The sequence below is a fragment of the Esox lucius genome, chromosome 5, assembly GCF_011004845.1.
Source record: "Esox lucius isolate fEsoLuc1 chromosome 5, fEsoLuc1.pri, whole genome shotgun sequence".
Classification (NCBI taxonomy): domain Eukaryota; kingdom Metazoa; phylum Chordata; class Actinopteri; order Esociformes; family Esocidae; genus Esox; species Esox lucius.
In genome coordinates this window covers 1,999,642-2,071,730 of record NC_047573.1, presented here as the reverse complement: position 1 = coordinate 2,071,730, position 72,089 = coordinate 1,999,642, and the positions used below count along the sequence as shown (strand labels likewise).

General features: G+C 42.2%; 1 protein-coding gene across 1 annotated transcript; it reads right to left on the bottom strand.

Annotated features, from left to right (window-relative positions):
• Positions 1 to 37,215: 37,215 nt before the first annotated feature.
• Positions 37,216 to 58,790, bottom strand: btbd3b (BTB (POZ) domain containing 3b). Its single transcript, XM_013131824.4, has 6 exons — positions 57,389 to 58,790; positions 53,074 to 53,164; positions 41,877 to 41,995; positions 40,421 to 40,622; positions 39,731 to 39,925; positions 37,216 to 39,550 (listed from the first exon to the last, which is right to left on the bottom strand). The coding sequence occupies exons 1-6, from the start codon at positions 57,736 to 57,738 to the stop codon at positions 38,915 to 38,917; spliced, it is 1,593 nt and encodes a 530-aa protein (XP_012987278.1). The 5' UTR covers positions 57,739 to 58,790; the 3' UTR covers positions 37,216 to 38,914.
• Between the last annotated feature and the right edge of the window lie 13,299 nt (positions 58,791 to 72,089).

Genomic DNA, 72,089 nt, shown 5'->3' with positions numbered 1-72,089 from the left:
GGTGTTTTGATCAATCAGATCAGTCATATTGCTGAAAATTGAACAAAAGATCAGATGTATCTTGTCATTTGGGGAATTTGGGTGTTTTTAGAAATTCATCAGCCAATGTCTCATGTAGCCTTATTTTATAGAAAAGGCGTATGTTTCCCTATAGTGTATGTTTTATTACATGTGAACATCCCAGAAGCAAGGGGTCCAACACATTTTGTCAGTTTTTTTTCTGTCAATTGGTGTACAATTAATACTTAGACAACCAGGTGTCAAAAGATTTATTGACCAATATGCAATAAACAGAAATCAGATAAACATTCAGCAAAGTAGCTGATCACTAAACGTTACTGACAAAAGTAAACTAAGAAGCTAACTCTTCCACTTATGACACAAAAGGATTGCTAAGCTTGTTTCATTTAGCAAAACAATCTGTAAATCATTGTTTCTCAGTACTCAGCTTCTTTTAGTCAACTGCGCAAAGCACTCAGCAGCTCACAGGAGGTGTGGCAGGAGGCAGCTGACAGGAGGTGTAGTGGGAGCCAGCTGACAGGAGGTGTAGCACTCAGCAGCTGACAGGAGGTGTAGCAGGAGGCTGCTCACAGGAGTTGTGGCAGGAGGCAGCTCACAGGAGTTGTGGCAGGAGGCAGCTGACAGGAGGTGTAGCAGGAGGCAGCTGACAGGAGGTGTGGCAGGAGGCAGCTGACAGAAGCTGTAGCAGGAGGCAGTTGACAGGAGCTGACAGTTCCTTCTCAACTGTAAAGATGACGCCACTGGTTCTTGTTTAATGCACATACAAGGAATACAGTGGGGAGAACAAGTATTTGATACACTGCTGATTTTGCAGGTTTTCATACTTACAAAGCATGTAGTGGTCTGTAAAAAATCCAGAAAATCACATTGTATGATTTTTAAATAATTAATTAGCAATTTATTGCATGACATAAGTATTTGATCACCTACCAACCAGTAAGAATTCTGGCTCTCACAGACCTTTGCGTTTTTCTTTAAGAAGCCCTCCTGTTCTCCACTCATTACGTATGTATTAATTGCACCTGTTTGAACAGGTTACCTGTATAAAAGACACCTGTCCACACACTCAAACAAACAGACTCCAACCTCTCCACAATAGCCAAGACCAGAGAGCTGTGTAAGGACATCAGGGATAAAATTGTTGACCTGCACAAGGCTGGGATGGGCTACAGGACAATAGGCAAGCAGCTTGGTGAGAAGGCAGTCAATCTGTTCAAGATGACGGTCAATCTCTCTCGGTCTGGGGCTCCATACAAGATCTCACCTCATGGGGCATCAATGATCATGAGGAAGGTGAGGGATCAGCCCAGAACTACATGGCAGGACCTGGTCAATGACCTGAAGAGAGCTGGGACCACAGTCTCAAAGAAAACCATTAGTAACACACTACGCCATCATGGATTAAAATTCTGCAGCGCACACAAGGTCCCCCTGCTCAGGCCAGCGCATGTCCAGGCCCGTCTGAAGTTTGGCAATGACCATCTGGATGATCCAGAGGAGGAATGGGAGAAGGTCATGTGGTCTGATGAGACAAAAGTAGAGCTTTTTGGTCTAAACTCCACTCGCCGTGTTTGGAGGAAGAAGAAGGATGAGTACAACCCCAAGAACACCAGCCCAACCGTGAAGCATGGAGGTGGAAACATCATTCTTTGGGGATGCTTTTCTGCAAAGGGGACAAGACGACTGCACCGTCGTCCTGCACCCCGAAACCTGAAGGATCTGGAGAAGGTCTGTATGGAGGATTGGGACAATATCCCTGCTGCAGTGTGTGCAAACCTGGTCAAGATCTACAGGAAACGTATGATCTCTGTAATTGCAAACAAAGGTTTCTGTACCAAATATTAAGTTCTGCTATTCTGATGTATCAAATACATTTATCTTGCAATAAAATGCAAAATAATTACTTACAAATCATACAATTTTATTTTCTGGATTTTATTTTTAGATTCCATCACTCACATTTAAAGAGTACCTATGATAAAACATAACAGACTTCTACATGCTTTGTAAGTGGGAAAACCTGCAAAATCAGCAGTGTATCAAATACTTGTTCTCCCCACTGTAGTTGCTACCATGATGTAGCCCAGGAAATGCAAGGATTCATACAGACATAGATCCAGGAGACAGGAAATGCAAGGATTCATACAGACACAGATCCAGGAGACAGGAAATGCAAGGATTCATACAGACACAAATCCAGGAGACATGGAATGTAAGGATTCATACAGACACAGATCCAGGAGACAAGGAATGTAAGGATTCATACAGACATAGATCCAGGAGGCAGGGAATGTAAGGATTCATACAGACACAGATCCAGGAGACATACTGTAGGTAATCATGGAATGTCAGTTAGCCAGACAACTTGGTGAACACTCCCACCTGACAGCTGGGTCATGTTACTATAGGAGGTTTTACTAACTCAGCTCTTCCAATAAGGAATAGAGTCCTGCTTTACAATACAAGTAACAGGAGATCCTAGCTGCTGTTAAGATGTTCCTCCAAAATTTTTATTTCTTCCAGTGGTTTCTGCTAGGCCCAAGGCCCAGTCTTCTTCTAGTGGTTTTTGCAAGGCCTAAGGCCCATTCTTCTTCTAGTGGTTTCTGCAAAGCCCAAGGCCCAGTCTTCTTCTAGTGGTGTCTGCCAGGCCCCAGGCAAAGTCTTCTTCTAGTGGTTTCTGCAAGGCCCGGTCTTCTTCTAGTGGTTTCTGCAAGGCCCAAGGCCCGGTCATCTTCCAGTGGTTTCTGCCAGGCCCAAGGCCCAGTCTTCTTCTAGTGGTTTCTGCCAGGCCCAAGGCCTAGACTTCCACATACAGATGGAGACTAGGAGCCTTGCTCAGCTGACATTCCATTCATTATAAGGTGCCTGGATACAGAGAATGGGAAGACATTGACCATGGGAGACATAGCTATTGTCATTCATAGTAGGCTACATTAAATAAACCGAATAATGGGAACTCTGAAGGACTAATCAAAATATTGACATAAATTTTGTTCACAATTTTCCACAAACTTATGTTAGCTAGATAGTCGCTAACTCAGCAGTAGTAGCTAGCTAGCGTTTTGTGCGACATATTTAGCCATGTGTGTGTCGCACTGGTAAGCAGCAAAGCTAATGTTGAAGATATCATGCTACAGTCTTTGACTTCCAAACTTTAGAAATATTGCTAATTGGTACAGCAACCACCTTAGATTTGTTTATATACCTTTCTGGTGGATGATAACAGCATTGCATGGGCTGCACCTCTGTTAGCTCAGATGTATTCCCCTTGGAAATATGTGATTAGAAAAGTGCATCTACATATTATAAATAAAGTATTATTTAAATTGAAATGTCATCCCGATGTTAATAGGAATAATGCCCTATTTGTCCAGCCCTTCTGTAATGGATTACAGATAACATCCAGACACAGAGCTGACCTTGCCATCCATCACCCAGCGACCAGTTCCTGTATCCTGACTGATCAGCACAAACACTGTATTTACAATCGGTCTCAAGGAAGGAGAGAAGGTGGGAAGCTAAAGTGGCAAAGCCAGTTGAGGACAGAGAAGGAAGTGAAATAATTCAGGCAGAGAGGAGGGAGATCATTTGTGAGGGATAGAGCAAAAGCGAAGGATCATGTCAAGGAAAAGTTTCCTCTCAAACACAGCATGTTAACGGAGCGGCCATTTTAGCCTCCAGGTGGATCTAATTGTTGGGAAATTGAAAGCCGCTCTCAGTGAGGATGAAGGAAGACGATCAATATATTGATCAGGACTCTAGGTCGGCTTACACTGTTAATCCTGCAAATCAACCACGGCTCCCAAAGTGCCGTGTTGAATATGTGAAGGACCTAGCAGCCCTGGTTAAGCATAATGTATGCCATGTAAAAAGCCCTGTGTCAGGATCCAACGACTTCAGAGGATCCCTGGACCCTTCCAGCAGATGATTTCTCTCATCAAGACATATTAAGCTGCAGGGGCCCGGTGTACCGCGCTGTGGAACTTTCTAGAGCCGCATGTTAATCTGCACAGTTCCGTCTGTGGTTGGTTAATCTCCTGTGTGAAGATTCTCATGAATAGAAAGCGGGCAAGAAAACATCTCAATTTGATTGAAGAATACATAGAATCAAGATAATTCTGGGTAACTGAAATAGGTTAAGGGAGATCACTATGACAAGATCGGACAGACTTCCTGTCGGCCTCTTTCCTTTTCCCTCCCGTTTCTTTCTTCCCTCCATCTTTCTCTTTACCCTCTCGTTTCTCTCTTCCCTCCATCTTTCTCTTTTCCCTCCCGTTTCTCTCTTCCCTCCATCTTTCTCTTTTCCCTCCCGTTTCTCTCTTCCCTCCATCTTTCCTTTTCCCTCCCGTTTCTCTCTTCCCTCCATCTTTCTCTTTTCCCTCCTGTTTCTCTCTTCCCTCCATCTTTCTCTTTTCCCTCCCGTTTCTCTCTTCCCTCCATCTTTCTCTTTACCCTCTCGTTTCTCTCCTCCCTCCATCTTTCTCTTTTCACTCCCGTTTCTCTCTTCCCTCCATCTTTCTCTTTACCCTCCCACTATTCATCTCTCCCTCTCTCACCCTTAGACTTGTTTTTCTTCCTCTCCTTTTCTCTCATCCTTTCCATACCTCTCCCGCTCCATCGCTTTCCTCCCCTCCCCTCTCTCTCTCCCCATACATTCATACATATCTCTCCCCCTTCATCTTTCTCCCCATCCCTCTCTCATTCTGTCTGGCTTAAAGAGATCACTAAGAATGTGTCTGCTCAGTCTCTCTGTCTTTTTCTTTCCGTCTATTTTGGTCACTGTTGCTGTTTCTCCGTCTCCCCCATTCTCGTGTTCTTTAACTCCCGTTAGTCACTCTTTTTATTTTGAGTCATTTAGCTGATGTTCGTATCCACAGTTACTCACAGTATTAAGTTAATACATTTCTCAGAATGTCTCAGGCCACCACTGACTGTGTACAGGCCTTGCGTACGATGGAGTTTCAGGAGTTCTGACCTATATTGGTTGGTTATGTTGTTGAAGGTGTGCCTACGGAGCATTTTTGTAGGAAAAGCTGCCACTTCTTTCTGTCTTCTTTTCCCTCCGTCTCCCGATCTCTTTCCTTATTCCTTTCTCTGTTCTTCCACTACCTCTGATCTTTTTAAATACCCTGCCACGTTTATTCAAGGTAAAATATTAATATTGAGAACATGCAATAATACCATAATTGGCTTGTGTTGAATGTGAATGGTAATTATATGCTATGGCTGATACTTACACACTCTGAGGAGAGATCAAGTTATTGATTAGCCATTGGTTTAGCATTTACCCTCACAGAAGAGTGAGTCTGGTTCCCACATAATCAAGTTAAATAAAGGACACAAAGCTAATCCATCGTATCCCGACATTCGTTCCTTAATGTCAATAATGACAACCGACTGTAGAATATAGAATTAATGCATAAATTAAAACGTTTCCATACTAGTTCTACTGGTTCGGTATGTGAGTTTCCATACCAGTTCTACTGGTTCGGGTATGTGAGTTTCCATACAAGTTCTGTATGTGAGTTTCCATACCAGTTCTGTATGTGAGTTTCCAAGTAACTGTATGTGAGAATCAAGTAACTCACTTACCAAAAATATCTATGGCTGAAGGTTAAACAACTTATTTGCACTTTTTTATGTTTTATCAAGCAACTTTATTTAACCAGCTTAGTCATTTTCAATGACTAACCTTGCCAAAGGCAATTAAATGCCAAAGGCATTTAATGCAAGACAACAGGACATCACCCTTTGAATGGTCATCACTTTAACAATTGTCAATGCAACATAACAAACACATCAAAGTAGACAAAAAACATCATCAGAAAGACACCAAATGTGAGTGTACGCTGACATTTAACTACTCTGTAATCATTTTTTTTTACTATAACATAAGATTCAACTTTATTGTCATTGAATAGTATGAGTAGAGTACAACGAAATGCTGTTAGCATCTAACTAGAAGTGCAAATAGAAGAGGACAGGACATTTACAAGTATTTACAAGCACTGTCCAGCAGTTTGACTGGCAATATGGCATCATGGAGTGGGCGGGGCAGGAAGAAGGATATACTGCAGAACACAGTGTGCTGAGAATTCGCCCTCCTCTGTCAAACACACACACAACTCCACCCTGTGACTGGTCTTCCCTGTTGTGATGTTGATCCTGGAGGTGCAGGGCAGCATGGTGCCACAGACTGATTCAGAGATCTAACGCATTTGGCAGGTCTTTGGGGCATTTTGTGGCGTTTCCTTCCTGATTAGAGTACTGGTGCTGAGTGCAGTAGTGTTCCTATGTGGGTTATGGGCATGGTGTCATTAGAACTGGGCTTTAGGCCTAGGCTCTTTTTGGAGTAGTCCCCAGGACTTTTGATCCAATTCCCCCGAAATTCAGATGTGCGCTTGTTTTAAAGGCTGATATTAAAAAAACAAGAATTATGTTAAAAAAGATGCAATGGGAGCCAACGTTTTTTCATAGCATGTGCTTGGTTCCAGTTGACTGACAAAATTAAGTAATGACCTAGTGACCTAACCAGGTACTGATCAAATGAATTAATCAGGAGCTAACCTAGTGACCTAACCAGGTACTGATCAAGTGACTTAATCAGGAGCTAAACTAGTGACCTAACCAGGTACTGATCAAGTGAATTAATTGGGTACTGATCCATTTAATGTATTTGGTACTGACCCAGTGGCTGTATTTTCTATTCCATGATGCCCACTGGTTTGTGTGAGGGGAGTAACTCTATGAAGCTCGGACACCTGCCGCTCTTGCACAAAGTTAGAGGTTCATCCATTACATCGATGCATGCTAGGTTCAGTAGCAATCCTATTTAGGTATACTGCTGAATCCTTGATATTCTGCCTCCCTGTAAGCTCTGATATGATGAGGGTCACTGAATGAAACTAGGAGAAATAGTGCTCTTCCTGTTGTGTCTTGAGTAAAACTGAAGTACACTATCAATTAGGTTCTGACATATAGCAAACTGTGTAGATGGGCCTCTGATATGTCTGATGTGATGGCATGAGCTTCAATAGGATGAGAGTCTCTGCATGAAACATACGAATGCAGCTCTTAAAGTTGTGTTGAGGCACACTTCAAAAACATTTTACTGAAGGAGGTCATGATAAATACTATGGGATCAGAATTGTCCCCTTAGTTTTTATATTTGGTCCAAAGATTGAAATCAGAGTGTGCTGAGAATTTGCCCTCCTCTGTCAAACGCACACACAGCTCCACCCTGTGACTGGTCTTCCCTGTGAAAGATACCATACAAAACTTCCCAAAACATACAATTATTAGCATACATGAAAGCCACACCCCAACTCTGTCTAAGACTGTGTTACCCCACCCAGCTCCTTTTGCCACATAACTTTGTTTTCCTTATCACCAATTCTTTTCATTGCTTTTCATTTTCTCCAGCTACAGCTCTTTTTTTATGTCCCTTGCCCCTTTTTATGTTCAAGGAATTAAACTTGAACTCACTCATGGCTGAAGTAAATAAACCAAGGAAGGGATTTTTTTTTGTTGTTGAAAGATTCATGACTGTGACCCTTTATTGTCTTGGGAATGTAACATGCACATCACTCTTGTGAAAACTTTTATAAGTCTAACAATTCTGGGGCTAGTCACCCGTCTGCCATTACTTTCAAAATGATAAACATCGCTCATAAACTGAGTTGACAAACAGTTCAAGGTCAGGGAAAGAATCACCCACATTATAGTCCTGTGTATATTTCTTCCCTTTAGTCACCTTTAGAAACCATCCGGCGCACCCTGTCATATATATATATATATATATATATATATATATATATATATATAAACCAAACCCTCTCAATACCAAACACTCTCAATAACAAACCCTCTCCATACCAAATCCTCTCAATACCAAATCTTCCCCATACCAAAACCTCTTAATACCAAACACTCTCATATATAAAAACCAAACCCTCTCCATACCAAACCCTCTCAATACCAAGCACTCTCAAATATAAAAACCAAACCATCTCAATACCAAACCTTCTCCACACCAAAGCCTCTTAATACTAAACACTTTCAATACCAAACCCTCTCATATATAAAAACCAAACCCTCTCCATACCAAACCATCTCAATACCAAACCCTCTCCATACCAAACCATCTCAATACCAAACCCTCTCCATACCAAACACTCTCCATACCAAACCCTCTCAATACCAAACCCTCTCCATACCATAATCTCTTCATACCAAGCCCTCTCCATACCAATCCCTCTCCATACCAAACCCTCTCCATACCAAACCCTCTCCATTCCAAACCCTCTCACATATAAAAACCAAACCCTCTCCATACCAAACCCTCTCAATACCAAACCCTCTCAATACCTAACCCTCTCCATACCAATCCCTCTCCATACCAAACCCTCTCTATACCAAACCCTCTCCATACCAAACCCTCTCATACCAAACCCTCTCATATATGAAAACCAAACCCTCTCCATACCAAACCCTCTCACATATAAAAACCAAACCCTCTCAATTCCAAACCTTCTCCATACCATAGCCTCTTAATACCAAACACTTTCAATACCAAACCCTCTCCATAACAAACCCTCTCAATACCAAACCCTCTCATATATAAAAACCAAACCCTCTCCATACCAAACCATCTCAATACCAAACCCTCTCCATACCAAACACTCTCCATACCAAACCCTCTCAATACCAAACCCTCTCCATACCAAAATCTCTTCATACCAAACCCTCTCCATACCAATCCCTCTCCATACCAAACCCTCTCAATACCAAACCTTTTCCATACCAAACCCTCTCATGCCAAACCCTCTCATATATGAAAACCAAACCCTCTCCATACCAAACCCTCTCCATACCAAACCCTCTCACATATAAAAACCAAACCCTCTCAAGTCCAAACCTTCTCCATACCAAAGCCTCTTAATACCAAACACTCTCAATACCAAACCCTCTCCATACCAAACCCTCTCACATATAAAAACCAAACCCTCTCAATTCCAAACCTTCTCCATACCAAAGCCTCTTAATACCAAACACTCTCAATACCAAACCCTCTCCATAACAAACCCTCTCAGTACCAAACCCTCTCATATATAAAAACCAAACTCTCTCCATACCAAACCCTCTCAATACCAAACCCTCTCATTACCAAACCCTCTCCATAACAAACCCTCTCAGTACCAAACCCTCTCATATATAAAAACCAAACTCTCTCCATACCAAACCCTCTCAATACCAAACCCTCTCATTACCAAACCCTTTCCATACCAAACCCTCTCAATACCAAACCCTCTCATTACCAAACCCTCTCCATAACAAACCCTCTCAGTACCAAACCCTCTCATATATAAAAACCAAACTCTCTCCATACCAAACCCTCTCAATACCAAACCCTTTCCATACCAAACCCTCTCAATACCAAACCCTCTCCATACCAAACCCTCTCATATATAAAAATCAAACCCTCTCCATACCAAAATCTCTTCATACCAAACCCTCTCCATACCAATCCCTCTCCATACCAAACCCTCTCAATACCAAACCTTTTCCATACCAAACCCTCTCATGCCAAACCCTCTCATATATGAAAACCAAACCCTCTCCATACCAAACCCTCTCCATACCAAACCCTCTCACATATAAAAACCAAACCCTCTCAAGTCCAAACCTTCTCCATACCAAAGCCTCTTAATACCAAACACTCTCAATACCAAACCCTCTCCATACCAAACCCTCTCACATATAAAAACCAAACCCTCTCAATTCCAAACCTTCTCCATACCAAAGCCTCTTAATACCAAACACTCTCAATACCAAACCCTCTCCATAACAAACCCTCTCAGTACCAAACCCTCTCATATATAAAAACCAAACTCTCTCCATACCAAACCCTCTCAATACCAAACCCTCTCATTACCAAACCCTCTCCATAACAAACCCTCTCAGTACCAAACCCTCTCATATATAAAAACCAAACTCTCTCCATACCAAACCCTCTCAATACCAAACCCTCTCATTACCAAACCCTTTCCATACCAAACCCTCTCAATACCAAACCCTCTCATTACCAAACCCTCTCCATAACAAACCCTCTCAGTACCAAACCCTCTCATATATAAAAACCAAACTCTCTCCATACCAAACCCTCTCAATACCAAACCCTTTCCATACCAAACCCTCTCAATACCAAACCCTCTCCATACCAAACCCTCTCATATATAAAAATCAAACCCTCTCCATACCAAACCATCTCAATACCAAACCCAAAAATACCCAAAATACTGGAGACCAACGCACCAAATGCCCCACTGTCACCACGCCCATCCCCTGGACACCAACGCACCAAATGCCCCACTCTCACCACGCCCATCCCCTGGACACCAACGCACCAAATGCCCCACTCTCACCACGCCCATCCCCTGGACACCAACGCACCAAATGCCCCACTCTCACCACGCCCATCCCCTGGACACCAACGCACCAAATGCCCCACTGTCACCACGCCCATCCCCTGGACACCAACGCACCAAATGCCCCACTCTCACCACGCCCATCCCCTGGACACCAACGCACCAAATGCCCCACTCTCACCACGCCCATCCCCTGGACACCAACGCACCAAATGCCCCACTCTCACCACGCCCATCCCCTGGACACCAACGCACCAAATGCCCCACTCTCACCACGCCCATCCCCTGGACACCAACGCACCAAATACCCCACTCTCACCACGCCCATCCCCTGGACACCAACGCACCAAATGCCCCACTGTCATTCCTAAACATAAAGACAAGATGTAATTCCTCTGTGTCCTTCAAAATCATGTTGCAAAGGACCATACATCCTAGGGGACCCATCTTAACTGCAAACACGTGCTGACCAAGACGCGATTTCTCGCACCTCAACGTTCATCTCTAACCAACGGAAGAACATTCGACTGCATAACTTTATTCACTAAGCTCATTTTTGTGTTTCCTTCACTACTACAACCCTCTCAGTTAATGTGTTCACTTTCTCAACTGAATCCACACAGCACTTTTCATTCTAGACGCATATCTTTTATTCTCACGACCAGTGATTGCACCAACAGCCCAACTGAACTCCTTCACCGTAACCCAAATTGGGCAGGAATCATAATTCCATGCTGAGGAGTTATCTTCTCAAAACCCACACCAGCAGCCCTTTCTAGCCAAGAAATTGATACACTGAAAATCAGTTTAACAAACCAAAGAGTGAAAACATTCCAGCCACTCTCATACACTCACCTATCTCCACACTCCATCCGTGCATGCACTCCAAAGAGAGAGAGAGAGAGAGAGAGGAGAGAGAGAGAGAGGAGAGAGAGAGAGAGGAGAGAGAGAGAGGAGAGAGAGGAGAGAGAGAGAGAGGAGAGAGAGGAGAGAGAGAGGAGAGAAGAGATGGAAGCAGAGAGCATTGGGAGGGGGTGGGGGGGGGTTGGAGAGACAGAAAGACAGAAAGAGATAGGGAGATGGAGAGAGTGGAGTGAGAACACTTTAGGTAATGAAAGTGTGCCTGTCTTTTTGACCTGTAAAGCCTTGTGTGTGTGTGTGTGTGTGTTTGTGAGACTGTTAAAATGTACACACCATCGGCAGGTATAGTATTTGTGAACTACAACAATACTGTCTTTATCTGCTTGCCAGAGAAAAATGTCCTTAATTTCCATCCCTCTACGAAGCTGTGGATGTGTTTCCATCAGTCCTGAGATAAAAGCGACTGTAAGTACCATATTATTGCAGCAAATAGGGGAAACTTAAATTGAGGTTATGGTGGAGGGCAACTGGGCCGGGTGGGGGCTTACAGTAAGTATTAAAGCATGGAAAATTGAGATTTAAGAAGGTCAAAAGAACAGCTATAGTAGTTTCAATAATTCACTACCGTTGAGCTCCTCTAGAAGAACCACTTCTGAAATGACCCAGAATACGCATGGTACTGAAAATGGTAGAGCGGTATATTACATTACATACTTCTGGAATGACCCGGAATACGCATGGTACTGAAGCTGGTAGAGCGGTATATTACATTACATACTTCTGGAATGACCCAGAATACACATGGTACTGAAGCTGGAAGAGCGGTATATTACATTACATACTTCTGGAATGACCCAGAATACACATGGTACTGAAGCTAGAAGAGCGGTATATTACATTACATACTTCTGGAATGACCCAGAATACGCATGGTACTGAAGCTGGAAGAGCGGTATATTACATTACATACTTCTGGAATGACCCAGAATACGCATGGTACTGAAGCTGGTAGAGCGGTATATTACATTACATACTTCTGGAATGACCCAGAATACGCATGGTACTGAAGCTGGTAGAGCGGTATATTACATTACATACTTCTGGAATGACCCAGAATATGCATGGTACTGAAGCTGGTAGAGCAGTATATTACATTACATACTTCTGGAATGACCCAGAATACGCATGGTACTGAAGCTGGTAGAGCAGTATATTACATTACATACTTCTGGAATGACCCAGAAAACGCATGGTACTGAAAATGGTAGAGCGGTATATTACATTACATACTTCTGGAATGACCCAGAATACGCATGGTACTGAAGCTGGTAGAGCGGTATATTACATTACATACTTCTGGAATGACCCAGAATACACATGGTACTGAAGCTGGAAGAGCGGTATATTACATTACATACTTCTGGAATGACCCAGAATACACATGGTACTGAAGCTAGAAGAGCGGTATATTACATTACATACTTCTGGAATGACCCAGAATACGCATGGTACTGAAGCTGGTAGAGCGGTATATTACATTACCTACTTCTGGAATGACCCAGAATATGCATGGTACTGAATCTGGTAGGGCGCTATATTACACTTTATTTCTGCAATTCTGTGTTTGAGTTTTTGCGATTATGTTTTTATTTTACTCAATTACCTAAAACATAATTACTAACTTGAGTTTAAAAGGCCTTGGACATTGTTAGCACAACATTACTAACAATCAACTTCTCACAGCTTTTCTCCCACTGAGGCAAAGGTTGCGTAACGATTTTAAAGAGATTAAACCAACAAACTGTTCACGTTTTCAGGGCTGATCTGATTGATTGCATGACCAATTACTGAAATTAGGATCAGAACTAGGCTGCCTGAGTGAACGCAGCCCACGTGACCTTGTTAAGACGTTGTGTGGGTTTTGACAGCGGTGAGACAGCTGTAGCTAATTATCCATGTAATCATGTCACAGTGAGAGGACAACAGGCCCCCTGCTTCCACTCCCTCACATCACTCATCAGTTAGACAATTACAGCACGAGTATTACAGCTGGCTGTGTGTGTGTTCTCTCGCTTGTCTTCAACAAAAATAACCTGCTGTATGGGAAACCTAGCTTGTGACATTACAACTATGCTCAACTGGCAATGAATTTCTAACAGTGTTCAATCAGGGTTTAATAACTGGGGATTAAAATGTTCCGCTTTAGTGAGGACTGAGGATGTTTTTAAAGATGTATGGTTCTTAGTGCCAATTTATTCCCAACCATGTTCACAGAACCAGGAAGTCCCAAGGTGCACTTGTTCACAGAACCAGGAAGTCCCATGATGGATCATGTTTATTCTGATCCCATAATTATCTCAGTGCTCACAAAAGGGACTATTAAAGAGGATGAGGCCGTTTGGAAATTTTGCCAGCTTTTCAGAACCGCAACAATCTGGCTTCAACTGTACAGAACCACAGCAGTCTGGCTTCAACTGTTCAGAACCACAGCAGTTCACAGACAGAAACCAATGTGTGTAACATCTATGGATTTACAGTAGTTGAACTTCATGTTGATTCTGTACACACACCGCTTCACACACACACACACCCACACATTGCCCAGATGGGTTGTGCTATCTTTACAGTGAACAGCACAAATACACGTGCCTCGATCATCTGGCGAAAGGTCACGTATTTTTATTGAAATTTAATTTCAAATGAATAGATATTCAGTAAAAAAGCAGAAAATTGCATGAGTAATGATATGCATCAAATAAAATTGGAATACTCCCATTTTCAATCTTGTCCCCTTAACACCCATATTGATACACACATACTATTTATTACAGGTCTAATTCCGAGACTTTCCCTGTCTGAGGCAGCAGAAAGGTTGTGCTTAATGTACGTAATCTCTGCACAGGAACTGGATCAGTGGTAAGATTGAAGAGGATTTTCTACTCAGAAAGGTCCATTGAGTATGAGGACTGTTTCTGACTGAATGGTTTACTAAACAGACGAACAGTCTTCATGGGGTTTTTAATTCTTACAATTCTACCTCACTAACCTTCTCATTTTTAATTCTATCACCACTTTTTACTAATGTTGCTGTCGCCAGTCCACAGAGAGGTATGGAGTCCAAACTGACTAGTGATCAGACTTAGCCAAGCTCTGGTAATTACTAGAGGATGCGTGCTAATGGAGGGCCGATTAATCACTGGCCGAATGGTAAAATGGCACAAGGTCATGAGGTCAAGAGTGAGGGACTGCAAGGAGACACAGAAAGGACAGGAGCTTAAGGGATGGCTCCCACCTTCATACACATAATCTCACACACACACACATCCTCGTTTTTATAACTTGTGGGGACCAGAAAAAGTAAATTACATGCTCCCTTGCCCTAATCCTAAAGCTAACCCTACCCTTAACCTCAATAAAGTAACTTTTATGCCTAAACTTTACCTAGATGTAATGCCTAACCTTAACTCTAAACTTAATGGCCCCACAAGTGACATTCAGGTTTTACTAGTTATGGGGACAAAATGACCCCACAAGTGATGAAAACAAGACCACACATGCACACACACACACACATACACACACACACACACACACACACACACACAGACACACACACAGACACACACATAGACACAAACGCGTACATCTTTACACATAGACTCAACCACACACACACACACACCACACACACACACACATGTACACACACACACACACACACAGAGACACATATGCATACATCTTTACACACAGACTCAACCACACACACACACCCACACACGCAGCCATACACACACACACACCCACACACGCAGCCACACACACACACCAACACACACATTGACACATATGCATACATCTTTACACACAGACTCAACCACACACACCCACACACGAAGCCACACACACACACACCCACACACACAGCCATACACACACACACACACCCACACACGCAGCCATACAAACACCGACACACCCACACCCGCAACCATACACACACACACACCCACACATGCAGCCATACACACACACACACACATTGACACATATGCATACATCTTTACCCACAGACTCAACCACACACACACACACACCCACACACGAAGCCACACACACACACACCCACACACACCCACACCACACACACCGACACACACACACACACACACACACTCCCCATCCTGAGCCCAAAGGCGTCATGGAATATAAAGGGATATTATTTCTAATAATCTCCATCTCTGACCCTTCCAGCTCAGCGTCCTCCTTGTGATAACACCAGAATGTGTCCCGATGACACCCTGCTCCCTACAGAGTCCACTACATTTGACCCGAACCCTTTGGACCCTGGTTTAAAATGAGTGAACTACAAAGGGAATAGGGTGTCAATGGGGCCACACAAAGTCTCCCATTTCTCCCTTTATTTATTCATCGCTACGAGGCAGTGCTAAATCGTTTCAACAGACTGGAGGCTGGGCAAAGTGTAGTGGGTTCAGCTTTTATGTAGGATTAGCTTGGTTATTGCTGTGCACTCACTGCCAAATAGATCAATATGGAGGTGGGTAGTTGGGGAGGTATGCTGCCACAGAGCCCTATACACGCGGTGAGTTATGCTTTCTGGGGAGATTGAATTTTCCAGAAATAATGTTTGGTAGACATAGGGCTCGGCAGATGACTTGGCATCGACAGGGCGTAATCGCACCTAAGGGTTACTGAGAAACTTGGAGATGGAAATCAGTCACACGCTGGGAAATGTGCTCTATGAAATCTTAAGGAATTACAGAGAAAACAACATTGTGATCCTAATACCTTGCTGTATTTTCCCGACCCAGATCAGGTGTACGTAAAGACGTGTTTTTCCATTCTGACTCTATTAGAGGAAACGTACAGGAGGGTGCCACTGTAGTGGTGCCCTGCTGGGAAACCTCTCAGTTTTTGAAAGATGAATCTGCTGGTGATGCATTACACTAATTATACTAGCTATTTATTCCCCCTAGCGTAGCCTCGTATGCCTGTCATATCCTGTCATAGCCTGGTGGAGCGGCACAGTATGATCAAACGGCTGAGTGTTGGCATACTCTCATGGGAGAGGAGAAGAAACCAGAGCTGAGTAGAGCACTTTGTTGAGGTACTCTGAAGTGCAGTACACACACGCACACACACACACACGCACACAAACACACACACAAACAAACACACACGTATGTAATTTGAAAAAGTAAGTATACCCCTTGGAAAGTTTTCTTTTTCACATGAATATCTGAGGAAACCTGGAAATCCCGACCGCTTTCATTGATGAATCTGGGTTTGGTATTAGGGTTTGAATTAGGGTTTGGTATTAGGGTTAGGTTTAGGGATTAGGGTTAGGGATTGGTATTAGGTTTAGGTTTTAGGTTTAGGTATAAGGGTTTGGTATTAGGGTTAGGTTTTAGGTTTAGGTATAAGGGTTTGCTTTTAGAGTTAGGTTAGTGTTAGGTGTTAGGTTTAGGTATTAGGGTTTGGGGTTAGGTGTTAGGGTTTGGTATTAGGGTTAGGTTTAGAGATTAGCGTTAGGGATTGGTATTAGGTTTAGGTTTTAGGTTTAGGTATAAGGGTTTGGTATTAGGGTTAGGTTAGTGTTAGGTGTTAGGTTTAGGAATTAGGGTTTGGGGTTAGGGTTAGGTGTTAGGGTTTGGTATTAGGGTTAGGTGTTAGGATTTGGTATTAAGGATCAGGATTATGGGAGTGCTGAGTACATTATTTATGAATAATTGGGATTTTGGTTTATAATACTTTATCGCAAGACGCTGCTTTTCCATCAGGCCCATGAGTGCAACTTTTAATTTTGTCTTAATATAAAAAAAAATCTGATGTAATATAAGAAAAAGTGCTACAAAGAAGGGCAAAGTGCTGTTCCCTAGAATTATTTGCTTCATAATTTGTCACCCTGAGAACATTTCCTCACTCCTTCACTTTGCCTTGACCAATCAGATTTGTGGAACTCAGAGGTTATGAGAGCTGGGCACGAACACAAAGTCCTCAAGACAGACTCCCAGTAGACAATACCACCTGGTGATTACACCACATTGAACAGACCCAAGCAATAACTCTTCAATAAATGTAGCACATGAACCACCTGACATGCTGTACTTGGTTATTTTTCAAAAGAGGAGAAAACACTCATCATAGCCTATATTTAACCGTTTAACAAACGATGATGCAGGTCCGACCATTGAGGAGCTTTGCCTGGTTAGGTTCCCAGATTTGGAAAAAGTAGTTGCTGTGTATTACTTAGTTTCTGTACCCCCACTTGGTGCCAGATATATTAGTAAATAATCACATTCAATTATTTCTGGAGTTGGTTGTGCCCATTTCGGTAGTTCTTGTCATTCAACCAGGGTGATTCATTCGTCATTCATCAGTTCAACTCGGATCACATTAGCATCCAGGCTGTATACTTTTATCCCGTTGCTACTTTCACCTACTAAACTAGGCTAGTGTTAGGTGCTAGAAGTGGTTTCTGGCTAACTCGTGGCTAGTTACTTGATGCTGCAGCATTTTAATTGTTCAATCTGTCGAAATAAAGTTAGTTATGCAAATATTTGGACACTGACACAATTTTCATAATTTTGGCTCTGTACGCCACCACAATGGATTGAAATTAACCCCAGGGTTTGTTGAGAATCCTTTGGAGGCAGTAACTGCTGGAAGTCTGGAACACATCCCAAAATGCTGGGGTTGCTTTGCCAGGCCTTTACTGCAGTGTTGGTGTAAATGTGTCTGTGTTTACTGTACATGTCAACACAAAGGTCCTATACGCAAGCAATAGTGCAAAAGTCAAAGTCTATTTTATTTATAAACTACCGCCTGAGATGCAAATTTGCTCATTCAAATTGAGATCAGGAGAAAAGCGGCAAAGGCTGGTGGCCATCGATTGGGTTAGCGTTATTAGCATCATCCAAATTCATGGATGGAAACATTCCGTACCGCTATCGCAAAGCTGCATTGCAAGCGGAAAACTACACCAAACTGAATCCTGTAATCTGTTGCGGTAGCATCGATTTTTGAAACTGTACACTGACGAAGCAGCTGGCGGAGTAACACAGCTCCATACACAGCTTCTGTTCTTCGGCAGTGATGTCATCGAGGTGAGCATGAACTTTAACCTCAACAAGCTATGTGAAGACAGGTTGCTTTGCTTATCTTTTTTAAATTGATGCTAGTTTTCACTTATATATATTATTATATATTTTTTGCTATATTTTAGCTTTATTGATTTCTTAATTCTTACTACAGAGATGTCATCTGCCATGTCACAATTTCATTGGGAAGGATGACGCTTTGTTATTTGGTGCATTTCATAAATTCATTTAGAACTTTGAACTGCTGGATTTCCTTTGTAAGTATTGATGTCGACTGGTGTAAATTCTACCCGCACCGCAATTGGGACAATACCTCTGCCTCTCCCGAATCGTATTGTCCGAGAATCAATGGAAAAACTGAGGCACCAATACATACATTTTTTGAGAGAAACATTTTAATACTGAGGGTCGTGACCCACATTCTCTTAGAGGACTAAGAGGACTAAAGGCAAATGCAATTCCATCACCGAGTTCAACCCGTGGAGACAAGACAGATTGTAAGTATTACTTCCGATTGCAATTTTATAATACACAAAGTACACATTGGCCCTCATTTATCAAAAGTGCGTACACCAAATTTCCAGCGTACACCTGACGTACACCCAAAACCACGGTGACTTTGAGATTTATCAATATGGACGTTGGCGAACGGCACTCTCAAATCCTACGCCAGCTCAGGAGGTGGTGTACGCACGTTTTGAGTTAGTGCGGAAATGCGCGGAAAAAAATATCCTAACGAACTGACAAACTAAAAGATATGATATATTATGACCCACTGTAAGAAAAACAACAACATAATTACAAACTTCAGTGTTTATTTTTGTGCAACATGGACTTCAAGGTTTTATTTGTGTGACTTTACCAAAGGATTTGATTTATATGTATTCCTTCAGATGCGAGCCTGTGCGCTTTACATGACGTTTCAGGCTTAGGCCCGGTAAGGCTTTTTATGACCAAAATATAATTCAGACTGACAAAATAATAAAAATGACATTCTTCTTCTTTTAAATAATAATAATAGAAATAATAATAATAACGACATTCTTCTTCTAAATAACAATACACGTCATTAATAATAAATATCATGAAATAATAAGACGAATATTACAAATTGTCATGCAATTATTAATGTGAATGAATGGTACTCCACATCACATCATCATCTTTTATTCCGCTTTTTAAACAGCCAAATGAAACAATTTTATTTCTTTCTACCTCCCTGGTGATCGTCTCAATCTCCACGTCAGAGAAGTTTCTCTTTTTTGCCGTCTTCCGTGTGTCCATGGCGTAAAATGAGGGCGTGGGGGAAGCGGAGACTTGAATATATAGGGGCGTGTTATTCTAATGACGATCGTTTTCAGCCGTGGCATTTATCTAGGGCAGGTATTGCGTACACCTGGATTTTAAAGGTACGCACAGCTTCATAAATCAGGCGGTGAGAGGAGTGTAAGCAAAATCTTACGCCAACATATACGCCCGTTTCTAAGCAATAATGATAAATGAGGGCCATTGCCTCTGGATATTCTGGGCAAGGGTTGGGGATTAGCGTGTTCACCATCGCCCAACTTTATCTGCTGTCCAAGCTTCTATTCTGTCAAGTCATCATGCATCTGTGTATTATGGTTAGAACAAGTAAGGCTCTATCCCCCGAAACATTTTCTTCCTGCTCATATCAGAGTCAGACATAATATAAATGTTATTTTCCTTTCCCTCTCAAGCAAATAACGTTAGACTGTCCGAGGTGAATATCTAAGACAAAATAGGTAAATTGCTTTCTAGCTAACAAATGCTAACTTTCGTTTACTGTGTATACACTTACTCTTCCTGAACGAATTGATACAATTGTGAACTACTCTCACCTAAAGGACTATTAGGAACACCTGTTCAATTTCTCATTAATGCAATTATCTAATCAACCAATCACATTGCAGTTGCTTCAATGCATTTAGGGGTGTGGTCCTGGTCAAGACAATCTCCTGAACTCCAAACTGAATGTCAGAATGGAAAAGAAAGGTTATTTAAGCAATTCTGAGCGTGGCATGGTTGTTGGTGCCAGACGGGCCGGTCTGAGTATTTCACAATCTGCTCAGTTACTGGGATTTTTACGCACAACCATTTCTAGGGTTTACAAAGAATGGTGTGAAAAGGGAAAAACATCCAGTATGTGGCGGTAGTCCTGTGGGCGAAAATGCTTTGTTGATGCTAGAGGTCAGAGGAGAATGGGCCGACTGATTCAAGCTGATAGAAGAGCAACTTTGACTGAAATAACCACTCGTTACAACCGAGGTATGCAGCAAAGCATTTGTGAAGCCACAACACGCACAACCTTGAGGCGGATGGGCTACAACAGCAGAAGACCCCACCGGGTACCACTCATCTCCACTACAAATAGGAAAAAGAGGCTACAATTTGCACGAGCTCACCAAAATTGAACAGTTGAAGACTGGCAGAATGTTGCCTGGTCTGATGGGTCTCAATTTCTGTTGAGACATTCAGATGGTAGAGTCAGAATTTGGTGTAAACAGAATGAGAACATGGATCCATCATGCCTTGTTACCACTGTGCAGGCTGGTGGTGGTGGTGTAATGGTGTGGGGGATGTTTTCTTGGCACACTTTAGGCCCCTTAGTGCCAATTGGGCATTGTTTAAATGCCACAGCCTACCTGCGCATTATTTCTGACCATGTCCATCCCTTTATGACCACCATGTACCCATCCTCTGATGGCTACTTCCAGCAGGATAATGCACCAGGTTACAAAGCTCGAATCATTTCAAATGGGTTTCTTGAACATGACAATGAGTTCACTGTACTGAAATGGCCCCCACAGTCACCAGATCTCAACCCAATAGAGCATCTTTGGGATGTGGTGGAACGGGAGCTTTGTGCCCTGGATGTTCATCCCACAAATCTCCATCAACTGCAAGATGCTATCCTATCAATATGGGCCAACATTTATAAAGAATGCTTTTAGCACCTTGTTGAATCAATGCCACGTAGAATTAAGGCAGTTCTGAAGGCGAAAGGGGGTCAAACACAGTATTAGTATGGTGTTCCCAATGATCCTTTAGGTGAGTGTATACTGACTGGTAAACACAGGAAGTACCTGTTTATTTGAATGGAGAATTATGGCGAAAATGTAAACTTTATTTAGAGGAATACAACATTGTCATGTTATTTGGGGTAAACAACACCACTTGCCTTAGTTTGGGGTGTTTTCCACTTGCAATGCAGCTTTGCGATTGGGGTACGTACCGTTTCCATTCATGAATGTGTACGATGCTAATAACGCTAATTACTGACTAATTACTGAGAAAGCAAAAATTACTATGTACCTGAAGGACCAACTGAAATATGATTTTTGGATGAACGATCCCTTTAACAGTTCTCACCAGTGCCCATAGTGGTCAGTTTTCAAGAAACAGACGTTTTTTCAATCTGGACACATCTAATACATACTTGAATCCGACTTGATGCACCTGGAAATGTGTTAGATTCAGGAAGGCCCTCCTCCCTTCCCCATGCCTGTGTTGGTCTGGGCATGTCCTTACATGAATCCTATTTCAAACAAGATCGTACGAATTTGAAATGTATAAGTGTTGGGTCAGAGTCAGGATCAGCCATTACCAACACTGCCCTTCAGCAAAAATGGTTGGTCTTTTAGTGAAGAGCGCACTGGCTCTGGGATTCAAACCCAGGACGTTTTCGGTTGCTAGTGCACTAGATTCTATTCGCTAGGGCTCAGGCCCTGCTGTGTGTGCGCAGGGGTGTGTGCGCGCGCTTGTGTGTGTGTATGTGTGTGTATGCGTTGGTGTGAGAAATGGTATTGGTACAGCAAGGCAGTAGACACAGAATACCTTGACTTATGTGACACATTTACAATTGGTCTAACTGCTTCTCTTTTGTACACCACCAACACTGTGCTGTGCTGGATTTTCTTTATCGCACACATTATTCAGCAGCTGAATGGAGGTAAGCTGAAATGGCTGATTTCCAGCATAATAGTAGTTTTATTACTGCGTGTTTCTTCCGTCTTCATTCATAATAATCTCGTCAATGATCTTGCCATTTAGCACCGTAGAGAGTTTACTCATCAATTGGACTATTATCCTGGCAATAGACTATTATCCTGGCAATGTGCCATTTAGTTCTTTCTGAAAAGAAGAGATATCAGCTAGACAGGGAGTCAGCACAATTTCCACAATGTTGCTGCAGTAATGCTTTACCTGGCTGTCTCTCTCTCTCACACACACACATACAACACACACAAGTTTGTCTTTCGGTCTTTGTGGGGCCCTGACACCTAACCCAGGCCAGGAAATCCTTGTTTCCAATTCCCTAGCTCTAAACCTAACCCCTATGTTAACCTTAAATTAACCCTAATTGGTAATGCCCATACCTAAAAGGTACCAATTCTAACATGTCGCCCAATTGTAAGTTGTGACATAAACCTAAACCCAAAGAGGAAAGTCCATGTTCACTCGTGGGGACCCGTCACAAAACAGGTGCTGGGACCTATTCTTCAGGTTCTTTGGAGGAACATCAGGTCCCCTACATGCACACACATACATGATGAGACACACACTGTACATTGCATGTCTTATGCATGGTGACTTTGGGTTTTGTGAACACAGACTAAGACTAGATGAAGGTTCTCTATTGAGATTGATTGATTACTCTTGATCTGTGTCTGCTTGAGATGAGCCAGGCCACAGGTGCAGAACAAAGATGGGTAGCAGCTATGTTAACATATAACAGTGTCATTCGAGTGGTCATGGAAACCAGGTGTGATGTGTCTAATGATGGCTGGCGGGTGCAGGGGATCAGTAGGCTGGTGAGTGGTCATGGAAACCAGGTTTGATGTGTCTAATGATGGGTGCAGGGGATCAGTAGACTGGTGAGTGGTCATGGAAACCAGGTGTGATGTGTCTAATGATGGGTACAGGGGATCAGTAGACTGGTGAGTGGTCATGGAAACCAGGTGTGATGTGTCTAATGATGGCTGGCGGGTGCAGGGGATCAGTAGGCTGGTGAGTGGTCATGGAAACCAGGTTTGATGTGTCTAATGATGGGTGCAGGGGATCAGTAGACTGGTGAGTGGTCATGGAAACCAGGTTTGATGTGTCTAATGATGGGTGCAGGGGATCAGTTGACTGGTGAGTGGTCATGGAAACCAGGTGTGATGTGTCTAATGATGGGTGCAGGGGATCAGTAGACTGGTGAGTGGTCATGGAAACCAGGTGTGATGTGTCTAATGATGGGTACAGGGGATCAGTAGACTGGTGAGTGGTCATGGAAACCAGGTGTGATGTGTCTAATGATGGGTACAGGGGATCAGTAGACTGGTGAGTGGTCATGGAAACCAGGTGTGATGTGTCTAATGATGGGTGCAGGGGATCAGTAGGCTGGTGAGTGGTCATGGAAACCAGGTTTGATGTGTCTAATGATGGGTGCAGGGGATCAGTAGACTGGTGAGTGGTCATGGAAACCAGGTGTGATGTGTCTAATGATGGGTGCAGGGGATCAGTTGACTGGTGAGTGGTCATGGAAACCAGGTGTGATGTGTCTAATGATGGGTGCAGGGGATCAGTAGACTGGTGAGTGGTCATGGAAACCAGGTGTGATGTGTCTAATGATGGGTACAGGGGATCAGTAGACTGGTGAGTGGTCATGGAAACCAGGTGTGATGTGTCTAATGATGGGTACAGGGGATCAGTAGACTGGTGAGTGGTCATGGAAACCAGGTGTGATGTGTCTAATGATGGGTGCAGGGGATCAGTAGGCTGGTGAGTGGTCATGGAAACCAGGTTTGATGTGTCTAATGATGGGTGCAGGGGATCAGTTGACTGGTGAGTGGTCATGGAAACCAGGTGTGATGTGTCTAATGATGGGTGCAGGGGATCAGTAGACTGGTGAGTGGTCATGGAAACCAGGTGTGATGTGTCTAATGATGGGTACAGGGGATCAGTAGACTGGTGAGTGGTCATGGAAACCAGGTGTGATGTGTCTAATGATGGGTACAGGGGATCAGTAGACTGGTGAGTGGTCATGGAAACCAGGTGTGATGTGTCTAATGATGGGTGTAGGGGATCAGTTGACGGGTGAGCTGGAACAGGGTGGGAGTGGGAGAGACAATATTTTACTTATTAAATCCTCAGTTGAACAGACGTCTCCCTTTACAGTGGCATCGTTCTTACACACCCATCCCCCCTCAAAATGAGGATATGTTTAATCTATTGGTCTTCATCTTCATCACCACCGACTGCACAGATGTTATATAGCATACTGCGTGTGTGTGTTTTATATGTCTGTCTGTGAAATGGGACAGTGTCTGGTCACTCTCTCAGCACATTAGGTGGATGAGAAAACAGAAAACAGAGGTCTGCTTGACAGAGGAGAGATTCCTGAAGGACTGATTAAACGCAGGGTTCAGGTCCAGTGTTGAAATGTGTCCTATTTGTGTCCCCTCAGGCTTTCATACCGGCCCCCACTAACCCCTCTATGCTACATATAGCGTCTTTACCTGCCAACCCGACTTCATCGCAGCCTGCTTTAGTGGCCTCGTTTAACAAGTGGAGCGCCTCCCATTCTTTTCTTACTCCCTGGTCCCCTCAACTGGCCTGTTTCATGGCCTGTTTTCACAAGGACAATGTGTATTCCTGGAACTTTACGGAAGGAACATCCATGAAACAGGGCTGCATGCAAACTCCCCCGCTGTCACCATCTGGAGAGCTAATCTCACTGCATCAATGAGATCCTAAAAAGAGCTCAGATACATACCATCTGTCCCCTGTAACACTTCACTATACCAGATACATACCATCTGTCCCCTGTAACACTTCATTATACCAGATATTTACCATCTGTCCCCTGTAACACTTCATTATACCAGATATATACCATCTGTCCCCTGTAACTCTTCATTATACCAGATACATACCATCTGTCCCCTGTAACACTTCATTATACCAGATACATACCATCTGTCCCCTGTAACACTTCATTATACCAGATATATACCATCTGTCCCCTGTAACACTTCATTATACCAGATATATACCATCTGTCCCCTTTAACACTTCATTATACCAGATATATACCATCTGTCCCCTGTAACACTTCATTATACCAGATACATACCATCTGTCCCCTGTAACACATCATTATACCAGATATTTACCATCTGTCCCCTGTAACACTTCATTATACCAGATACATACCATCTGTCCCCTGTAACACTTCATTATACCAGATATTTACCATCTGTCCCCTGTAACACTTCATTATACCAGATATATACCATCTGTCCCCTGTAACTCTTCATTATACCAGATACATACCATCTGTCCCCTGTAACACTTCATTATACCAGATACATACCATCTGTCCCCTGTAACACTTCATTATACCAGATATATACCATCTGTCCCCTGTAACACTTCATTATACCAGATATATACCATCTGTCCCCTTTAACACTTCATTATACCAGATATATACCATCTGTCCCCTGTAACACTTCATTATACCAGATACATACCATCTGTCCCCTGTAACACATCATTATACCAGATATTTACCATCTGTCCCCTGTAACACTTCATTATACCAGATACATACCATCTGTCCCCTGTAACACTTCATTATACCAGATACATACCATCTGTCCCCTGTAACACATCATTATACCAGATATTTACCATCTGTCCCCTGTAACACTTCATTATACCAGATACATACCATCTGTCCCCTGTAACACATCATTATACCAGATACATACCATCTGTCCCCTGTAACACTTCATTATACCAGATACATACCATCTGTCCCCTGTAACACATCATTATACCAGATATTTACCATATGTCCCCTGTAACACTTCATTATACCAGATACATACCATCTGTCCCCTGTAACACATCATTATACCAGATATATACCATCTGTCCCCTGTAACTCTTCATTATACCAGATACATACCATCTGTCCCCTGTAACACTTCATTATACCAGATATATACCATCTGTCCCCTGTAACTCTTCATTATACCAGATACATACCATCTGTCCCCTGTAACACTTCATTATACCAGATATATACCATCTGTCCACTGTAATACTTCATTATAACCGATACATACCATCTGTCCCCTGTAACACTTCATTATACCAGATACACTGGACAGATGATATATATATCTAGTGGAATGAATTGTTACACTGGACATATGGTATATATCTGGTATAATGATGTGATACACTGGACAGATGGTGTATATATCACATCATTATACCAGATATATACCATATGCCCAGTGCAACATTTCATTATACCATATAGCAAGCAAGCAAGCTTATTTATATAGCACAGTTCATACATAGAAGCAATTCAATGTGCTTCACAAATAAAAATAATACAATTCAATATAATAATAAAAAAATACTAGAATAAAGAAAATGGATACCATCTTTCTAGCATAACACTATTACATCAGATACAGTATCCCACAGAAGTGAGTACACCCCTCACTTATGGGTGTATTCACTCTTGTTACCAGCGGTTTAGACATTAATGGCTGTGTGTTGTGTCATTTTGAGGGGAAAGCAAATTTACGCTGTTATACAAAGCAACACTTTTTTTTAATCTACACTGGAAATGTATATTTTGTTTTGTTTACTTTGGATGGCAGCTATGGTATTTTTTCTATTAACAGTTTTCCAACACATGGCTTATGTTTGTAAATAGTTGTCATGTTCCTGAAAAAAGTCTAGGATTCTTTTTATTTCCATTTTCATATAAAATCGATGGAAGCTGGACTATGAAGACTTTATAATGCTGCAGAATAATTTCTGCTGCATCTCTTCTCATTTGGAAAGACATTTCTTTACGGTTGCTGTCGGTTTCTCTTCATCTATAATGCAAGGCTTTTGACTCACCTTTTGGTTTGGTTCGCAGTTTTCACCGACTGGCAAACACTTGCTATTGGAATGCCTAACCATGTATTTAATTTCTGGAAGATCCCATAGGAGTTCATCTTGCTGTGCTGATACAAACAAAAATATATAATAAAAAGAAAGGAAAAAGTAAATGTGAGAAGGGGAACACCTTTCTGAAACCACTCTGTGTGGAAATACATCTTTAGGCCTATGTTTCTGGATCTGGCAAGGTAACTCAGATAAAACAGGTACTTCCTGTAGACAGACCAGGTACCTCCTGTAGACAGACCAGGTACCTCCTGTAGACCGAGCAGGAACCACCTGTGGATAGACCAGGAACCACCTGTGGATAGACCAGGAACCTCCTGTGGACAGAGCAGGAACCTCCTGTATATAGACCAGGAACCTCCTGTATATAGACCAGGAACCTTCTGTGGACAGAGCAGGTACCTCCTGTATATAGACCAGGTACCTTCTGTGGACAGAGCAGGAACCTCCTGTAGACAGACCAGGTACCTCCTGTAGACCGAGCTGGTACCTCCTGTAGATAGACCAGGTACCTCCTGTAGACAGACCAGGTACCTCCTGTATATAGACCAGGAACCTCCTGTGGACAGAGCAGGTACCTCCTGTAGATAGACCAGGAACCTCCTGTGGACAGAGCAGGTACCTCCTGTAGATAGACCAGGAACCTCCTGTGGACAGAGCAGGTACCTCCTGTACATAGACCAGGTACCTCCTGTAGACAGACCAGGTACCTCCTGTATATAGACCAGGAACCTCCTGTGGACAGAGCAGGTACCTCCTGTAGATAGACCAGGAACCTCCTGTGGACAGAGCAGGTACCTCCTGTAGATAGACCAGGAACCTCCTGTGGACAGAGCAGGTACCTCCTGTAGATAGACCAGGAACCTCCTGTGGACAGAGCAGGTACCTCCTGTAGATAGACCAGGAACCTCCTGTGGACAGAGCAGGTACCTCCTGTAGATAGACCAGGAACCTCCTGTGGACAGAGCAGGTACCTCCTGTAGATAGACCAGGAACCTCCTGTGGACAGAGCAGGTACCTCCTGTAGATAGACCAGGAACCTCCTGTAGATAGGGTAACCCCCAGGTTTCAGGTTAGCCCTCTATGAAGTATAATGTTTTATGGGCTTTATTAAAAAAAAGGAGACAGAGGAGTTTATTACAAAAATGGTTGTTCAAATTGACCCAGATCCATGAAATTTAAATATCAAGATCCAATACACTCCATTCTGGAAGCGTATAGTTAACTTAATTCAAATGCAATCCCACATTGCATTTTCATTTTCCACTTTTGCCTGCATTATTTCAGTCAATATGAAAATTAAAATGCAATCATGTGATTTGCATTTGAATTTTCATGTATTGGTATGCACATTTGTTGTATTAAAATGTTAATGAAAAGCCAATTGGCATTTAATTTTCAAAGTCATGCCCCGCTTTGTAGTTAACTTAAGTCAAGTGTAAATGCAAATGTGAAAAGTGGGAAACAGCGCCACCCTTTGAAATTTAATTTTCACACTCCAAAGACATTTCCTTACTTAATGAAAATGACAATGCAATGCGTTTTCATGTTCTAGGTCTCAGTCATTCTCCGAAGGCGGGTCACTGTTTAACATGTTAACCGGAAATACATTCATAGATGTATTGGGTACAGTGGCAACAGGGCTAGTGCAAGTAATGTTGGATTTCGCAGATCATATTGAAAGCATTTTGATTTCGTAGTCAGATGCTCATGACAGAATAAAAATAATGGTTGAAAATGTAGCAGAATTTTCTAATAATGATATTGACTCGTTACTCCATCATGTCAGATTGTGAAATGCATGTTCCTGATGTAGCCTTTGAAAATACATCTGGATATTGGACACTGATAACGGATTGGTCAAGTTGATGCTAGCAGAAAGTGAAATCTGTTCGTGGATTAGCCAGTGGTAAGTGCCACTGTAAATGGAAATGCAATGGACATTAGTGTACAGAAAAGCACAAATGTATTTATGGTTTTATTCTCTCTTGTACAGTACAAATGCCCTGTGCAGATGTATCTAACCTCTCACAGTCTAGTCAATTTACTACACTGAAGCTAATCACTGTGTAATAGATTGGTGTCTCTGAGGTTTGCTGATGGACTAATCTGTACATTTTAATCAGAATTATAATGACTGTATATTGGTGCTTGTTTTGCTGTAATGTTTCTAAACAATGTTACTGTAAACAAACACTGTTTGACCTCAACATTTTGTTTTATGTTGTTTTATATGTAAAATCCTAACTTTTCTCTCTCCATGGATTTGAGAATGGTCACATTTGACAAGGCCCACTGCTCTGTTTTTAATCAAAACCACTCTGTTTAAAAGCTTAAAAACCCTCTAAAGTAGATTATCACAGCCCTGTGAAACCTAGTGATGTCATTTTGAATGTTAAACAGCTTGTGTATGGGTTTATTTCAGATATTATGGTTTTCAAAACTTTTCGGAAAAGGGCCAAGGTCACCTGCTGCCCTTGCTTGAAACAAAAGCTGTCTGACAACTGTGGTGTCAGAATGGGGAAGAGTGGTGAGCTGGCGCGTTCAGAACGGGGCAAGAGTGTTGACCTGGCGGGTCAGAACGGGGCAAGAGTTATTGAGCTGGCGGGTCAGAACGGGGCAAGAGTGTTGAGCTGGCGGGTCAGAACGTGTCAAGAGTGTTGACCTGGCGGGTCAGAACGGGGAAGAGTGTTGACCTGGCGGGTCAGAACGGGGCAAGAGTTATTGAGCTGGCGGGTCAGAACGGGGCAAGAGTGTTGACCTGGCGGGTCAGAACGTGTCAAGAGTGTTGACCTGGCGGGTCAGAACGTGTCAAGAGTGTTGACCTGGCGGGTCAGAACGGGGAAGAGTGTTGACCTGGCAGGCTGGGAGCTGTCATCCCCCAGGTGAGGGAAGGCTTAATGAAGAAGTCAGATAGGGACATTGGTCAGATAGGCTTTGAGCATCACCTAAATGTAGGGCACAGGTTTTTAACGAGTGAGGAGCCTTTTAAGCCCAGGACACAGCAACACTGGCACCTCTCACCTATTCATACATTTTGGTTCCTTTGTGCTGAGTGGTGGAATAAAAGGCCTCTGCAGGGTTCCTTCATTTAACATTTTAGTCATTTAGCAGACGCCTTTATCAAGAGCTACTTACAGAATCAATTAGGGTTACGTGTCTTGTCTCCTCCTCTCCTGTCCTGTACTATTCTGTTCATAGGTGATATTAATCACTACTGAGACTATATTACAGCTGGCTGATCTCTCAGACACTTGGTTGGAACCATTTCTATGTGGAACGATGAGCTGCCGCACAGGAACCTAAGGATATAGAGGAGCAGAACAACGGGGAACATGAACATATGACTGGAAGACACAACAATATTAACATGTTTCATGTCATTTCTATGTTTTTCAAAATTGAAAAAGGTTCAGTTACGTGTTGTTTATTCAACTACCGAAAGTAGGCCAACTCGGCCAGAGGAGGGCTGTGTGTGAACCTGTGAATTCTATTTACACTCCTCTCCTATTAAAAAATGCTGCCATTGGTTTTTGTAGACTATAAAGCTTATTTTTGATAGGCTGATGTTGAGCTGATGAGGAATGTGCTATTGGAAATAACCACCACTATCTGGTTCATGCTATAATCGGTCAAGTAGAATCAATGTGCCTTCTTCAAGGTTTTAACAGGAAATGAAAATCCAAGATTATAGTTATTTTTTTCTTACATTAGTACACACCACTGTTGGTACTAATCAATACTGGTGGTACTATTCAATACTGTACAGACAGCACCGTCATCACTCGAGCCGACAGCAAGTTGATTACAAGGCTCACCAATAACAGCAGCTGTGGTGAAATAGAGGGCAACAGCCGCATTTATGAATGTTTCTGTTCAATTTGCACTGACAGGTATGAAAAAGAAGACCGATGAAAAACATCTCCAAACCAAAGACAAATTATTACTGTTAATGCAATTACAGTCTCTGCCACCCCTATGGCAGCCAGGCCATTCATACATTACCACGGCACACTGAGGGCGATGGCCCTTGAGATGGCATGACAATGGCTAGTTGATCACCAGGCCAGTCAATAGAAATACAACGCCCTAAACACAAAGACAAGAAACCTTTTCAAAACAGATTCTGTTGGTACCTCAATGGTGATCGGGTCTGCTCTGGACTGCGGACTACACGTGACTGTAGTCATTCCTGAAACATCTGCCAGCTGCATGATTTCCGGGCCTCTCAAGAACCACAACTTGATGGAACCACAGACTGTGGAGACCCTTGATGAATTGGAGTCAATATGATATGGGAGATGTTTCTGTTCTAGTGAGATTTCTCAGGATTCTGCTAATTGCGTGTGTGTGTGTGTGAGTGTGTGTGTGTGTGTGTGTGCACGTGCATGTGATCATCATCATTAGGCTACATGGAGAGCGACATGACTCGGTCAGAGGGTGTTTTCTTCACACTGTTATGGTTCTTGATACCTTCCAGTCCGACAGAGATGATCTACTAGCCCTACAATGGCATGGTTCAACCTTAGAAATTAAAGTTCACTAAGTTTGAAAAAGTTTTGTTTTGTTTTTATTTGTATTAAAATAAAACAAACTTCAACAAAACAACACAAAGGCAGATTTCTGTCCGGCTTCTACATTGCATTTCTCTATCATATTGATCAATAATGTAAGTCAGTGGATCCCAAGCAGGGACACTTGGGCTAACAACAGAGGTACTTGGGCTAACCACAGGGGGTACTTGGCCTAACCACAGAGGTACTTGGCCTAACCACAGAGGCACTTGGGCTAACCACAGTGGGTACTTGGCCTAACCACAGAGGTACTTGGGCTAACCACTGGTGGTACTTGGCCTTTTCACTGGGAATTCTTGGCCTAACCACGGAGGTACTTGACCTTTTCACAGGGGGTACTTGGGCTAACCACAGGGGTTACTTGGCCTAACCACAGAGGTATTTGGCCTTTTCACTGGGGGTACTTGGCCTAACCACAGGGGGTACTTGCCCTAACCACAGGGGGAACTTGGCCTTTTCACAGAGGAACTTGGGCTAACCACAGAGGTACTTAGGCTAACCACAGGGGGTACTTGCCCTAACTACAGGGGGTACTTGGCCTAACCTCAAGGGGTATTTGCCCTAACCACAGGGGGTACTTGGCCTTTTCATAGGGGGTACTTGGCCTTTTCATAGGGGGTACTTGGCCTAACCACAAAGGTATTTGCCCTAACCACAGAGGTACTTAGGCTAACCACAGGGGGTACTTGGCCTTTTCATAGGGGGTACTTGGCCTAACCACAGAGGTACTTAGGCTAACCACAGGGGGTACTTGCTCTCATGACGTCTTCTCTTCATGGTGGACTTGGATACTGATATAACTACCTCCTGGAGAGGGTTCTTCACTTGGCTGGATGTTGTGAAGGGGTTTTTCTTTACCATGGGAAGGATCCTATGATCATCCACCACTGTTGTCTTCCATTGCCCTCCAGGTCTTTTCGTGTTGCAGAGTTCACCAGTGCATTCTTTTTTTTTTCTCAGAATGTACCAAACTGTTGATTTTGCCACTCCTAATGTTACTGCTTTCTCTCTGATGGAATTTTTTGCAGCCTAAAGATGGCCTGCTTCACTTGCATTGAGAGCTCCTTTGACCGCATGTTGGGGGTTCACAGCAACAGCTTCCAAATGTGAATTCCACACCTGTAATGAACTCCAGACCGTTTGCCTGCTTAATTGATGAATTGCAAAGAAATAGGCCACACCTGTACATGAAACAGCTTTTGACTCAATTTTCCAGTAATTTTTGGTCCCTTGATGAAGAGGGGGCTACATATTAAAGAGCTGCAATTCCTAAAGCCTTCCTCCAATTTGGATGTGAATACCCCCATATTAAAGCTGAGAGACTGCACTGTAAGCCCATATTTATTATTTTACTGTAACTTTAATGTATTTTGGTAAACAGACAGAATTACAACTTAGCTAGTGTCAAATTTTTTCCGGACCTAATTGTTTGACAGTCATACTAATCTCAGGTTACATTTAAAAAATGTATAATTTAGCACATTTTTATAATTTAGCACATGCTTTAGTGTGACTTGCAGCTTCTGGATACATTTTAAGATCTTAAGGTTGGAAAACAATTCAGTGATATTAAATCCAACGCAATGAGGTCCGCAGTGTCAGTGCCATGAAGAAGGCACTTCTTGTGGGAATGTTGTGGGAACTGGGGATAGGCAGGATTTCAGTTTAAAAGTAAAGCAGGCAAACGCTATGTTAGCTTCAAGTGTAACCGGGTTCCACCACAGGGGAACCAGGACAGAGGTAGGTTCTGACTGGTCTGAGCCGGTTGTGCCTTCCTGTAAGGGTGAGACAGCCAAGAGAGTCTTCCATCTGCTTCAGGTTGAGGATGTAGGCTGGAAGCCTTGCGGCTCTGTGGGAAAGCAGAACCTAGCAGGGGTTCGATGGAACACGCCGGTCGTCTTACTGACACTGAGTTGCTGTAGTCCACGTGTGAGGTGACTAATACCTGGATTAGCGCCTGCTGTGTTTTCTGTGTGAGGCCAGGTTGTCCTCTGCGAATGATAACGAGCATGAAACTGTCAGAACTTAGTCACCGCTTTGATGTTTGCTGAGAACGTCGGGGTGTCGTGTAGGGTCACGTCAAGGTCACTTGCACTCTGGGGGACATGGTGGCTTCCTCAGTCACAATGGAGAGGTGCAGACAGGCCAGAGGAAGAGCAGCGTTGACACTTTGAGGGCTGAGCCTGAGATGTGTTCTTCCACAATCAATTTGTGTAAATCCTTAATTTATTTGCTCCAAAAATGAATGTAGCAACTGAGAATTATAGCTTTAAACCAATGTTTTGATAAGAAAATGTTGTACGGATGTGATATGCAGCTACTATCTGTCACTCCACCTGTACACGCAGTATATACAGCTCTGGAAAAAATTAAGAGACCACTCCTAATTCTTCTTAAATAAGCATCTCTACATGTATGGCAGCCATTCCATTCCAGTGTCTGTTAAATTCCAACACAGGCACACCTCATTTTACTTAATGAGGTACTGATTAGTTGATTACCTGAACTTTTTGCAATAGGACCAGCTGGATGGCAAAAACAGTGCAAGTAGTACCTCAAAGGTAATTTGAGTTGAAAAGAAAAGCTTAGAGTGAGGGAAAAAAGGGTTCAATTCTGGCTTTACTGGCAGAGGGATATAGTGAGCATCAGGTTGCTTCCATCCTGAAAATTTCAGAAGGTAGTTCATAAGAACAAGGTCAAGCAACAGACACTGGGGACAACAAAGCTACAGACTGGCAGAGGGCGAAAACCAACTTATTCGAATGTCACTCAACAACTGTAGGATGACATCAAGTGACCTACAAAAAGAATGGCAAACAGCAGCTTGGGTAAAGTGAACGGCGAGGACGATTCAAAACAGGCTCCTAGGGGCAGGGCTGAAGTCATGGAAAGCTAGAAAAAAGCCCTTCATCATGAGAAGCAAAGAAGAGCCAGGCTGAAGTTTGCAGAAGACCATAAGGATTGGACCATAGGGGAATGGAGTAAGGTCATCTTCTCTGATGAGTAAAATGTTCAGCTCTGCCCAACACCTGGTCGTCTAATGGGTAGACGGAGACCTGGAGAGGCCTACAAGCCACAGTGTCTCGCACCCACTGTGAAATTTGGTGGAGGATCGGTGATGATCTGGGGATGCTTCAGCAAGGCTGGAATCGGGCAGATTTGTCTTTTGGAAGGATGCATGAATCAAGCCAAGTAAAAGGCTATCCTGGAAGAACACTTGCTTCCTTCTGCTCTGACAATGTTCCCCAACTCTGAGAATTGTTTTTTCCAGCAGGACAATGCTCCATGCCACACAGCCAGGTCAGTCAATGTGTGGATGGAGGACCACCAGATCAAGACCCTGTCATGGCCAGTCCAATCTCCAGACCTGAGCCCCATTGAAAACCTCTGGAATTTGATCAAGTGGACGATGGATTATAACAAGCCATCAAACAAAGCCAAGCTTCTTTAATGTTTGTGCCAGGAGTGGCATAAAGTCACCCAACAGCAATGTGACAGATTGGTGGAGAGCATGCCAAGACGCATGAAAGCTGTGATTTAAAATCAGGGTTATTACACCAAATATTGAGTTCTGAACTCTTACTAAGTTAAAACATTAGCATTTTGTTGTTGAAAAATTAATATGAATTTCTTTTCTTTGTTTGAGACCTGAAAACAATTCATATTTTTTTGGTTATTTTGACCAGTTGTTAATTTCTACAAATAAATACTCTAAATGACAATATTTTTTTTTGGAATTTGGGAGTAATGTTGACAGTAGTTTATAAAATAAAACAAAACTGTTAATTCTACTTAAACAAATAACTATGAATAGTATATCCAGAGAAATTGATAATTGTGCAGTGGTCTCTTAATTATTGTCAGAGCTGTATATATTATAAGAGCTATGAATGACAGCTGTGGTGGCAGGTAATCTAGTTGTTAATTAAGGGAATTGGGAAATACATTTCAGAAGGTGCATGGATTGAAACCCCAAGCCACTAAGGTGAAAAGTTTGTCCTTCTACACAAAGGAAGATAAACCACATTTTGCCAGGGTTGCTGTATATAATGGCTGCTCCCCCTCTCACTGACCTCACTCGCCAGGTTGCTTCAGGGAGAATGGGATTTGCGCAAAAATATACATGCTAAAATGTGTAAATTGCACTTGTGAAATATCATATACAGTAAGCACCAAACGAATTATTTCTGAGTGTGTTTTTATTCAACAGTCTTAAAGAAACCATTGTTGGCCTACTCTGTTATCACCTACCTTTCTACCTCAACGCTGAAACATAAAAATCACCCCACTATTACTCCGCAGAAACAAGTGTATGTTCTACTGGTATTCTATTGGTATTCTCCTCAGGCAGTACAGCAATTTTCACTCCCTTGAAAGAAACAATTTTCATCTCCACTTGCTTCACTTATCTGAAGCACAAAATATACCCCAGCCATGCTCCCTTCTAAAAGGAGGTTCAGGGGAGAGGTTTTAAAAAGTAGTTTTTCACACTAAGCTGGGTGAGTCCCAAACCACCACCTGTCCCCTGTGCGGTTCACTGCTTTAGTCTTGGGCCCATACAGCTCTGCACTATGAAGGGAAGAGGGTGTCATTAGGGAGCAGCATAAGCCAGTTCCCTGCGGAGCTGCCATCTCTTCTTTCCAGAGAGACATGTCAGTATGAAGCTGAGGGGTCAAATAGTGAACCAGTCAGAGTGGCACCGTTTCCTCTGGGAATATTATTGAGGGGAATGTGACTGTGACATGACTGGGATTTCAAATGACTGGAGATGTCCCTTTTCTATTCCATTAAATGGTTGGAGATGTCCCTTTTCTATGTCATTAAATGGTTGGAGATGTCTCTTTTCTATTCCATTAAATGGTTGGAGATGTCCCTTTTCTATGTCATTAAATGGTTGGAGATGTCTCTTTTCTATTCCATTAAATGGTTGGAGATGAAACTTTTCTATTTCATTAAATGACTGGAGATGTCTCTTTTCTATTCCATTAAATGGTTGGAGATGTCTCTTTTCTATTCCATTAAATGGTTGGATATGTCTCTTTTCTATTTTATTAAATGGCTAGAGATGTTTCCTTTCTAGTTATTTAAATGGCAGTAAATAAAAAAAAAAATTGACATTGGGGAGAATTTCTATAGCAAGTCCTGGTACTATACAGTGCCACTCAAAATATTGCATTGAATTAACTGAAAAACCTAAACATTAGTTTGTTGACTGAAAAAACACGAAAATAGTACCTTGTTTGGTTTATTTGCATTACATCACAATCATACACATTCCTAGGTCTCTCCGCACCGAACCACGGCATTAACACAAAACATAGACAATCAAGTAGAAGGGGACCTCTGTCACTTCATCATCACCATCCTCATCTATGCCAGCATCGTCACAGTCATCATCAATCTCTCCAGCTCTTAGTCAGCTAAGCATCAAGTGGAGTTACTGTCCGACACAGCTAAGAAATTATCTTATTGTGAGATGGTAAAGCCAAAATCGCTTCTGACAGCTTCTGATACCTTCTTGGTGTTAGTTACTATAGCCAAAATAGTTAATTTAGACATGCCGTGGCTGTATGTTATAGCTCAATTCCATGCTCAAGCTGCTATTAGTGGACAGAGTGGTCTTCACCTTTACACAATAAATTATTTGTAGAAGGAGCAAATCAAAAAGCCGCCTCACGTCAAAGTAAATGATACAACCCAACAATCATCAACAAACAACATCAGTGCAATCCTCAGTAAACCTGTCCCTGTCTGTACTGATATGTTTAACATATCATATTAAAAATGCTGCCGAACAGTGGCAGTAAACCATCATATTTAACAATATGTCCATTTAAGTGCAGCTGTTGGGGACTCTTTTGGCCACCACCTTTGATCGCTACCTTTGGTCACTATTATGACTTTAGTTTTTTACAAATACAGTGTTTGACATTATCTAGTGAGTTGTTGGTTTTGAAATATTACCAATGTCTTTTCATTGCCTCCGGTTTTCCAATCTGACTGGAAAAGGGGAGTGCTTTGTGAAGTGCAAATCTTAGGGAAATAGGAAATGTAGAATGGTTTAATCAATCAGTCGGTTAATTATTAAGATACAATATGAGTGAAGTATTGCTGCTCTATAAATGTATATCTATGTGCAGGATGCAAGCATCAACAAAAGAAACACATAGCAATGTAGTCATAGAAGATACCTCACAAAGTATATATTACATGATATACAGATCTATGTACAGTACACACATTTCAAACGTCATGATATTGAATCCACTGCTGGTACTCAAACATTTATTTTGCTAGGTCACTTACCAGACATTAAGCAGTCTGTTTTATTTGAATAATTCATGGCACCAAGTAAGACCCTCTGGAACCAATATAGAATCCTCAATTATATTTTGTCGGAAATAATTCACTTCTATATCTATTTTCTTTTGCACATAAAGAAACAGAAATCCAAATAATGTTGAATGTACATATTATTTTAGTCCTGCAGTAGTTCACTAATGGAACCATTATCGGTCTGAAAGAACAGCAAGCAAATGAAAATGAAAAACTGTCCAGAATCTAGACATGTTCACAATAGGCAGTTCAAATTAACAGGTTTTTTGGCCCACAAGCCAAAGTCTGCATTCCGTAATGGTCCCTTAAAAGCAAACACATTTCCACTGGAATCCTGGGGTCCAAAGATATTGTCTAGTCCATTCTACTCTACTGACAGTTTAACTTGCTCACACTTGTCGAGATAATCAATGATCAAGACGTTGAAGTCTCCTCCTGTGGGTTTATCCATCAAACACCATGAATTTCTACAATTTTCTTTTTAGCCAAAACCTGCTAGCAAGAGCTGCCATATCCGGATTGTGTCTAGTAGCTGATGGGTCACTGATTATCTGATGGGTCACTGATTATCTCATTAAGTGTGAATATCCCGTTAAGCGTAAAAGATGAGTTCTGGTATCTGTCCCCCCTGGACTCCTGTCCCGTTGGTACTGTCCGATGAGCACTGGAACTGGAATGTTGCCTTCCCACACTGCACCTCGGTCATTCCTTCCTGTCCGAAATAACTCAGCTCATTCCCGTCCAGAACCACGGATGCTGTGTAGAACGTATCTGGCTCGATCTGCACTGGGTACTCAAACCAAACAGGAAATGTGTTACTGGAACCATCTGAGAAGTATTTACTCAGGTTCTGCCCGAGTAGGACACCTTGGCGCTTGAGCTCAATCTTGGCTGAGTACTCTGCTGAACCGCAGCTTGAGCCGTAGAGTCCAAACCCGGCAATGAACACCCGTTTGTCCACAGCGAACTGGATGCTGTCGCACCGTCCCCGGTAACGCCACTGGTTGCTGCGGTAGGCGCAGGACTGGAAGCGGTGGCATCGCTGTGGAGACAGACCTTTCCGGGGTTGGCTGGCAAACTGTAGGTCAGGTTTCTTTGCCGCGGTGTACCACAGGAAGATGTCGTTAGTCTCGTTTAAAGTCAAAACGCCAGACTGGGCGGCACCGTTGGCAAAGTCGTCCAAAGCCATTGTGGGGATGCGGATCAGGAACACTGCTTTTCCCAGGACCTTGGAGAGTAAAGATTCAAAAATGGCAGAAGTCATAAGCTGTATATAAGTAACAAATATTGAATTGAATTGAACATCAACAAGGTGGTCAAATCTTTATCAATCTATCCCTCCATTAATGTATCAATCCATCCAATAACCCATCCATATCCATCCCATCTCTGATACTGTTAGTATTACCTTTCTTTTATTGTCGATGGAGGCGGTGAGGTCCTGTCTCTGACACTCAGCCTCGGCCCAGCTCAGTGCTGCTTCGAACACCACCTCCTCTTTGGCATTGAGCGTCTCCCTCTGCAGGATGCTCTCCAGGGTCTGGGAGTCGATGTCTGTGAACCCCTCAGAACGCAAAGCCAGCTCTGCCTGTGCGTCAATCACCTGTTGGGTAGAGATTGTGATGGACACTTTCGGTTGTCTGGAATCGCCCATATTATGTTTCTGCATGTTTAGGTGTTTGTCTAGGGCAGTGTTTCCCAACCAAGGGGTGCATGTTTTAGTTTTTGCCCTGGCACTCACACACCTGATTCAGATTAAAAACTTGGTATCTGTGTGTAAGTGCTAGGGAGAAATCTGAATCAGGTGTGTGAGTGCCAGGGCAAAAACAAAGACATGCACCCCTTGGTGTTCCGAGGACCAGGAGTGGGGAGCACTGGCATAGAGGGATCACAAAAAACAAAAGGTGGCGAAATCCAAGTTTGTGCATATTAAGAACCAATGATTTCCCATTTAGTCAAACCTTGAAAGTGGCCTGCCCTGATTTAGTGGACTCTGACTCTCCTGCGCTCTATGGGTCAATGTACCATGAAATCTCTCTCGCCATCTAATATCTATTTTAAGAAACTTGCAAAAAGACAACAAGTGTTGATCACCAACCTCCCAGCATCGCTGTGTCAACTCCGGCTCCTCAAAAAGACAGCTCTGAGACAGCAAGACGCAGGCATTCTTGGCGGACAGGCTGGTCTCCAGGAAGTTGACACAGGCTCTGGCCAGATGGGGCACAATATATTTCTTCGCTGCGTAGAGCGTGGCCAGGACCGTGTCGGCACTCAGGTCGATCTCATCGCAGTAGATGTACCTGGAGACACACAGGTGGGTTAGAAAGAATGGGGCAAATGCCTGGGGCATTTGGATTTAACAATAACACCAGAGGGAACAGTGCCTCCTACTGGCCCTCTAACACCACTTCCAGGAGTATCTGGCCTCCCATCCAGGGACTAACCTGCCCAGACCTGCTTAGCTTCAGAGGAGCAGTGTTATGTAGATGACCAATTATGGTCAACAGTGGCATCACATTGTCAAAACGTCGCCCTATACCGTTCACCAACGCTACGTTTCACCAGCCAGCATCGGCCACCACAGCGGAAGCAGCCTGGTTCCTTGTCCCTGCCTGGTGACACTGTGGATGGGGTGATGTGGCTTGTCACGGACCAAACGGAACTACTGTCATAGAAACTGATTAGCTAGAACAGACAGTCTCCATTCAACTTAGTGATGATAGTCACTCTCCTTTCTATGGCTACAGTACAGGACATTTCTGGTAAATATACATCTACCTATGACATTCATATTCTCAAGGGTACAACACAGGCTCTGCTCAAGGTCAAACACGACTCCAAATGGCACCTCGTTCAGTAGTTCTTTTCCCTGGACCTTATGGGCCCTATCGGACCCAGATCAAGCTAGTGAACAGACTAGGGAGGCACAGGGGACATGGACGTTGTGGGGTGTGTTACCCACGCATTCTAGAGGACGCACACTGTTGTCATGTTCTCTTTATCTTGTGAGCACAACAGCAGCGTGCTGTCATAGCTGGTGGAGGACAGGGAATATGAGGTAAAAATAGACTGATAAAACACAGGGCTCCAGGCTGCAGCAGAGGCTCAGGGCTGAATCCATCTGAGAGTAGCTGGTGTACTCCCACACACCCATGTGTCCCAAATGGCACCACACTCCCTTCGTAGGACAGTACTGTGCAGAGCCCTATGGGCATCCGTGCACTTTATAGGGTATAGGGTTGGATTTGGGGGATGCTCTGGGTTCTATATCACTCAGTACACACATAGGGGCATGAACCACATGACAGAGAAAGAGAGAGAGAGAGAAAGAGGGAGAGAAAGAGGTAGAGAGAGATGGAGAGGTAGAGGGAGAGAAAGATGGAGAGAGAGAGGGAGAGAAAGATGAGAGAGAGAGAGAGAGAGAGATGCAGAGAAAGGGAAAGATGGGGAGAGAGAGAGGGAGAGGCAGAAAAAGAGAAAGGGTGAGATGGGGGGAGAGAGAGAGAGGGAGAGGCAGAAAGAGAGAGCATAGTGGCAGAGGCATCCCTGCTTACTTCAGCATGGCCAGGAACGCTGATGGCTCTACGTCCGGAATCCGGATTTCATCCTTGTTTTCCGCGAGCTCCCCGTAAAACATGGCATGGAATACAGAACTGCCCACAGCCAGAACATACTGTTGGAGAAAGTCAATAGAGATTATTTAGAGACAGAGTGATGGAGAGAGGGAGACAGAGAGAAAGACATGGAAAGTAACACTGACCGAGTTAAAGAAAAAGATAGGAGTGAGAGACCACTCGAGAGAGTGAAAGAAAGTGAGAGAGAGAGACATCTTAACTGTATTCATACATTCAGACAGAGAGACAAGGTCCATGCCATGCTGTTTCATTCATTCGTGTACCCACTGGTTCATGTATCCCCCCTTCTCAACTAGGCCTAATGTGCCCGTGAAATATGCTGGATCACACACACACAACGATTCACCCACATTCTACAGCACCGCCTGACTACTGTTGTAATGATGAGAACCCCCCCGGGGCCAGAAACACACACACACACACACACACACACACTCATCCTCAGATGACACCATGGTTCCCATGTGTCACAGCCAGGGCCTGGTCAAAAGCAGTGCTGGAGGCAGAGAACAGGGTCCCACTGAGGACACCACCTCCCACCATGAAACAGGACGTTCGCCTGCCTCTCTGCTCTCTTGCTACAAAGAAGAACAAGAGGGGATCTGTCAGGAATGACACCACAATCCGTGAATGAATGGTGCTTTACAGCCTCACGGGCATGGGTCAAAGGTTCTGCGCTGTACAAAGTTCGTTGCCGTTGAGACTTTGAGAGTCTTTTTTAATGAGACGTTAAGCGCAGGAAGAGAGTACGGAAGTTTCTCTTCCGAGAGGCTAATAAACTTTCTCTGGCTAATGATGAAACTGGATGCCAACACAATACCGCAGAAGAAGATTCACAGCTAAAGACAAGGGAGAGGGGGAGGAGGAGAGAACATGAGGGGAGGGGGAGGAGGAGAGAACATGAGGGGAGGGGGAGGATTGGGGGGAGGTAAGATCAGAGGGGAGATACCATTCATTAGAGCAGGAAACAGGGAGAGAGCAGAGAAAAGGTGAGAAATAAGCTCAGAAAACCTTTGAGTTAAGTTTACTTGAAGGGTAATAGGGTCTTCATGAAGAGGAGAAAGGGAGGTGTCAGGTAGCAGGGCCTCCGTGAAGAGGAGAGGGAAGTGTCAGGTAGCAGGGCCTCCATGAAAAGGAGAGAGCTGTCAGGTAGCAGGGCCTCCATGAAGAGGAGAGAGGGAGGTGTAAGGTAGCAGGGCCTCCATGAAGAGGAGAGGGAGGTGTCAGGTAGCAGGGCCTCCATGAAGAGGAGAGAGGGAGGTGTCAGGTAGCAGGGCCTCCATGAAGAGGAGATAGGGAGGTATCAGGCAGCAGGGTCTTCATTAAGAGGAGAGAGGGAGGTGTCAGGTAGCTGGGCCTCCATGAAGAGGAGAGAGGGAGGTGTCAGGTAGCAGGGCCTCCATGAAGAGGAGGGAGGGAGGTGTCAGGTAGCTGGGCCTCCATGAAGGGGAGTGAGGGAGGTGTCAGGTAGCTGTGCCTCCATGAAGAGGAGAGAGGGAGGTGTCAGGTAGCTGGGCCTCCATGAAGGGGAGGGAGGGAGGTGTCAGGTAGCTGTGCCTCCATGAAGAGGAGAGAGGGAGGTGTCAGGTAGCTGGGCCTCCATGAAGAGGAGGGAGGGAGGTGTCAGGTAGCTGGGCCTCCATGAAGAGGAGGGAGGGAGGTGTCAGGTAGCTGGGCCTCCATGAAGAGGAGGGAGGGAGGTGTCAGGTAGCTGGGCCTCCATGAAGAGGAGGGAGGGAGGTGTCAGGTAGCTGTGCCTCCCTGAAGACAAATTAAATTTAGAGTGTTGTTTCATAGGAAAAATGAAATAAATGAAATATGACTAATATGTCAGCACGTGTGTTATGTAAGTCCGCTGGTTAAATGTCAATAGTTTTATTGTAACTCAGCGACAGTAAACATTCGGTTCCAGATGATGCATGGCCTCTGAGAGCTGATTCTGCTGTTGCCTGACTAACAAATGTCTTATTCTTCTGTTTATTTTAAAACATCGTGATCATTTACTTTTGCTTATTTCTCCTCTACATTTCAGCAGTCTTTGTGTGTCTCTCACACACCCACACACACCCACAAACACCCACACACACCCACACACCGAAGCACACAATTTCTTTCTCTCCTTCTCTCCCTTCTACACACACACACACATACCCACACTCGTGTTCATGAACACACAAACAGACACGCAGCACTTGTGCATAGCTACATGTACAATCATGCCCTTTTACACCTACACACACCCACCCACAAACTCTCTCTCACACACACACACCTCCATTTAGAAGATGTGCATTTCATTTTATTATGGGTGTCATTTTATATTATGGGTTTTATTTGTGGGGGTGTCAAATTTCACTTGATTTAATATGTGATCATTTTCACATCATAGATTTAATTAATTTATTATTGCTGTTTTCTGGGGACAGCAGCTTATGTCCATTTCTTGTAATTAGTTCATTATTTAATCTTTTTAAGTGCTTTTATTTTCTGAGCTCTTTGAGGATGAACTACTTTGAGGATGAATGAAGGAGGCCTCGTTCCCAGAGGTGTGTTGTGGGTATATAAAGAGGGCACATTCTAAAGCATCATCTAACTCTGGAGTCTTAGATTCCTGCCTTCCCCACCGATTGGCTGGCAGTTTGATGTGATGTCACAGTGGTATTTCGTAGGACTTTTCCAAGAGTTTTCCCTCTAGAGTAGAGAGGTTGTTATTCTTCAGTCTCCTCCCGCCTTCTTTGTAATGACTATGTGTGGCTCATCTTCCCCAGTGGTTAACGCTTTAATATTCTCATCTGTTTGTTCCCACTTCAGTAATTCTACATCAGTATAATTCTTGGCTATATACCGTGTCTTTGCTATATATCTGATTAAAGCACAATTTAATTCAGCATTTTGTGAGGTCCCCCTGCTTTACTTCATATTTGTGTGCAATTTTCAAAGTGAGAATTCTGCAGTTCTTCCGTATCTTTTCTCAGGTCAGGTCAGCGTCTCTTGTGCACCCAATAGATTATATCGCAATATACTTGGTTTAAAGTTGCCACCCATTTGGTTCAAATTTTCCATCTGTTCCATTTCTTTGCAGGTAAGACTGTTGAATCCATTCAGGTTGGAGGTCTCTGCACAGACCTTCATGGTGTTATTTATAATGGTATTGTCTATCTTCCTTATGGTGTGTATCGATTGTCTTCATATATACTGTAGTTGTCCTCTTTGGTCTTTCCATTTCTTTGGGATTCCCATCTGTCTCCATTTAGCTGTAGATTCTAGGTTCAACATAAATTGATTTTAGTGACTCTGTGACTTGGTTATAATTTACAAGGCGTGGTGGTTCTGGGCCCTAGTTTAGGGTCTCTGATTGCTTTTTTTGTTGCAGGCATTACTTCTACGCAAGGCACATTCAATTAAAGGATTTCATTATTTCAGTTGTCACTTGTACACAAGGTTAAACTAAAACTCCTCTTTTAACCATATTCATATCCCACAGTGGAAATGTATCGGTTAGTGGAGAGCAAATAGGATTAACTGCATTCCTTAAGGATTTACAGAACTTTCACCTTGACGGTTAAGGGATTTGTGCTGGCAACCATTTGTTACTGATCAGATGCTCAAACACTAGGCAACATAACCTATTTCCTAAGGAGGGTTAATTAATTTGAGTCCCTATAATGCTATAATCAGCTATAACCATTTGAGCTTATTTTGACAGTGCTGAAAGTCTAGTGTCGTAGTCCGCTCCTATAACCGGTCGAGCTGAGATAGCCAGAGATGGTCATTCGTTTGTCACCACTCCACTTTAGTGATGATACAATTGAAATTCCGTGGGACACGGATGTGCTTTCAGACTGTGAGCGAGAGGAGAGGTTGGTCTAAATAATGAACCATGACAGCACATGTCACACTGCCGTGGCTCTCCCATCACAAGCCGGTAAATAAAATCATAATGCATAGCTGAACGCTTGCCAAATGGATATCACACACACACACACACACACACACACAGTCTGCCAACAGAGCATGATGACGATCTGCCGAGCAGGCCTTTATGATCTGTGTGTGTGTGTGTGTGTGTGTGTGTGTACACGCATGTCAGGCTGAGTGCAGTCCAATCAACCACAATCTGTTCATCCCAAATGGCTCTGTGTGCCCAATAGGGTTCTGATTTGTAGTGCACTGTGTTCTGCATAAAGTAGGGTGCCATTTTGGATGCACCCGCTGCACTTCCGTAACTGCTTTCCATAAAATGTGCAAAGTGCATCTCAGCCGACCAATCACAGGCCAATATAATTTACGCTGCTAAATGAATAAGGCTGACTCATGGAGGTTCAGCTCCGAAATGCATTCTGGGAGTAATATGAGTAGCAGGTAGTGGGCTACATTTTAAGAACAATCCTTAATTTAAATGGGAAGGGAAAAATCTAGATTTCCATTTAAATAGATTCATGGAAAGCATATTGATCACATGAGAAAGCCATAAACAATAGCTAGAAACACTGCCGAGTTTTAGAAAGGTCTGAAAAGCCTTCCTTGTCAAAACTAGTTGTGCTGAGGCATATTGACTGTTTAAGACATAAGCATCTATACATTAAATTAAGACAAATATCTATGTATATTTTTTAGATGTGTTGTTTTTTTATATTTATGTTAATGTTCATTGCTTCAAATCTATCTGGTGACGTAGTTTTCTGTACTGGCATCGCTCTGAACCGGAGCAAACTGATTCTCCAAATGACGTCACGTATTTTGAACATTTCATGCTCCTAACGGACAGTGAGGGGTGAATAGGGAAGATGAGATGCTTCAAACAGTAATATTTATTTTACACCATGTCTACATAGGAATGTCAGGTCCCGATATTAGGATATTTTCATTACAGTGTTCTGTTGGTTAACCAAATATTCTGTCTTTAAAGCAATACTCAGCGCGCAGAAAACTCAAGGACAGCTTTCACTGACTCAGATTCGGCTTTGGCTCTGTCCAACAACCCAAAAAAATTAAACTGTCACTGAGATTTAAAACCGAGGACCAAGTAGCAAGCTAGTCATAGTCAAGTGGTGATGATAATGTGCTGTTGACAGAAGGGTAATGCCCATTAAAGCATTATGAACAGGGAGTAATAATTCATGCCACTTCTGGTAAATACTATAACGAGGTCAGGCTGGGAGGACATAGATTATATAAATCTAATTACTTGGATGGATAAAGGCCCCTCAGAATATGGACGAACGTTCACTTGAATCTTGTTCTACGATACAAGAATGACTGACAGTGCAGCAAAAATTTTCAGGCAAAAGCATACACACAAACATGAAAATACACACAAACACAAAAATAAAAACACACACACTGTTTTATATATCTGTTCTTGATTGCTACTGTACCAACATTTTTGTCCACATTTTAACTCTTAAAGCAAAAATACAAACACGCATACACATGTGAGATGTCCATCCTGCTAAGGAGAATGTCTATTTAAAAATGTTAAAGTATAAAGCAAAAGTACTTGGTTGTGTTCGCCAGTTTTGGGAAGTTTCTAATTACAGTTTTTCCCGATTGCTAACACACCTGTCAATACTGAAACCACAATTGCTAAACTCTTCACACGGTCTGCATTTCTAACATGCATCTTGGCCAAACTGTTAATCTCCCCTCCAAAACTCACTCAAACTGTCTCAAAATAAACAGAAGAGGAGAAACACATATTGTCACTCATAACACACTGACCTAAAAAACACTAACACTAGGGAGCATTACAGAAAGTATGAACTTTGATCTTGTAAGTTAGATTTTTTTTTCTCCCATAAATCAGTATTTGATTATAGAATAAGAAAAACACATCACTACATTGACTGTACTAATGTATACGGAACAAGAATGAATCAGAAATACAGCAATTTGAAGTAATATCCTTTATTTATTTATTTTATCTTTGCATATAGTAAATTATATTTTTGAAAAATAAAAACAAACAAAAAAATAATTTCCCAAAATTCCAGGACTGCAATAATAACAAACAAACACCAACAAGTATAATATATTCACTAGCCTCTCTGTATTGTAGGGGCCATTGAGTGGTTTGTGTAACAGCAAACCATCATTGTATATTGCTGCTCACATTGTGATGTTAGCTCCTCTCTGGCCTGGGACATCCATGGTGGCTCTCTATCCAATCACATTTCTTCCACTGCGGCTTGTTTTTGTCAGGTTCAGCTTCATCCAGAAAGATGAATTTATGTGCAGTTTGACTGGCATTCATCTCCATTTCTCTCTAAAAAACAGTAAATCCACAGTTTTACAGTATTTTACATAATGTGTAAATGTGTAAATATCCTGTTTGGTTATTGAACAGACATCTTACCTGGATATATTGATACCGGAGTTCTTTCACACGTTCACCGTTTCTCTCAAAGGGTACAGTGTACAACACTAGGGTTGGTTTTCAGCTGAAACTGCAATCAACTGTGTTTGGAATGATTAAATATTCTGCTAACATATTCTATAGATTTCAATCTGGTTGCTGCAGAAATGCACAACAATTGCCATCATTCTGTTTTGAATGTGTTTTAACAGTTTTGAGAATAGTTTGTAAGCATATGCAAAAACTTGTGCTGTGAATATATTGTTTTGCAGGTGGTGGAGTATGAATGAGAAAAGAGTTCAGTATTGATGGATGCTTGTCAGCAATTTGGGAAAAACTGTAAGATTTAAATTACCATTACCAAAAGTAGTTGGTCGTAACTAACCAGTCACCAAAATTGCTAATTATTCAATTCTTCCTTTTCATTGTATTACCAAATGGTTCATTACAAACTGCCTTTACCTGGTAATTTAGGTCTTGATTACAAACTTCCCTAAAGTACTGAACACAGCCAAACCCAGCCGAATACTTTTACTTTGTACTTTACTCTATAATTATATAGCTATGAAACAGCAATCCTGTCACCAGACCTGTTTAAAACTAATCTAACATAGCCTGGTTCTAGACCTGTCTTCCCTCGCTATAAACTATTCTGATGGTTAGCTAGCCTGGTTCTAGACCTGTCTACCCTAGCTATTAACTATTCTGATGGTTAGCTAGCCTGGTTCTAGACCTGTCTACCCTAGCTATTAACTATTCTGATGGTTAGCTAGCCTGGTTCTAGACCTGTCTACCCTAGCTATTAGCTATTCTGATGGTTAGCTAGCCTGGTTCTAGACCTGTCTACCCTAGCTATTAGCTATTCTGATGGTTAGCTAGCCTGGTTCTAGACCTGTCTACCCTAGCTATTAGCTATTCTGATGGTTAGCTAGCCTGGTTCTAGACCTGTCTACCCTAGCTATTAGCTATTCTGATGGTTAGCTAGCTTAGTGCCTGACATGTCAGTCTTGACGTGTCAATTTTCGGGAGTCTATTTCAGCACAAAGAGATCTATGGACCAGTAACAGATTTGGAAAAAGGTCTGTACTATAGACTTGGATAGATATCATTCACATAGACTTGGATTGACAGCCCTAACACAGACTTGGGTAAATATCTGTAACATAGACTTGGGAAGACAACCCTAACATAGACTTGGATAGAAAACCCTAACACAGACTTGGATAGGCAACCCTAACACAGACTTGGATAGATAACCCTAACATAGACTTGGATAGACAACCCTAACATAGACTTGGATAGATAACCCTAACATAGACTTGGATAGACAACCCTAACATAGACTTCGATAGACATCTCTAACATAGACTTGGATAGAGATCATTAACATATTTTACAGATCTTACAATCAAGTAATCAATGAATACCAATGTGCTGTGTATTAGCTTGGAAATTAAGGACAACACAAAAGGCATCCTTAACATAGACTTGGATAGGCATCCCTAAGATAGACTTGGATAGGCATCCCTAACATAGACTTGGATAGATAACCCTAACATAGACTTGGATAGATAACCCTAACATAGACTTGGATAGACATCCCTAACATAGACTTGGATAGATAACCCTAACATAGACTTGGATAGACATCCCTAACATAGACTTGGATAGACATCCCTAACATAGACTTGGATAGATAACCCTAACATAGACTTGGATAGACATCCCTAACATAGACTTGGATAGATAACCCTAACATAGACTTGGATAGACAACCCTAACATAGACTTGGATAGATAACCCTAACATAGACTTGGATAGACAACCCTAACATAGACTTCGATAGACATCTCTAACATAGACTTGGATAGAGATCATTAACATATTTTACAGATCTTACAATCAAGTAATCAATGAATACCAATGTGCTGTGTATTAGCTTGGAAATTAAGGACAACACAAAAGGCATCCTTAACATAGACTTGGATAGGCATCCCTAAGATAGACTTGGATAGGCATCCCTAACATAGACTTGGATAGATAACCCTAACATAGACTTGGATAGATAACCCTAACATAGACTTGGATAGACATCCCTAACATAGACTTGGATAGATAACCCTAACATAGACTTGGATAGACATCCCTAACATAGACTTGGATAGACATCCCTAACATAGACTTGGATAGATAACCCTAACATAGACTTGGATAGACATCCCTAACATAGACTTGGATAGATAACCCTAACATAGACTTGGATAGACAACCCTAACATAGGCTTAGATAGATAACCCTAACATAGACTTGGATAGACAACCCTAACATAGACTTCGATAGACATCTCTAACATAGACTTGGATAGAGATCATTAACATATTTTACAGATCTTACAATCAAGTAAGCAATGAATACCAATGTGTTGTGTATTAGCTTGGAAATTAAGGACAACACAAAAGGATTAGATTTTTTCAAGGAAAAGTACAGAATGGGGTTGTTTCCCTCCTATACTGCATTATACAAAAGTAAACATAAATAAACATTTACTTGTAGAAAGTATGTGTTTTCATGCATATGTGCATGTTATATTAATGAATTCATTATTTCTCATGTATTGGTTGCTACAAATGCGTCCCAGTTTTTCGTTTGATTAGTTTTGCATTTCTATACAGATCTACCACTAATCGAACAAAAGACTGTGTCATATCTGTGGTTATGAATAAACCAAAAAGCAATAACACTAAGAAAAACATGTAAATAAAAAATACATATACGGATTTGTTACATCAACACTAACAAATACTATCCCCAAGGATTTCTTACGATCAACACAAATTTAATCCATGCCTCAGCAAATCTATATGTTCTGATCAACAACCATGGCATGCATAGGCAGTTTATGTTTCAACCGACACTAAGGGACTGTCATTTCAAGTTCCTGAAGGATCGAAATGCTCCTGAGGGACCAATTAAAACATAAGAGAAACAAAGGAGTGATAATTCCATGGAGTGTCACCTGAAGAGTGTCTACACCCTCTCTCTCACTCTCCCCTCCTCCACCCCTCCGTCTGTCTGTCCACCATTCAGCCGTATTTAGATGAATAATTCAGCAGTGTCTGATGGACACATGGAGGGTGGAGCACAAAGGATCTGTCCTTTGGAACTGTGTTCACTAATGGTCATGAAATTATCAGTGATGATACTAAAAGTGACAATACTAACAATGATGGTTTCAACAGTGATATTACTAACGCTAATGAACAGTGATAATACTAACAATGATGGTTTCAACAGTGATATTACTAACGCTAATGAGCAGTGATAATACTAACAATGATGGTTTCAACAGTGATATTACTAACGCTAATGAACAGTGACAATACTAACAATGATGGTTTCAACAGTGATATTACTAACGCTAATGAACAGTGATAATACAAACAATGATGGTTTCAACAGTGATATTACTAACACTAATGAACAGTGATAATACTAACAATGATGGTTTTAACAGTGATATTACTAACGCTAGTGAACAGTGATAATACTAACAATGATGGTTTCAACAGTGATATTACTAACACTAATGAACAGTGATAATACTAACAATGATGGTTTTAACAGTGATATTACTAACGCTAGTGAACAGTGATAATACTAACAATGATGGTTTTAACAGTGATATTACTAACACTAATGAACAGTGATAATACTAACAATGATGGTTTTAACAGTGATATTACTAACACTAATGAACAGTGATAATACTAACAATGATGGTTTCAACAGTGATATTACTAACACTAATGAACAGTGATAATACTAACAATGATGGTTTTAACAGTGATATTACTAACGCTAATGAACAGTGATAATACTAACAATGATGGTTTTAACAGTGATATTACTAACACTAATGAAAAGTGATATTACTAACACTAATGAACAGTAATGATCCTATCCTACCAGTAGTGATACTAATAGTAAAGACGCAAGCAGAGATGATAGTTATGGGAATAAAATCAAAATGAATGGTAATTCTAATGTTAATTTTATTAACAATGATGATAATTACACAGTCAAATGTGTATAATACCATGATTTTACCAGTAAGGATAATTTGGATAATGATATTAATAGTAATGATACTACTGGTAATGATACTAACAGAGACTAAACTAAAATTGATGTCACTAACAGGCAAGACACTAACAGTGATGATACAACTGGTAATGATACTAACAGTGATGACACTAACCGTGATGAGACAAACAGCGATGAAACTAACAGTGATGTCATTAACAGTGAGGTCACAAACAGAGATGAAACTTATAGTCATGACACTAACAGAGATGTCACTCACAGTAGTGTCATTAACAGGGATAATACTAACAGAGATGACACAAACAGAGATGTCACAAACAGTTATGTCTCTAACAGTAATGACACAAAAGAGTCCTCATTATTATCTTTCACTTTTGGGCACTGACGAGTCCACTTCATGAAAGTCTTTAGCAAATGTTATTTGGTGTTATGCTTTTGTAATAAGAGAAGATTGAGATAATGAAATATACCTTGAGGAACCATGATAATGTCTATTGGTTAAGACTTGGTTTGTCAAGCAGGAATTCAACCCCAACCAGGGGTTCAACCCCAACCAGAGGTTCAACCCCAACCAGGGGTTCAACCCCAACCAGGGGTTCAGCACCAACCAGGGGTTCAGCACCAACCAGGGGTTCAGCACCCATCCTCTAAACCTACCCTGTGTCCTGGTAGTCTCTGTGTCCCTCCGGCCGGTCCCACCAGGAAGTGAACGTCTGCCATTAACTCATTGTTGAACATCACAGAGTTCCTGAAAAGAACAGATCACCACTGTGTCAAAGGTTGATGGTCACTGCAGCGTTGCACTGACACCGTTTTATGGAGAGCCAAGAAGAAGGAGTGGAGAGGAGAGGAGAGGAAGGAAAGATAGGAGAGAGGAAAGCATTGAAAAAAATATTTCCTAAACACAAATAAAAAAAGCCTTGAATCAAGAAAAAACCAAAGCTGCCAATGGGGTGAGAACATTTGAATTAGATTATGTAGCTTCTTTCCAGAATTTCTGTGTTGTTACAGGCAAACGGTTCACCTACCATTTGCTCATTTCTTCTAAATTACCCCCCCCCCCACATTTCAAGAAGCATTATTTGTATTGAGGAGAGAGGGAGCAGAGGAGAGAGTGAGGACATTGGGAGGAGAAGAGAAAGAAATAAAGATGGAATGTGATTTATGGAAATGCAGTGGAATACAAAGAGAAGGAAAGAAAGAATCAAAGAATCAATGTAACAAGGAAACTCCAACGACTATCCCGACTCAATGCCAGGACAATCATGTTCAATTACACTCAATCACATTCAATCACACACAATTTCATTTCTGAAACTAAATTGAGTACATGGGTTGTTATTCTGATTTTAGGAGGAGAACAGGGGACCTCCGAGTGCTGCAGTTAAATGCTCTACTGGCTTTTGGGAATAATTCAATACTTGGTTAATTAAAACTCTTCAGCTCATAGCGATTGGGTATAGCGCTAACTGTACTACTCATAATTCAGCAAATTGACTAAATTACATTACCAAATCATTTATTTGAAATTGTTCTAATTTCCATAGCATTGTTGTCTGAAAAGAAAGCCTGTATTAAAGGGTTTGACAGTGGATGATCTGGGATCAGGTTTTCTCTTCCCGTGCAATTAAAAAGAAAGATGCATCAAGCCTTCTTATTCAGACACAAACACGACTAATCTGGTGGTTGAATTCAATGGCATATCCCCACAGCAGAAAAATGAAAGCAACAACGAGACAATTTTCATCTATTATTGAGAGCGAGAACATGGACATGTCTGTGGTTAGAGGCAGAGGAACCTGATGACACCCATCAAAGAACCATTAACCGAACATCATGTGGGGTTCACTAACAAAGTGAGGATCAACAATTCTTTAGCATTAAAAAGACTCACTCTTAACTCTAAACCCACCACTAACCTTTACTTGCACTTTAAACCTACCACTAACCTTTACTTGCACTCTAAACCCACCACTAACCTTTACTTGCACTCTAAACCCACCACTAACCTTTACTTGCACTCTAAACCCACCACAAACCTTTACTTGCACTCTAAACCCACCACTAACCTTTACTTGCACTCTAAACCTACCAATAACCTTTACTTGCACTCTAAACCTACCACTAACCTTTACTTGCACTCTAAACCTACCACTAACCTTTACTTGCACTCTAAACCTACCACTAACCTTTACTTGCACTCTAAACCCACCACTAACCTTTACTTGCACTCTAAACCTACCACTAACCTTTACTTGCACTCTAAACCTACCACTAACCTTTACTTGCACTCTAAACCCACCACTAACCTTTACTTGCACTTTAAACCTACCACTAACCTTTACTTGCACTCTAAACCTACCACTAACCTTTACTTGCACTCTAAACCCACCACTAACCTTTACTTGCACTCTAAACCTACCACTAACCTTTAATTGCACTCTAAACCCGCCACTAACCTTTATTTGCACTTTAAACCTTCCACTAACCTTTACTTGCACTCAAAACCTACCACTAACCTTTACTTGCACTCTAAACCCACCACTAACCTTTACTTGCACTCAAAACCTACCACTAACCTTTACTTGCACACAGGCGCACACATTAAACTGATCACATTGTTGTTCATTTCTTCGCTGCTGGCCCTTCTCAAAAGAACAAAAAGCTAAATGACCTTGTAGCCCACACACTGACTCTGTTCCAATACGTCCTGCAAATAGAACATATCCTTATTCCTCTCTATTTGTAGGTATTCTTATTGTTATTCAATTAATTTTTTTAAGAAACAGGCCAATAAGAAAACATTTCAGTTTAAATATGAACCTGTTGTTAAGGAAGCTCATAACAAACAATTTTATTTAATTTGAATGCTGAAAATACCAATTCTATTTGTTTGTATGTGTGAACAGGAGTTTAGGTTCTGAGGAGAACTTATTCCCTACTCACTGTTGTCAGCTCAGAGGGGACTGAATGTGACAGAAGGTGATCGAGGGAGACAGAGAGGGGACAGACTGAGAAGAAACAGGACAGAACTGGACCAAACACTCCAGGAACAGCGTTGGCAGACCTGCTTTGGACTGCTTAGCTGTCTGTATGGAACCTCCCACTCTGTTGACCCACCATTACCATAACACCCATTACTAGTGATTACAGTGGACTGGAAAATGTGCTGGAGGTTATACAGTATTTAGGTCCAGGACCTCCGTATTTCTTTTCAGATAATATTCCCTTAGAGGAAATGGAGCAGTAACAGGTCCACTGTCTAGCTCAGATAGTCTGGCAAATAACAGACCCTGAGAGTGGGATAGTAACAGACCTGGAGAGTGGGATAGTAACAGACCCGGAGAGTGGGATAGTAACAGACCCGGAGAGTGGGATAGTAACAGACCCGGAGAGTGGGATAGTAACAGACCCGGAGAGTGGGATAGTAACAGACCCGGAGAGTGGGATAGTAACAGACCCGGAGAGTGGGATAGTAACAGACCCGGAGAGTGGGATAGTAACAGACCCGGAGAGTGGGATAGTAACAGACCCGGAGAGTGGGATAGTAACAGACCCGGAGAGTGGGATAGTAACAGACCCGGAGAGTGGGATAGTAACAGACCCGGAGAGTGGGATAGTAACAGACCCGGAGAGTGGGATAGTAACAGACCCGGAGAGTGGGATAGTAACAGACCCGGAGAGTGGGATAGTAACAGACCCTGAGAGTGGGATAGTAACAGACCCTGAGAGTGGGATAGTAACAGACCCTGAGAGTGGGGAAAACACCGGGTCTCATGCCCTGGTGGTGAGAGCAGCCAACGGCAACCCCTTTATCCTTCAGACATGATGTAGGGCAGGTCGAGCTACATTTACCGTACCAGTTCGAGCACAGTCAGGTGTGATGGTCAGGCTGTAGATCTCAGTGAACGCCTGGCTCATTGCTTTACAATTCCCTGTTTGTTGGTCAGGAGGAGAATGCTTGCTGTTTTGCCTATGCTACCCAGATCCTGTGTTTCTCTGTTCTGCCTGTGCTTCCCAGATCCAGGGTTTATATCTGTTTTGCCTGTGCTACCCAGATCCTGTGTTTCTCTGTTCTGCCTGTGCTTCCCAGATCCAGTGTATATTTTTGTTCTGCCTGTGATACCCAGATTCAGTGTATATTTCTGTTCTGCCTGTGCTACCCAGATCCAGTGTTTATCTCTGTTCTGCCTGTGCTTCCCAGATCCAGGGTTTATATCTGTTTTGCCTGTGCTTCCCAGATCCAGTGTTTTTCTCTGTTCTGCCTGTGCTACCCAGATTCAGTGTATATTTCTGTTCTGCCTGTGATACCCAGATCCAGTGTATATTTCTGTTCTGCCTGTGCTACCCAGATCCAGTGTATATTTCTGTTCTGCCTGTGATACCCAGATTCAGTGTATATTTCTGTTCTGCCTGTGCTACCCAGATCCAGTGTGTATCTCTCCACTGTAACAGGGGCACAGCACTGCTCTGACTTCATAGCCCTAAAAATCATGTCTGAACCTTGAAGCCAGTTCAGCAGCCAGTTTTTATTCCACTATGGAACCATGTAGTGATTTAAACCTGGGACACCTCAAAGGGTTAGCTTTAAAAAAGAAAATTCTAGAGGACAGTGATGCAGAAGGATCCTGGCTCCTAACTTCAGCCTGTATCACTGTCACTTTATCACAGCACAAAGCCTTGTGCTTTTGTTCCACTATGACATTAATACCAAAATGTATGCACTCACTTTAGAAACTCTCTGCTAAATGTCAGAAATGGAAAGACCCATGTCTATATAGGTCACATACCTCTCCCATTTGAGTACACCTGACCACCTGAAGTTCTATTTTAGCGTGACCAGAACCGCCTGTGGGGCAAACCCACGTCAGCCTGGAACCGGGCCGGAAACACTGGGCAGAGCCAAGGGAAGGGGCACTGATCTCCGAGGAGACGGAGCAGATGTGTGCAGGGGTACAGGGAAGCCACGTACCTCTCTCGTATGGTGGAATACAGCCCCTGCCAGTTGCAGTTCTGTATCGTGTTGTTATTATTCAAGTTCTGCTGTTGGTACTGCTGTACCGTGGAAGTCGATGACCCGCCACCCTGCTTCTTGGCACTGGGGAAAATATCTGCTGCCATCTTCTTCTTCTTCTTGCTCTTCAGGGTGATGATCTCGTAGCAGACCGGGGGGAGCTTGGAGCTGCTGCCACCCCCGCACGCACCTCCGCTGTTGACCGCCTTTTTGGAGCTCTTGGAACTCGCCGACTTACTCTTGACGGACTCCGGGAGCATCAAGAGGAAGGTCAGACATTTCATATTCCGGCCCTTGGCATCGACCATGAGTGTGGTGATCTGCCGAGCAGTGGGACAGCATGCAGGGAAAAGACATCAACCAGGAGAGGAGGGGAAGAGGAGGAGGAGGAGGAGGAGGAGGAGGAGGAGGAGGACGGGGTGAGGGCGCCGGACAGGAGGCTGTGGTCCTCTGTGTGAATGAGGGAGGGAGTTGTGCAGCCCCGGAAAAAAAAGCAACAGTAGAAAGTGATGAACTCAATTCATAAGTCGGAGAATCCTGGAAAAATGTCAATAAAGGAAGTAGAGGTCAGTAGGAATTCCTGTCTTTCCAAAACATATTGTGCCTAGTAGGAAATCCTCCGCTACTGCTGGATTCATTTGTTGACACAAGTTCAGCGTTCAGTAAGATGTGACTTGTTGTCCTTTTCCTCTCTCTGTCCTTCAGTCTTCAGAAGACAGGTGGACCCAGAAGACGGAGATGCACAGTCCACATTCCCACAGATGTTTCCAAAGGCACTTTTCCATTCCCCCAGTTATTCTTTAAGTTTGATCTTGTCACAGACGTTTGTTCTGGTTTCCCATCACTGTTTGTCCCATAAACAGAAGTGATGAAATCCTTAGCGAAACCGTTTCTCACTCCTCTCTCCTCTTCTTCATTAGTCTCTTCTCTGGTGAGCGCTGGTGTGACAGACCAGAGATTTAATACAGCAGCAGCGGACCTGAGCTAGACAGACTGCTCTCTCTCTTCTCTCTGTTTCTCTCTGTTTCTCTCTCTCTTGCGTCTCTTTATTTCTCTCCCTTTTTCTCTTTTTCTCTCCCTCTGTCTCCTCTCTGTTTCTCTCTCTGTCCCCTCTATCTGCTTACTCTCTCTCTTTAAATATTTCCCCCTTACTCCCTCACCCTGACCCTGACTCTCTTCTGATCTCCGTTTCTCTCTCTCTCTTCTCGTTCTGCTGTGCAGTTTATCTCCTGTCTCTCAGAGTCTGTTTTCTGCTCCGCTCTCCACTGCCTGGGTCCCACTGACGACAGCGGATGAACGGATGAGCACGGGCAAGGGGAGAACGGAGAGAAAGAACAAGAGAAACCCCCTATCGAGCGGCACAAGGCATCCTCCGCGGCCTCAGCCAATAGGCAGGCAGGGGCTTTCCGGTTGGCTGCAGCAGCTGAGTGTGGTGCCTATTATGATATGCTAAGTCGACTCCTATTAAAGTGACAGCCACAGCCTGTAAGAATGACTGTTCATTTGAAATGCGTCCGTAATGGCCCACTAGTTGTTAATTGGTGCACTACCTTTGTGTATGGCACTGTTGTCTATGTCATTTGAAGGGCACTAGATAGGGGTTAGGGAAACATTTGGGACAGAATATTACTGTATTGACTGATTGAGATACTCCAACATGAGCCATTCTGTCTGTTCTCCAAACATACGTGTTCATTTAACAATGTAAATAGTCATTGAAAAGGGCAATGCCAACTTCTGAAGGGACCCAGTAAGGACAAGATCAGCTCATGTATACACATTACACTCCTCCTACACACACTCTCTGATGAACTTGCACTACACACACACACACACACACACTGCATGCTACTTAATTAGATGTTTATGCTTGATGAAGTGATATGGGACAAATGTACAAGTAGTTTGTGTTGAATGCATGGTTGCACTCTTTGAACTTAACCATTTTTGTCTTGTTACAGGGTTCAATATTAACAATATTATCTTTTGCGAAATTCAAACACTGAAAAGTTATACCCTATATATACCCTATATATACCCAAGAAGATTTGGGGATATTTTCATACTTTATTACCCTTATTTTCTAGGATTTTTATGAGAATGTTTTATTATTACTATTAGCCGTTACATGAGAGCCAGTGTTGCTGTAGGAAATGAGTCATAGCTTCCATCTAGCTCTACTCAGGACGTGCTAGGGTTTAACCTGCCTTTCCTCTATAGCAGATTACACTGGGCTTTGAACATAAGCCACTCTTTCTATACATAATGCATGGAACAAGTGCTATTTGTAGGTAAGACTGTTCTGATGTTGTCCCATCTCTGAAAGGGCATTGATGTGTTGTTTTGCAAGGCTTTTCTAATGTGAGGTTAGGAAGAATAGTATGACATTGCACATGATGGGAAAAGGGCTTCTTATTATGAAAATCATAGCGTCCTAATACCTGCTATTTCATGTTGTCAGACGCAGGAATATCTCATTCTTTTTTTCTTCTTTTTAAAAAAAGTTTTATTTCAGCTTGGCTGTTCCTTATAAAAATGCTATATTGGCCAAATACTATATTGGCCATATTCCACAAACCCAAGATGCCCGAGATACCGACACAATTAGAGCCGTAGAAGTGCTGTGATGTCGTACCTGTAGTATATCTCTTATAATCCGGCTGGTTTGAACCATGATTCGCTGATTGTCGAGGTATATAACACTAACCCTATCCCATCATTTTATACTGCTCTAAATATGTTGGTAACCAGAGCTAATCACTGTGTCCAGGCATTCCACAATGTGTCATTCCTAAGAAAATCTATTGGCAATGTCAAATTGGCCCAAGACCACACCCCCTTATGTCTTATTGCTTACATATTCATATTCGGAATTGGCCCAAGACCACACCCCTTTATGTCTTATTGCTTACATATTCATATTCGGAATTGGCCCTTGACCACACCCCCTTCTGTCTTATTGCTTACCTATTCATATTCGGACCTTACTTGTTTTTTTATTCGGTGTTCATTTATGTTTACTTCAGTAGTTTTTTGGGTGTGAATCCTACTAAATACAAAACAAAATAATGTTAAATGTTCTCCTCTATAAACTACAAATGCACAATATACTGCCTTTCATATTTAGGCAAATCTTGATGAAGCTAATGTAACATCTGCTTACTATCCTGGTTACTGATTGTCTGAAAGACTTGTCTTCAGCCCTCCTCTGTGTGTGTGTGTATGTTCTTTCTCCATGACGTCTCCAACATAATATATTGCTTTACTATCCTAAAACCATCAGGACATCAGAGATGTTACCTTGGTAACCACATCCACAGCAGCATCAGGACCAGTGGGGAAAAATGTCGGACACAGAACGGATGGAGACTTTGGAGAAGACCATGTGGAACTCTATTAATATTTGTATTTTAATTTCACTCATTTATAACACTTTGAGTTTTCAGTTTGACATGTACAAACCCCGTTTCCAGAAAAGATGGGACACTGTGTTAAAAAACAGAATGCAATGATGTGCAAATAATTAAAATATATGCCCACTTTGAATTTGATGCCAGCAACCCTTTTCAAAAAAGCTGGGACAGAGGCAACAAAACACTAGAAAATGCGTGTAATGCTAAAACATTGTCTGGTGGAACATCTCACAACTAATTAGGTTAATCGGCAATATTAGTGTTGTAGTTCAGTACGTGTTCTTGCAAGGGAAATCCAGTTTCCGGGTTTTAGAAGAAGCCGAATGTTGGCAGAGTGTCAAGAGGTGTGATTAAAATCTCCTTTACTGTGACCATGTGCCAAGTACTTTGAAGACAGACATTACAGCCACCACCTTCTCTGTGCCTGAACTAATTTAAATGAGTCAAAGTGGAAAACTGTCCTGTGGTCTGACAAATCAAAATTTGAAATTATTTTTGTGAAACTGTGGATGCTGCATCCTCCAGGTCAAAGAGGAGAGGGACCATCCAGCTTGTTATCCAAGCACAATTCAAAAGCCAGCATCCATGATGGTATGGGGGTGCATTAGTGCACATGGCATGGATGACTTCCACATCTGAGAAGGCACCATTTATGCTGAACAATATATACTGGTTTTGGAGTAACACATGCTGCCATCCAGACAATAAGACAATGCCAAACCACATTCTGCATGTATTACAACAAGCATGCCTCCGTAGTAAAAGAGACTGGGTGCTAAACTGGCCTGCCTGCAGTCCAGACCTGTCACCAAATGAAAACATTTGGCGCATTAAAAAATGAAAATACGACAAAGGAGACCCCGAACGGTTGAGCAGCTGAAGAATGGGAAAGAAATGCACTTTCAAAACTACAGCAAATAGTCTCAGTTCCCAAACACTTCCAGAGTATTGTTATAAGAAGAGGTGATGCAACACAGTGGTAAACAAGTCCCTGTCACAAGTTTTTTTAAACATGTTGCTGGCATCAAATTCAAAACGGGAAAGTATTTTTCCAAAAACAATAACATTTCTCAGTTTCAACATTTGATATGTTTTCTATGTACTATTTCCAATTAAATGTAGGGATACATGATTTGTGCATCATTGCATTCTGTTTTTATTTGCATTTTACACAACGTCCCAACTTTCTTGGAAACGGGGTTTTATTTGTGGCAAAAAATATGTTCTGTAAATCAAGTTAGATTTGATATGGAATAGGGACAGTGAGGATGGACACTTTAACCGCTATGGTAAGCAGTCAGAATAGGGAGGATATTTCAGAAAAGGTCATTAGAGATGTTTTATTTTAGCGTAACCTAAAATGACAGTGTTCCTGATTTTGGCCAGTTATGATAAACCTTGATATGCTGCAACACATAGTTGGCATGATTCAGCCCTTATAGGACAGAGGTTACAGGAGATACTGTACAACTGGCAAGCATGCTGTTATTTTAACAGCCTTTGATAAATGTGTTGATTTCAATTTCCACAGGTCCATTATTTAAACAGATGGTCTGCATCCCAAATGATTCCCTATTGCTCACTGTAGGTCCCTAATTCTCACCAGATCACTGTGATCCCCGGCCCAAGGTTGTAGAGGTTATAGGGGACCATTTGGAAAGCAACCATGGTTTGAAGTTAATTTGTGTTTTTCTTTGATATGATAAAGATAATGCCTTCATGAATTGAGCAGAATGACCTGCTACTTTTACTTTAATTATGGTGTGTATTTGGATGCATGTGTATTGGTGTGCGTGTGTCTGTAGACTTCATTGTGTATGTTGTTGTGCCTGTGTACGGCAGTGTGTGTGTTTTCATGGTTGCCACATGCAGTAACATGTCTAAGCACAGACATGACTATAAAAATGTCCAGAGCAAGGTTGAAACCTGCAAAGAAACCTAGAGAGGAGCCAGGCACAGTGGGGCAGTCCACTTCTGTCTGTGTAGTTTGGACATTATAAGTATGCTTTGCCTTTTAAGGTCATATGGTTCCCTAAGATATTCAAGAGTTCATAGTTCACAATCCCTAACATACTAAAACTGTTTTTATGAACAATATACACAAAACCATATAGCCAAATTCCATAAGGAAGACCATCTTCCCAAAACCATATTGCCAAATTCCATAAGGAAGGCCATTTTCCCAAAACCATATTTCCAAACTCCATAAGGAAGAAAATGTTTCCAAATCCAAGCACTATTCACTTTTTTACACACAAAGCTGCGTTCTATTTAATTCATTTTACTAAAACCTACACACACCTCTCTTTGTAAAGAACAATAATCACTGTGTTGTCAGAAAGAAACCTGCCAATCAAAAAACCTATATTTAACAATTCTAACACAGCCTTGTGAGGCAGCTGCGCCGCCCTCGACCGTAAAGCACTTCAGAGGGTGATTAAAACAGCAGAGAGCATCACAAGGTCTGACCTGTCATCCCTGCAAGATCTCTACACAGAGAGGTGTAGGAGGAGCAAACAGATCATTACAGATCCCAGCCACCCATGCCACGGACTGTTTACCAAGCTGCCATCAGGCAAAAGGTACTGGGGTATTCAGTCCAAAACAAACAGGCTACAGGACAGTTTCTTTCCACAGGCTGTAAGGCTGCTCAACTCGGGAACCTCTCTTCCCTTCCATCCATAGTCCATGCACACCTGTCAGTTTATATCATGCACATCTGTCACTTATATCATGCACACCTGTCACTTTATATCATGCACACCTGTCACTTTATATCATGCACACCTGTCACTTTTACATTACATAACACTGCCTTCATATCACTATTTATTCATATTACAGTCTTCATTTCACTCCTTATTCATATCACGCTTTATTTATATTACACTATCTTCATATCACCTTGTCTTTACATCACTCTATCTTTACATCACTCTGTCTTTACATCACTCTGTCTTTAGGTCAACATACCATCAATCATACACTGTTGTTAACTCACACGTGTTTAGAAATGACTGATTTATGTTATTCATACAAAACCGACCACAGTTTCATTTACAGTGGTGCTCTGTATTACAATAACGAGTAAAACATAAAAAAAAAAAATATATCTATATATACACAGCAAGTACAGTTCACTGGAAAGTGGACAGTCACACAAGATTTGCTGTGCTGTGGACACAAGTCCTTCAACCTCTGGTCCTCCTGTAGAACATCCTGTAGAACATCCTGTAGAAGGTAAAAGGTTAGAAACATCAGCACAGTGACAACCACGAAAACATATTTTCACAAAGCAAACCTTTCATTCTGTTTGGGATGAACTTTTACTGCTTGATTGTTTTGTTGTTTGTTTTGTTGTTTTTTGTTGTTGGAACAAGAGGATGATGGACCATACCTGCCACATCCTCTAAGGAATTAAACAGTCCTATCATCAATACTCTTGCTCTTCCTTCCTGTCTGATTCCCTCTGCCTTTCTCTCCCCCTTTCTCCTTTCTCTCACTCTTCCTGTCACTGCATGCATGTGTGTGTGTGCGTGTGAGTGTGTCGTATGTGCATATGCCGTGCTGGAGCTCCCTGCCAAAACATGGTTATTTACTAACATGTACTCACAAGTTAAGGACACCATTGTAACTAAGCAGGCTTTTGCAGAAAATCTCCTTAAATCCCAACAACCCCTGGAGTCTTAGAGACATCCTAACAGACATACGTTGTCTTACAGTCAGTGTCCTCTAGGTGGCAGGACTACGGTGGCAGGCAGCATTAAGCCAGTGAATGATCCGGTGAATGATCTGATGTTCTTCCCTTGAGCAAGGCAGTTAACACTAGTCCATAGATTTGTAGTTGTTGGCGATAATGTCAAAACTTCTGGTTGTGGTCGCTCTATGAGGGTATCTCAGGACTATGGGATGTCTAATTCACACAAGTATAGTACACCTTGTACATGTCTGGAATATGTCCGGAATATGTCCGGAATATGACTGGAATATGTCTGGAATATGACTGGAATATGTCTGGAATATGTCTGGAATATGACTGGAATATGTCTGGAATATGACTGGAATATGACTGGAATATGTCTGGAATATGACTGGAATATGTCTGGAATATGACTGGAATATGTCTGGAATATGACTGGAATATGACTGGAATATGTCTGGAATATGACTGGAATATGTCTGGAATATGTCTGGAATATGACTGGAATATGTCTGGAATATGACTGGAATATGACTGGAATATGTCTGGAATATGACTGGAATATGTCTGGAATATGTCTGGAATATGTCTGGAATATGACTGGAATATGTCTGGAATATGACTGGAATATGACTGGAATATGTCTGGAATATGTCTGGAATATGTCTGGAATATGTCTGGAATATGACTGGAATATGTCTGGAATATGACTGGAATATGTCTGGAATATGACCCACTGTCCTATGTCCTATCCTATGTCTACCTCCTCTTTATTAATAATATGTTTTTGTTTATGTATAATAATTATTTGTATTATCTTGATATTAGCTGGCTAGATGTTGCTAAGTTCTGGCCATTATGGGTTGGGCTGTGTTTTTGGGGAAGTCACTTTCTTTAGGGTTAGGAAAAAGCAATTCAAAAGCATTTCAAATGCAGTTTCCTTTTGTCATCGTACCCCCTGGTAAAATAAAGATAGAAAAAGGGTCTGAGTAATATGAATAACATCTCTTTGGTTAAGTACAAATATACTGCTTAAGAAACGGATGTTTAGAAATCTACTGACTTAGTCTGCCTAGACTTCCATTCCAGATGTCTCCTAGAAATGTAATGACAGAAGACACATTCAACGCAGCTAAGAATGAAATTGTGTTGCTGTTTTCTCTGTCTACAGTAAATAAGTAAACATATCTGCCTTTGATAGAATGTCAGAATTCAAATTTAACAACAGAGACATCCTTTTACATCCTAATTGGTTGGTTTAATTATGTAAATCCCGAAACGACACACCTTTAAAACTAAGACTCACTACTGATCAAAGTCTTAGACTTGTTGATAGCAGGAGTGTAGTCATCTTATTGCATTACATATTTCAGTTTGTCTATTCGCACCCGGGTGAGAACGGCCACAGGGCAGCTAATCGGCTATTTACACCCACCCAAATAAATGACACAATATGTGAACGACAGCTACGCGCATCAACGGCAGCAGGCGCCAAAGGATACTGGTCACTCGGAAGTGGCAATGTAATATGAAGTGTAGTAGGTAAGGTGTCAGCCTCATGATCTCTAGGTTGTGAGTTTGATCCTCAAACGGGATTTTTACTGCATTTTGTTGTACTGTGCTTGTACTTGATCAATGACAATAAAGTTCAAAAAATACAAAAGTTGTATAGATACGTGCCTCAAAAGTTGCATGTGCCAAAGGAGGATTCAATTAAAAAAGCTAGGCTACATTAAACACAAAATATAACCTTTTCAACTACGTTGGGTTTTCTCGCTGTTTGTATAATTAAACTAAAATGATCCATTGTGCAAACTTCTATGGTTAGCTATGCCCAGCTAATTTAGCAAATGTTAGACGTTAGTTGGTTCTTGTGACATATATGATTAATAATTCCAAGTCTCAGCACAGATATGCATGTTTTATGCCAGCAGGCCAAGGCCACAGTGTGAGTTTATGTGCATCATGCAAAAAATGACTCACAACAGGTTATACTAATACTAGGAATTCTGGGTGTTTTTGTATTAGTGACATGCATACCCAGGCTGTAGTAATAAACCTGAAACCTACAGACGAGTGAAGTCATTAACTCACCAAATTATAGGGTGTTTACCATGTAATAGTCAAAGTCAATGTAGATCGATGCAAATAGTATTGGGGTGTGATTAGTTTGAGTATTTGCACTTGTTGGCTTTGGACAAACTGTCTGCCATTATATACACCTGGGCGTAAACAGATACATGGGTACAAACTGTCTGCCATTATATACACCTGGGTGTAAACAGATACATGGGTACAAACTGTCTGCCATTATATACACCTGGGTGTAAACAGATACATGGGTACAAACTGTCTGCCATTATATACACCTGGGTGTAAACAGATACATGGGTACAAACTGTCTGCCATTATATACACCTGGGTGTAAACAGATACATGGGTACAAACTGTCTGCCATTATATACACCTGGGCGTAAACAGATACATGGGTACAAACTGTCTGCCATTATATACACCTGGGTGTAAACAGATACATGGGTACAAACTGTCTGCCATTATATACACCTGGGTGTAAACAGATACATGGGATATTTCCACCCCGAGTGCAAATAGCATTGTTGGCTACGGACACCTGGGTGCAAATAGTATCTACCTAAAATTTTTTATTGACATTTTAAAAATGTGAGTTCTCTAGATATGGCTACTGTACCTGCAACAGAACCCAGCATATTCATCATGCATTTCCCTCATTTTGTTGATTGCTTTTGACACTCAGTCAGCATACCTCTGCTATAGCAAAGTTACAAGTCCATATTAACTCCATATTTTAAAAAACACATTACATTCTAGCAATGTTTTAGGGGAACGACATGTGTTTGAAAGATCACAACAAACATTTGCACCATCAGAAGTAAACGAGGAAATGTGCTTTGTAAAATCAACAGCAGGAATGTCTATTTATTGAAATAAATCGATACTCCAACAGTGACGCAGAAAGTGAATTTACACCTCACCTAACCAGCCAATAATATCTGTACAGGCAGATGTGTGAGGAATGGGTGCTTCTAAATTGCTATAGACAGGTTGAGAGATACTTCCACAGTCTGAAATCACCTATAATATGCACTGCTCAGAGGGAGGGTGGAAAAGACAGACTAGGAGGTAAACAGTTTGAGATACCAGAAATTGAACAGGACAAGCAGAACGTAATATCTCAGTCTATATTCTTCATGTGTGACATTTGGAGTAAAAGAGGATGAAAGACTGAGGAGAGGAAATGTTTTTTTCTGACAGTGTTGTCATCAGTTAGTCAAAGCTACTTCTCCAGAAAGAGGGCTGATTAAGAATACATACTTGTTCGTTATCTCGGCAAAATCTCTATTTTCCTCTGTCTCTATAATAATGATCTCTCTGTTCTTCTTTTACCATTCAAATGTTCAGAACTCCTAAGCATTTCAAATGATTTTTGATCCCAATCTTGATCCACAGTGTGTGTAGCCTGACAGTTGCCAGTTTTCCTATACAACAACAGTTAAGAGGAGGAGAAAGATATAGAACCAAACCTTTTGAAGACGTTTCTGGAAGGTTAAAGGTCAGAATGACAGAGGGAAAACAGAATGCAATGAATGGGTGGGTGTTGTGTGGGTCAGTCTGGGGGGGCAGAGAGGGAGTGAGAGAGGACAGGTTAGGTCAACATTTTTCTGACAGGAAGAAGAGTAACAGTCAATCACATTCATCACACAGACAGAAACATGTTGAAAACGACAGGTGACAAAATTAATCCTTCAGAGCCCATCATTCATGTTTCAACTCTGCCTCTTTCCTTTTGTCATCGCCGCCCCACCTTCCCCCTCATCTTCCTCCCCCTCCTCCCCCTCCTCCCCCATTCTCTAATTCCAAGTCTGACTCTGGAGGGCCATTAACATTTAACTCATTAATATGACCATACACATCATGTTGCAATCATCTTCCTGTTTACTCGTTCTGACAGGGCCAGCCAACTTAACCTTCTCACAAATAATTTATCACGATTATTTGAAGTCTCACATCACACGCACACACACAAATACACACCACCACCATATTTGACCTTTACTTGTGTTATCAGCTACATAAACAAAGTGACAGTAATCTGACTAATGAGAACGTAGTATCAAGCTAACACACAGATCTTCCTCTCTGTTGAATCGCTGCAGAGATGCTAGGACATCAGGTTCTCAGATCACCATCTCTATCGGAGAGGCGGTCGATGAAGGAGTACAAGGAGGACAACGGAGTAGAGAAGGAGAAAGTTGAAAAAATAGGGAGGAGAACAGAGGAGAAGGGAAGTGTCTCAGAATCCCCAGGATCAATCTGTCAGGGCCACATGCAGCCCAAACGATACAAAGTGTACAGGATAAAGTCTGTTGATCTGACAAGGCACTTAACTCAAATTTCTCTTGGAAAATAAGAATGTATTTTCAGTCATACTGTACCAACCTTTTTTTATATATGTTTTAGTCTTTTAGAAGATGCTCTTTAGAGCCAGGGGAAACAACCTCACTGCTCAATAGTAGTAAGTGCATTCTAATCAATTAATTCGTTATCAAGTTCAGTGCTATCCGCTACCTGGTAAAACATGGAATAATAAAACATTCTAAATTTTTGCTTACTAACATTGTCTGCAAGGGCAATTGGGGAATTGTTATTATATTTGGTGTTATACGCTACAGTACATACAGAATCCCAGAAGGAGCAGCGCAGAGAGACCAGATTCTCTCCCTTCACCCGAAGAGACACAGCAGCCCTCCCCATCTGACCAAAAGGGGCAGAAATGTTACACACAGCGACCTTTGGTGTCATTTACTGGGATAGGGGACTGTACGGTAAACTAAGGAAGTACTCAAACCTCACATTGAGTTACAGCCAGAATAGATGTGTTTTAGAATGCTGCAGTAGAAGCGAATGTCTTGCACTAAATATATGTTTTTAAATACTGGTATGTTTATTATTTTATATTTTATATATATTTCAGTTCATATCAGGCATTTCTGAGTCCGTTTGCGCTGTTTTTTGTTACTATGTCCAATGTCTTGTGGAACACGTGTGTTAATTAAAATCAGTCAGTGGATGTAAATTCCCTCCTTAAGGAGCGCCAGCGGTTCCTAAGGTTGCACACTCCATGTCATTTACAGTTTTTTTCAATTGCTTACACACAAAATTAAAAATTTGGCTCATTGTGTCAAAACTCAACACACAAGATTTCTTGACACAGCACTTGGAGATCAACATCTAACTGCCAATGCAAAATAACATTCTGCAATCAAAACGTAACACTCTAACTTGAAAAGGCCCTCTTCGGATCGATAGGAAACACACATGCACATGCAATATAAACAGTCAAAGCAAACACAACACACAGGTCAACTGTACTCAAGACACTGCCTACATTTGTAGTCTGTAAACCGTGTTTATTTCCACAACCAAAACTCAGTGTACAGGTGCAGAACTACTATAAGTATTGAACATCTGGTGTAGGTGTTTCTATTGCAGGTCCATGTCAAGGATCTCGTCGTCGATTGGGGTCGGGCCACAGCACCTCGTCCACATCACAGGCAATGTCTTCCCTTGCCAGGCAACGGGGAAAATATCTCCGTGTGTGGCGTATCCACCCATGGATCGACCCCACCTCGATGTCCCCACATGCCTCCTCCATCGCTCGCAGGAGCGGCACGCGTACATGTGGTAGGCGGTCATAGACCTTCCACCGCCATGCCGAAAAGAATTCCTCGATCGGATTTAGGAACGGGGAATAAGGGGGCAGGTGCAACACCATGAAATGGTCGTGGTTGGCAAACCAGTCCCGGACCAGAGCAGCCCGGTGGAAACTGACATTATCCCAGATGACAACAAACATGGGCTGCCCTGGTCTGTCCTGTGTGACCACAGCATGTAGTGCATCGAGAAATGCCAGTAGGTGTGCAGTGTTGTAGGGTCCTAGGGTGGCATGGTGATGGAGGAGCCCTTGACCACCAATGGCGGCACACATGGTGATGTTGCCCCCGCGCTGCCCGGGGATGTTCACGATGGCCCTTTGGCCGATGATGTTCCGGCCCCAACGTCTGGTTTTTGCCAGATTGAACCCAGCTTCATCTATGTAGATGTACTCATGTTGCTGCGCTGCCGCATCGAAGGCCAGGACAGCGATACTGCCTCTACAATGTCGCACAATGACTGTGGATTGGGTTGGACACATTCGGATATCACCAAAATGTTGGCAGTGTCCCTCCAACTGAAAAAATCTTGTCTTAAAAATCTTGTTCTATTGGCAAAAAAGTCAAATTTATCTTGTTTTCAGGTAAAACAATCTAGATGGTTAGCTTATTTTACGATATTTTAAGATAAATATTTTAAGATAAATGTGACCTTTTTGCCAATAGAACAAGATTTTTAAGACAAGATTTTTTTTTTTTGCAGTAAGGGGGCGACTGCAAGGTATATATCCATGTAAACACACAACTGCCATTGTAGTGGTACTGTGGCACTCACCTGCACATAGTCATAGCGAAGGTTCTTGACTGCAACACTGTTCCTCTCAAATGGAACCTTGTAAAGTTGTTTCATGCTGACGTGGTGTTCCCGCAGGACCCGGGCGAGTGTCGTCGTACTGACACTGTGCACATTGTGGAAAATTGCCTGGTCTTCGAGGATGCGCTCACGCAATTGGCGCAGGGTGATGGCGTTGTTTGCCACCACAAGGTTGACAACAGCCAGTTCCTGGGCATGGGTGAACACTCGTTGCCTTCCTCCCACGGCAGGTCGCCTGGCAGTTCTGCAAACAATTCATGATTAGTGTTGATGGTTAGGTTCTGTTCCCCATCCCGTACTGTCATACTGTACGTGGTGAAATACTGTATAACCAGATTCAGCCAGAACGCTGATGCACAGCAAATTTGAAAACGCAAATTTAACACTCTCAGAGTTACAGTCAAATTAACACTCCCCCAGGGTTTATATGTAAACCACTGTAAAAGTGTTAAATTACTGTAACACTGGAAAATCAACACTAACACTAGACAATTTGCTGTGTGGGTACTTAGAGGTCTGCACGGGCTTTAAACTGAAGCCCTAACCCGGCCCGTACCCGCGATCATTTAACCCGAACCGACCCGACCCGACAGTTACATTTACATGTTAAGCCCGAACCCGACCCAAACCCGAGGTCAAAAAAAAAAAAAAATAACATGTTTGCAATATGTATTTAATGATTGCTTAAAACGATAAACAAATATCGTTACATAGGCGCAGCGGCCCCATCAGCACAGCAGTAAGAGAAAAAGAACTTAACTTACCAATTGCATAACTTTGCTGTGGTCGAACAGTTGTAACAGTCACACTGCTGCTATCTGTGTTGTTGTGACTGAAATAGCACGCGAGAGCGGTAGCACATGCGCAAAACGGTTTTGTGATATTATAATGATAAAATAAATAAATATATATATATTATTTTTATATTATTTTTTGAGAGAGAGAGAGAGAGAGAGAGAGAGAGAGAGAGAGAGAGGAG

Excerpts from the sequence above, each read along its gene's own strand:
- btbd3b (XM_013131824.4), bottom strand. The coding sequence starts at position 57,738 with ATGGTCGATGCCAAGGGCCGGAATATGAAATGTCTGACCTTCCTCTTG. Across the intron at positions 41,996-53,073 it reads AGAGACTACCAGGACACAGG|TATGTTCTGGCTGTGGGCAG; the intron begins GTAGGTTTAGAG and ends TTTCTCCAACAG. Across the intron at positions 39,551-39,730 it reads CCATCGACAATAAAAGAAAG|GTCCTGGGAAAAGCAGTGTT; the intron begins GTAATACTAACA and ends TTACTCTCCAAG.